We start from the raw sequence: 72,089 nt of genomic DNA, 5'->3' as shown, positions 1-72,089 counted from the left end.
TTTAAATAGATTTCTCAATTTTATTATATTAGCTTAGCATATCCATGAGCAATTAATATTTTTGCAATTGTTTAGATCTGATTTTATTTGTGTGTAAAGTTTTTTTGTAAGTGTGTTCATATAATTCCTGGGTTTGTCTTGGAAGGTAGGCTCACAAGTATTTTATATTGTCTACTTATTTTTTTTTAAACTTTTTTTTTTTTTGCGGGGCAATTGGGATTAAGTGACTTGCCCAGGGTAACACAGCTAGTAAGTATTGTTTCTGAGGCCAGATTTGAACTCAGGTCCTCCTGAATGCAGAGCCGGTGCTCTATCCACTGCGCCACCTAGCTGCCCCTATTGTCTACTTATTTTAAATGTAATTTCTCTTTCTATCAATTGGTGCTGGGCTTTCTTGGTCATATATAGAAATGGTGATGATTTATATGGGTTAATTTTATATCCTGCAACATTGTTAAAGTTGTTGTTTCTAGGGGGCAGCTAGGTGGTACAGTGGACAAAGCACCAACCCTGGACTGAGGAGGATTTGAGTTCAAAACAGGCCTCAGACACTTGACATTTACAAGCTGTGTGAACCTAGGAAAGTAACTTAACCTTCATTGCCCTGCAAAAATAAAATATAATAAAATAAATAAAATAAAATAAAATAAAATATAGTTGTTGTTTCTAGTAGTATTTTAGTTACTTATTTAGGATTCTCTATGTATAAAGTCATAGCTGAAAAGAGTGATAGTTTTGTTTCTTCTTTGCCTATTCTAGTCCTATAAAATTATTTTCCTTCTCTTATTGAAAAAGATAACATTTCTAGTACAATATTGAATAATAACAGTGATGATAGACATACTTGTTTCACCCCTTGTCTAATTGGAAACACTTCTAACTAATCCACATTACATATAAGACTTGGTAATCATGTTAGATAGATAATACTTATCTTTTTAAGGAAATCTTTTTATCTTATGACCTCTTGTATTTTAATAAGTATGGGTGCTATATTTTGTCAAAAGTTTTCTCTATTGAGATAATTATATGACTTTCATTGTTGGGTTTTTTTTGCAGGCAATGGGGGTTAAGTGACTTGTCCAGGGTCACACAGCTAGTAAGTGTCAAGTGTCTAAGGCTGGATTTGAACTCAGGTACTCCTGAATCCAGGGCCAGTGCTTTAACCACTGAGCAATCTAGCTGCCCCTATATGACTTTCATTAATTTTGTTATTGATGTAATCAATTTTGTTAATAGTTTTTCCTAATATTGAACCAGCCCTGCATTCCTGGTATAAACCTTACCTGGTCACAGGGTATTATCCTAGTTATACATTTCTGTAATCTTTTTGCTAATATTTTACTTTGAATTTTTGCATAAATATTCATGGGTAGGCCATAGACAAGATGGCAGAGGAAATGCAGCACGTTACCTGAGCTCTCCCCAAAATCCCTCCAAATGCTTTTACATAATGCCATAAGACAATTCCTGGAAGAACAGAACCCACAAAGGTAAGGGTGAAATAATTTTCCAGCCAAAGATAACTTAGAAAGTTAGCAAGAAAGACCTGTTGTACTAGGTTGAAAATGGAGCACACTCCAGCCCAGGCCATACTAGCATGCACCAGGTCCCAGCAAATCAGGAACAGACCTTGGAAAACACTGAATCATCAGCAGCAGTGACTATTTCTTAAACTTGCAGCACAAATACAGGAAAAGGTTCAAACTACTGGTAAGGAGTTTAAAAGTGTCTCTTTGCTGGCACTAAGGCAGGACTCTGTTGCTTTGCCCATACTTGGTTAAAGGTTGCTATCCTGGGAAACAGTTTCAGGTCAAGCAAGAAAATTAGCACTACAGAGCTTGTAGCCACAGTAGAACAGGGAACCAACTTACAATTGTTGGGCAGAAAAGAAAGTTTGTGGTCACTCACAGACCAGAGCACAGACCAAGAGATTAGTAAACACATCTCTTTTAAGATTATAGCACCTTGAAAGAACTGAAAACACACAGGTCTTTAGAAGTATCTTTGATAAGAGATAAGAGTTAAAAGTCAAGAAGTAGGCTGTCGAAATGAGAAAACAGTAGAAAAATATTATGACCATAGAAAGTTATTATAGTGACAAGAAAGATCAAAACACACCTTCAGAAGAAGACAGCAAAGTCAAAACTCCTATATCCAAAGCCTCCAAGAAAAAACTATGAATTCGTCTCAGGCCAGAGAAGTACTCAAAAAGAATTTTTAGAACTAAGTAAGAGAGGTAGAGGAAAAATTGGGAAGAGAAATGAAAATGATTTTTAAAAAATATGAAAAATGAGTCAAGGGCTTGGTAAAGGGGACACAAAAAATACTGAAGAAAATAAGACTTTAAAAATGGACTAGGGGGGCAGCTAGGTGGTGCAGTGGATAAAGCACTGTCCCTGAAGTCAGGAGGACCTGAGTTCAAATCTGGCCTCAGACACTTAATGCTTACTAGCTGTGTGACCCTAGGCAAGTCACTTAACCCTCATTGCTCCCACCCACCCACAGACACACACACCAAAAAGGGACTAGGCCAGATGGTAAAAGAGGCACAAATATTGACTGAAGAAAATAATTCCTTAAAAAGTTAGAATTGAACAAATGGAAGTTAATGATTTCTGAGGGCCAAAATTTGATATACGGAACAGTATTTGGGTGGCTCACATTAATATTGGGGTCCTGGAAATATGAGGGATCTTTTAGATTCGTCCCTCCCCTCTGAGCTGCCCTTTTTAGATATTTCTTCCAGGCCAATAAGAAAGGAGCCTCTAAGCTTTAGTTCACAAAGGATCATATTTTATTTCTTAGGAATTAATTAAACAACAAAGGTGAAACTAATAAAAATCAAAGATAAGGAAATAGGAAAATAGAAGTACAGACAGATATTCTGAACTCTAAACTTAGCCTATGCAATCCCCACACCATTTTCTATTAAGCTAGTTCAAAGGAATTTAGGGTTTCCCGTCATTAACTCACCAAACATCTGAACAGCCCATCAGCCTGAGAACCAGCACGTGCCACCAGGACAGCAGTCGCCACATAAAGAGAGCGAACTAGCATTCCCAAAGTGACTTGAGAGCTAGTGTTCCCAAAGTGACTTGAGAGCTAGCATTCTGGAAGTGCCCTCTAACTTCCTTTCAGGGAGCATTCAATCTTTTCTCCCCCAAAGTGGGAGATCCTTCAAAAGCTGCCTATACCACAAATAATTTTACCACAGATTTTATAAGAAATCAAGAAACAATAAAACAAAACAATGAAAAAATAGAAGAAAATGTGAAATTGAACTAGAAAATATCTCCAGAAGTGATCATTTAAAAATTAGTGGATTAACTGAAAGCTATGATCCAAAAAAGAGCCCACATATCATCTTTCAAGAAATTAACAAGGAAATCTTCCCTAGTATTCTAGAACCAGGGGAATAAAATAGACATTGAAAGAATCCACCAATCACCTCCTGAAAGAGATCTCAAAATGAAAACTCCCAGGAATATTATAGCCAAATTCCACAGCTCCTGGGTCAAGGAGAGAATATTACAAGCATTTAGAAAGAAACAATTCAAGTATTGTGGAGCCACAGTTAGGATATCATGAAATTTAGAAACTTATATATTAAAGGATCAGAGGGCTTAGAATATGATATCCCAGAGGGCAACAGAACTCAGATTACAACCAAGAATCAGCTCCCTAGCAAAACAGAATAATTCTTCAGAGGAAAAAAATGGGAATTCAGCAAAAGAGGACTTTCAGGAATTCTTGATGAAAAGATCAGAGATGAATAGAACATTTTACTTTCAAATACAAGATACAAGAGAAACAAAAAAGGATAAACAAAAAAAGAACATAAAGAATTTTAAAAAGTTAAAAGGTTTCCAATACCACATGGGAAAATGATACTTTACTTATAACAACTTTATTATTTTCACAGCAGTTAGAAGGAGTGTTTGTTGACAGAAGGCACAGGTGTAAGTTGAATATGAAGGGATGATGTCCTTTGAAAAATTAAGGGTCAAGAGAGGAATGCACTGGGCAAAAGGGAAAGAAAGAGGCAGAATAGAGTAAGTTATCTTACATAAGTAAGAAAAAGCTCATACAATGGAGGGGATGATGGGGGAGGTGAGGGAGAGTATATGAACCTTGCTTTCATCAGAATTGGCTCAAAGAGGGAATAACATACACAGTCAATTGGGTATGGAAGCCTATTTTACCCTGCAAGAATGTAAGAGGGGAAGGGGATAAGAGAGGGTGGGGTGGATGATAGAAGAGAGGACAGATTAGGGGAGGGGATAGTCAGAAGAAAACATTTTTGATGAGGGACAGGGCAAACGGATACAGAATTGAATAAATCAGGGGGAGGGAAAAGGTTGGAGAGAAGTACAGTTAGCAATAGTAAGTGTGAAAAAAATTGAAGTTTCTATGACAAAGGATTCATTTCTTTTCTTTTCTTTTCTTTTTTTTTTTGGTGAGGAAATTGGGGTTAAGTGACTTGCCCAGGGTCACACAGCTAGTAAGTTGTCAAGTGTCTGAGGCCGGATTTGAACTCTGGTCCTCCTGACTCCAGGGCTGGTACTCTATCCACTGTGCCACCTAACTTCCCCCAAAGGCCTCATTTCTTAAACATGTAGAGAACTTAGTCTAATTTATTAAAAAAAAAAAAAGAGCCATTCCCCAATTGATAAATGATGGAAAGGAATGAACTTGTTTCAGATGATTGATCAAAGGTATCTATAGCCATATGTAAAGAATGCTCTAACTTCTTTTTAATTGGGGAGAGGCAAATCAAAAGAATTCTGGGCTACTACCTCATACCTATTAGATTGACTAATAGAACAGAAGAGGAAAATGATAAATATTAGTGGGAATGTGTGAAAAATGAGACACTGATGCACTATTTGGGATTTGTAAACCTATTTGACCATTCTGTAGAAGAATTTGGAACAATGTCTAAAGGGCTATAAAACCATGCATACTCTTTGATCTGCCAATATTACTACAAAATCTATATTCAAAAAGACATAAAAACAAAAACAAAAAGGAAAGGACCCGTGGGAGTACAAAAATATTTATAGCAACTCTTATATTGGCAAAGAATTGGAAATTGAGGGGATGCCCATCAATTGGGAAATGACTGAACAAATTGTGGTATGTGATTATGATAGAATACTGTAGTGCTATAAGAAATGGTGAGCAAGATTCTATGAGAAAAAAACAGGTTACAAGAGCGCATAGAAGTCGAAATGTACTATATATAAAGTCACAGCAATACTGTAAGATAAGCTATGAATGACTTCTCTATTTTCAGCAATACAATTATCCAAAATAACTCTCTCTGAAGGACTTATGATGAAATATGTTGTCCATCCCCAGAGAAACAATTGATGCTGTCTGAGTACAGATTGAAGCATATTTAATTTTATTTTTCTTGAATTTATTTTTTGCCTGCTTTCTCTCACAACATGACTAATATGGAAAAGTATTGCATGAATACACATGTCTAACCTATATCAAATTGCTTACCGTCCCAAAGGGGATGGGGGAGGGAGGAAGGGAGAGAATTTGGAACTTAAAGTTTGAAAAATGAGTGTTGAAAATTTTTTTTACATCTTATTGGGGGAATTAACCAAAACAATATTCCTTAGGTAATGGCTCTCTCTCTCTCTGTCTCTCTGTCTATGTCTGTCTGTCTGTCTGTCTGTCTGTCTGTCTGTCTGTCTCTCTATATATATGCATCTATATACATATATACATATATATATATATAGTTCTGATTAAAGGATGAAAGGCTCTTCCTCATTTATCAGCATGATATTTGTCTCAAAAAAAAAAAAGGAATTTGGTAGGACTTTACCTATTTTAACAGATAGTTTATATGGTATTAGAATTAATTGTTCTTTAAATGTTTGGTAGAATTCACTTGTAAATATATCTGACCCTGAAGATTTTTTCTTAGGGAGTCCATTGATGGCTTCTTCAATTTATTTTTCTAAAATGGGCTTATTTAAGTATTATTTTTCTTCTACTGTTAATCTTGACAATTTACATTTTTTGAAATATTCATCCATTTCATTTAGATTATCAAATTTATTGGCATACAGTTGGGCAAAATAATTCCTAATTATTGCTTTAATTTCATTTTTATTGGTTGGAAAATGTGTTGCTTTCATTTTTGATGCTGATAAGTTGATTATCGTATTTCTTTTCTGAAACCAAATGAACCAAAGCTTTTCTATTTTATTGTGTTTTTTCATAAAACCAGCTCTTAGTCTTATTTATTAATTATGGAATTTTATTTCTTTCAATTTTATTAATCTTTTCTTTAATTTTCATAATTTCTAATTTGGTATTCAATTAGGAATTTTTTATTAATTATTTTTCTAGCTATTTTAGTTGCATGCCCAATTCATTGATGCCCTTGTTCTCTATTTTATCCATGTAGGTATTTAGGGATATAGTATTTTCCCTTAGAACTGCTTTATCCCATAACTTTTATCACATTGTCTCATTGGTTTTTTTCTCTTTGATGAAATTATTGATTGTTTCTATGATTTTCTCTTTGGCCTAGTCATTCTTTAGGATGAGATTATTTACTTTCCAATTAATTTTTAATGTGTCTTTCCAGAGCTTTTATCACAATTGTTCTGTAAGAAATGATGAGCAGGGGGCAGCTAGGTGGCACAGGGGATAAAGCACCGGCCGGTATTAAGGAGTACCTGAGTTCAAATCTGGCCTCAGACACTTGACATTTACTAGTTGTGTGGCCCTGGGCAAGTCTCTTAACCTCCATTGCCCCCCCCCCAAAAAAAAAGGAAATGATGAGCAGGATGCTCTCAGAAAAACTTGGGAAGACTTCCATGAGCTAATGAAAAGTGAAATGTCCTGGGTACAAATCAACAGGAATATTGTAAGATGATCCGCTGTGAATGACTTTGCTATTGTCAGCAATGCAATGATATAAGACAACTCTGGAGGACTTATCAAAAATATCATCCATGTCCAGAAGGGAAAAAAAAACCTGTGGTTGTCTGAATACATATTGAAGCATATTTTTAGCTTATTTTTCTTCAGTCTTTTTGTTTGTTTTCTTTCACAACCTGATGAATATAGAAATATTTTGCATGACTATACATGTTTAAGTCATATTAAACAGCTTTCCTTCTTAAGTGGAAGAGGGAGGAAGGAACAGAATTTGGAGCACAAAGTTATAAAAAATGGATGTTAGAATTGTTTTACATGTAATTGGAGAAAAATATTCTAACTAAATGAAAATTTTAAAAGACATATATTAGATTTGTACACAGTATCAGCAACATTGTGTGTTGATCAACTGTGCTAGACTTGATTCCTCTCAGCAATACAATGGTACAAGATAGTTCCAGAGGACTCATGATGGAAAAGACTCTCCAAATCTGGAAAAAAAAATAAAAAGAACTGTAGAGTATGGATGCAGATTGAACCATACAATTTCTTTTGTATTTGGTGCTGTTGTTTTTTCTTTTCTGAGGTTTTTCCTTTTTGCTCTGATTCTTCTCTTATAATATGACTAATGCAGAAATATGTTTAATGTTATTGTACATATATCACCTATATCAGATTACTTTCTGTCTTGGGAAGAAGGGGAGGGAGGGGAGGAAGGGAGAAAAATTTGAAACTAGAAATCTTATAAAAACCAATGTTGAAAACTATCTCTACATGTAACTGGAAAATAATAAAATACTTTTATAATTAAAAAGACATATATTAGATGATGGAAAAATGATAAATATTAGAAGATGATTACAAGAGGATAACTTTCTTATAAGAATTGTTTCCATAGTGGTGAAGTTCAGGATGAGCTGAGACTAACAATAAACAGAAGTAAACACAAAAAGAGTGATACTGGAAGTGAAACATATGGGGCAAAAATCTCTCAGAAGGAAGAACAGAAAATTGGGGTAGTTTTGAAAACAATGTGTATTATTTATTATATTGAAAACACTATATAATATATAAATAATATATATTATATTATATATATTATTTGAAAACAATGTGTATTATTTTTAAAGTAAACAGCATGAAATAGAGATTCGTGGTTTCATAATAAATTCTCTTATGTGTTTTGCTGTGTACATGGATTTTTTGTCTTTTTGTATTTAAGTTCAAAATTAATATATTTTTAAAAATATGGGACAAAATTTCTTAATGAAGTGTTGAAATATAGAATAAGTTATCAGAGGATCCGGAAACTTCTAGTCAAGTTGAAAGAAATAAGGCAACTAGGGTGAGTGAAAGAATTGGCAGATGCAATTTCTGAGTCTTATTAGAGTTCTCCAATTTTTCAATTCCATCTCTTTGTTGTCAATGAGGATAGAAAAAAACTCCTAAACTTTTCATTCTTCACTATCCACCATGCTCCCTATCCCTGACCTTTCTATCTCCCCTTCCTTCTTCACTTTCTTCCACTTACCAGTTTCTTTTTATCAACATGTACAACCTTTACACTAAGTACACTTTGTTCCCCCAAAGCAACTTTCTAAAATTAGAATGGGAAAAGAAGGGGGAAATAACTCAAAAATTAGAAGTAAATAATTTTCTTTCCTGTATAAGTTGAAGTCACAAGAAATTTTACTAAATACTGTTTATGTTATTCATATGAAATAAATTCATATACAGCAACATATGTATATAGAGTATATAATGTTTAGAATGACAGAATTGGAAAGAACCTCAAAGCCAGCTAGTACAACCTGTATATATTACCATAACTTATTTTTCAAGATGATATTACAGAGTTTGATTGAAGACCTCTAAAGGGGTAATACCTTCTTCCAAGGCAAACTCTTGCTCCTTTGAAAATTCTTCACTTATATCAAATAAATCTCTTTTTGTAATTTAAAAAATTGAATTATCTCCTCTCAGTATCCATTCCCTCACATATAAAATGGAGATAATAATGGTACCTACCTCCCAGTTTTGTTGTGAGGATAAAATGAGTTAATATTTGTAAAATACTTTGCAAACCTTAAACTATTTTTATAAATGTGAGCTGTTTTAATATTATGATTATTTCACATATTTAAAAATATTTTCCACTTTAATTTTCCACTTTTAACCTATTTACTATTTTATTATTATTTATATACTGACCATGTTTTTTTTCTCAATTGATCCTTATATTGCTTGATTTCTAGGGCTATGACATCCTGTTTGGTCCCTTTTGGATGCTTTCTAGGTTATTAATGTTTTGTCTAAAACATAGTGCCCAGAATTTGAACAGGGAATAATATAGTGACACTAGGATTTGCCTAATTCCCACAATGCCTCTCATAATTCAGTATAAGCTTACATGAGTTTTGTTGTTCTTGTTGTTGTTACCATGTTACACTGCTAACCAATTTTAGTTTTCATTGTACTGAATTTCCAAGATTTTTTTCCAGGTGACATCTGTATGACAAATAAGTGACACAGTAGCCAGATTATTGAAAATGTAGTTAGGAAGTCATAGTTCAACTTCCACCTCATACTCTTATTAGTCAAGCAAAAATAGGCAAGTCCCTTCAATTTTCAGCCTTGGTTTCTACACATATAAGATGGAGAAATAATAACATATACATCACAGGGTTTTTGTGAAGGTCAAATAAGACAATATATATAAAATGCAATGCAAGAGCTAGCTATTATTACTATCATTACTATTATTGTTATTGCTATTAGATCATTTACTATTAGTAGTTACAACTCTGATTCTGTAAATTTGAAGTTTATTTCTGGAACCAAGAATAAACTTTTCACTTATTACTATAAAAATTCACCTTTTCTGGTTCAGGTCAATGTCTTTTAGTATCTGATCTGATATTATCTGATTCTTATTCATCTTATCTGATTCAGCTCAGTATCAATATTTTAAAATCTGTTAATCTTTTTGGATGACACTTTTCCAATATGCATACTCTCTTCTAGTTTTGTCATATTTTAATCCAATAATTTAATAATTCAGGTTGCCTTCATCCTAGTCATTGATAAAAAGTTTAAATTGGACATTACTGAAAACCAATCCCTTGGGTATATAAATCAAACCATTCTTCCAAAATAGCATTAAACTTTTAATGACTATTATTTGGGTCCAGTCAATAAAGCAATTATGTATCCCCTTACTCTCACTCTTTTTTATCATAAAAGCATTTTATTATTTTCCAATTACATGGAAAGATAGTTATTCAACATTTGTTTTCTTTTTTTGTGAGGCAATGAGGGTTAAGTGACTTGCCCAAGGACACACAGCTAGTAAGTGTCAAGTGTCTGAGGCTGGATTTGAACTCAGGACCTCCTGAATCTAGGGTCAGTGCTTTATCCACTGTGCCATCTAGCTTCCCCCTCAACATTTGATTTCATAGAATTTTTAGTTCCAAATTATTGTCCAGCCCACCTTCCCTCCCCCCACCCCAAGACAGAAAGCAATCTGATATAGGTTATATATGTATAATAATACTAAACATATTTCTGCATTAGTCATATTATGAAAGAAGAAGCAGAACACAAGGGAAAAACCTCAAAAAAGAAAAAAAAAGACAGCCAAAAATTAGATACAGTATGGTTCAATCTGCATTCAGAATCCACAGTTCTCAGGGGCAGCTAGGTGGTCCAATGGATAGAGCACTGGCCTTGGATTCAGGAGGACCTGAGTCCAAATCCAGACTTGACACTTACTAGCTGTATCATCCTGGGCAAGTCACCTAACCCTTATTGCTCTGCAAAACAAAACAAAACAGAATCCACAGTTGTTTTTTCTGGATGTGGAGAACATTTTCTCTCATGAGTTCTTTGAAATTGTTTTGAATCTTTGCACTGTTGAGAAGACCCAAGACTATCACAGTTGTTCATCACACAATGTTGCTATTACTGTGTAAAATGTTCTCCTGGTTCTGCTCATCTCGCTCAGCATCAGTTCAAGTAAGTCCTTCCAGGTTTCTCTGAAATTCTCCTCATCATTTCTTACAGCACAATAGTATTCCCTTACGTTCATATACCACAACTTGTTCAGCCATTCCCCAACTGATGGGCATTCCCTTGATTTCCAATTCTTTGCCACCACAAAGAGAGCTGCTATAAATAGTTGTGTACATGTGGGTCCTTTACTCTCTTTTATGATCTCTTCAGGATAGAGACCCAGTAGTGGTATTACTGGGTCAAAGGGTATGTACAGTGCCATAGCCCTTTGGGCATAGTAACAAATTTCTCTCCAAATTAGTTCACAGCTTCACCAACAATGCATTAGTATTCCAATTTTTTCCACAGCTTCTCCAACATTTATTATTTTTCTTTTTTTTGTGATATTAGCCAATTTGATAGTGTGAGGTGGAACCTCAGAGTTGTTTTAATTTGCATTTCTCTCATCAATAGTGATTTAGAACATGTTTTCATATGGCAATAGATAGCTTTGATTTCTTCATCTGAAAGCTGCCTGTTCATATACTTTGTTCATTTCTCAATTGGGGAATGACTTGCATTCTTATAAATTTGATTTAGTGGGGGGCAGAGAAAAGATTATGGAGAAGAGTCTATGACTCCCACAAGCTCCCAATAAACCTCTCCACTTACTCCCAAATAATGTCATAAAAAAACAAAACAAAACAGAGCAGCCTAACTCACATAGGAACAGAGTAAGACAATTTTGCAGTCAAAGATGGTAACTGGGATCACCTGCTGATTGGGCTGAGAGAAGAGCATTTTTTTATTAGTTTCCTTGATATTGTTGACTTTTTCTTCTTCCAGATGAATTTTTAAATTATTTTTTCTAACTCTATAAAATCATTTTTAGGTAGTCTGATTGGTCTCACACTGAATAAGTAAATTAATTTAGATAGAATTGTTATTTTTATTATATTTTCTTGCCCTATCCATGAGCAATTTATATTTTTCCAATTATTTAGATCTGATTTTATTTGTGTGAAAAGTGTTATGTAATTGTGTTCATATAGTTCTGGGTTTGTTTTGGCAAGTAGATTCCCATGTATTTTATAATGTCTACCACTACTTTAAATGGAAATTTTCTTTCTATCTCTTGCTGCTGGAATTTGTTGATTATGTATAGAAATGCTAACGATATATGTGAATTTATTTTATATCCTCCAACTTTCTTAAAGTTGTTAATTGTTTCACATAGTTTTTTAGTGGATTCCCTAGGATTCTTTAAGTATACCATCATATCATCTGCAAAGAGTGAAAGTTTTGTTCCCTCCTTGCATATTCTAATTCCCTCAATTTTTTTCTTCTCTTATTGCTAAAGCTAATATTTCTAGTACAATGTTAAATAATAGAGGTGATAATTTACATCCCTGTTTCACCCCTGATCTTACTGGGAATGCCTCTAACTTACCCCCATTACATATAATGTTAGCTGATGGTTTTAGGTAGATACTGCTTATTATTTTAAGGAAAGCTCCACCTATTCCTATGCTCTCTAGTGTTTTTATTAGGAATAAGTGCTGTATTTTGTCAATAGTTTTCTCTGCATCTATTGAGATAATCATATGATTTTGGTTAGTTTTCTTATTGATATGGTTGATAATGTTGATAGTTTTCCTAATATTGAACCGGTCCTTGCATTCCTGGTCATAGTGTATTATCCTGGTCATCACTTGCTGTAATATCCTTGCTAATATCTTATTTAAGATTTTTGCATTGATAACCATTACAGAAATTGGTCTGTAACTTTCTTTCTCTGTTTTGGCTTTGCCTAGTTTAGGAATCAGCACCATATTTGTGTCATAAAAGGAATTTGGTAGAACTCCTTCTTCATCTATTTTTCCAAATGGTTTTTATAGTGTTGGAATTAATTGTTCTTTAAATGTTTAGTAGAATTCACTTGTAAACCCATCTGCCCCTGGAGATTTTTTCTTAGTGAGTCCATTGATGGCTTGTTCAATTTCTTTTTTCTAAAATGGGCTTATTTAAGAATTTTATATCCTTTTTACTTAATCTGGGCAACTTGTATTTTTGCAAATATTTATCCATTTCATTTAGATTGTCAAATTTATTGGTATACAGTTGGGCGAAATAGCTCCTAATTGTTGCTTTAATTTCCACGTCACTAGTGGTGCATTCACCCCTTTCGTTTTTGATACTCATAATTTGTTTTTCTGCTTTCTTTTTGTTTAAATCAAATTAACCAAAGGTTTATCTATTATATTGATTTTTTCATAAAACCAGCAATTAGTTTTCTTGATTAATTCTTACTTCTAATTTTCTTAATTTCTCCTTTGATTTTCAGAATTTCTAATTTAGTTTTTAATTAGGGATTTTTAATTTGTTCTTTTTCTAGTTTTTTTTTTTTTGGTTGCATGCCCAATTCATTGATCTCCTCTTTCTCTATTTTATGCATGTAAGCTTTTAAAATTTCCCTTAAGAACTGCTTTGGCTGCATTCCCATAGGTTTTGGTATGTTGTCTCATTGTTATCATTCTCTTGGATTAAGTTATTGATTGCTTCTTGATTTGTTGTTTGACCCACTCATTCTTTAGTATGAGATTGTTTAGTTTCCAATTAATTTTAGTCTACCTTTCAATAGCTCTTTATTACATGTAATTTTTATTGCTTCATGATCTGAGAAGGATGCATTTTTTACTTCTGCCTCTCTACACTTGACTATCAGGGTTTTTGAATTTATGCCATGTACCACTGAGAAAAAGATATCTTCCTTCCTATCTCCATTCTCCAGACATCTTTCATATCTGATGTTTCTAACATTCTATTCACCTCTTTAACTTCTTTCTTATTTATTTTGTGGTTATATTTATCTAATTCTGAAAGGGAAAGGTTCAGATCCCCCACTAGTATAATTTTGCTGTCTGTTTCCTCTTGTAACTCATTTAACTTCTCTGAAAATTTGGATGCTATACCACTTAGCACATGTATGTTTAATATTGATATTACTTCACTATCTATCATACATTTAGCAAGATGTAGTTTGTCTCTTTTAATTAGATTTATTTTTGCTGTTGCTTTGTCTGAGATAAGGATTGCTATCCCTGCTTTTTTGACTTCAGCTGAAGTATAATGTATTCTGCTCCACCCTTTTACCTTTACACTGTGTGTATCGCTCTGCTTCAAATGTGTTTCTTTTAAACAACATATTGTAGCATTATGATATTTAACTTCTCTTTTATGGGAGAGTTCATCCCATTCACATTCACAGTTAAGATTACTGTTAGGGGGTGGCTAGGTGGCACAGTAGATAAAGCACCGGCCCTGGATTCAAGAGTTCCTGAGTTCAAATCCGGCCTCAGACACTTGACACTTACTGGCTGTGTGACCGTGGGCAAGTCACTTAACCCCCATTGCCCTGCAAAAAAAAAAAAAAAAGATTACTGTTTATTTTCCTACATCCTCTTTCCCCCTTTGTTTGTACCTTTTTTTCTTCTTGAACTCTATTCCTCCTCATTAGTGTTTTGCTTCTAAGCACTGCCTCCCTCAATCTGCCCTCCCTTTTATCAACTGCACTTCCTTTTCTTTCCCCTTTCTTCCGATGCTTCTTCTCTCCCTTCTATCAGTACCACCCTATTCTCCTTAGACTTTTACTTCCTTAAAGAGTAAATGAGGGGCAACTAGGTGGTGCAGTGGATAAAGCACTGGCCCTTGATTCAGGAGTACCTGACTACAAATCCGGCCTCAGACACTTGACACTTACTAGCTGTATGACTCTGGGCAAGTCATTTAACCCTCATTGCCCCACCAAAAAAAAAAAAAAAAGAGAGTAAATGGATATACATGTTATTCCTTCCCTGAACCAAGTCTGATGAGAGTAAGGTTGAAACAATGCTTACCCTTCCCTTCTTTTCCTCTATTGTAATAGGTTTTTTGTGCCTCTTCATATGATGTAATTAAACCATTCCACCTCTCCCCCCCCAACCCTTTCCTCCCCCTATTCTCCTTTTATTCTGCTCTTTAAGTTTCTTTATATGACCACATCAAAGTCAACTTAATAAAAATACCCCAATAGAGATACACACTTGAAGAGTTAAAAGTATTATCCTCCCTCATTGGGATGTAAACAGTTTAACCTTATTGAACAACCTTTTTTCTCCTGTTTACCTCTTTATACTTCTCTTGAGTTTTATATCTGAAGATCAAATTCTCTGTTCAGTTCTGGTCAAGTCCCTATTTCATTGTATGTCCATTTTTTCTCCTGAAAGATAATGCTCAATGTTGCTGCCTAGTTTATTCCTAGTTGTAATTCAAGGTCCTTTGCCTTCCTGGAATATTGTATTCCAAGCCTTGCAATCCTTTAATGTTGAAGCTCTAGGTCCTATGCAATCCTGATTGTGGCTCCATGATATTTAAATTGTTTCCTTATGGCTTCTTAGATTGTTTTCTCCTTTACCTGATAATTCTGGAATTTCACTACAAAATTCCTTGGAGTTTTCCTTTTAGGGCCTCTTTCAGGAGGTGATCAATAGATTCCCTCAAAGATGATTTTATCCTCTGATTCTACAATATAAGGGCAGGTCTCCTTGATCATTTCCTGGAATATGGTGTCTAGATGCTTTTCTTGATCATGGCTTTCAGGTAGTCCAATAATTCTTAGATTATCTCTCCTGGATCTATTTTCCAGGTCAGTTATCTTTCTAGTGAAATATTTAACATTTTTTTCTATTTTTTCAGTCTTTGATTTTGCTTGATAGATTCTTGCTGTCTTATGGAGTCATTAGCCTCCATCTACCCAATTTTAATTTTTAAGGCATTATTTTTCTCACTAAGCTTTTACACCTCCTTTTCTATTTGGAAATTTTTTTTCTCCCATTTCACTAATTGTATTTTTTAAGGAATTGTTTTCCTCAGTCAGTTTTTGTGCTTCCTTTTTCCAGCATAACTCTCATTTCTATTCCAATTTTGTCTTCTACCTTTTTCATTTGATTTTTAAAAGCTTTTTTGAGTTCTTCCAGGAAGTCTTTTTTGGTCTTAAGACAAGACCATCTTCCCACTTGAGGATTCACTTATAGGCATCTTGACAAACTCATCTGAGTTTGTGTTTTGGTCTTCCCTTTCACCATAGAAACTGTAAATGGCAAGGGTCTTTTTTTGTTTCTTACTCATACTGTAGCCTATTTAAAAATTTTTAAAGTTCAGGTCTGGTCCTAGAACACAGGGATCTCTGTTGCAAGTTTCTTGTACTGGGGGATAGGGGCCAGGTCACTGGCTTTCTGTTTTGAGGCCTCTGTGGCTTTTGGATTCCTCCCTTCCCTGGGCTTGCTCCCTGTGTTGGGATGGTTTAGCTAAATTGCAGCTGTCATTTGGGTGGTACTCTAATTGACAGTTTTCTCTCCCAGCTAGGGATGGCAGATTTCATAAATGGCCTCTTGTGCCACCAGCATTCTTAGCCAGGACCAAGGGGCCTCAGCAATTAATTTATGCTGTGCACAGGGGCTTCCTGCTAACCTTCCCAGACCACCTCTGTGGCATGCCAATCTCAGGTGGGCTGAGTTGTGCTGTGCCAAGCCGTGCTCTGTTCCAAGCTGCACTCTGCTGAGCCACCCTCCCCTTTTGCTGAAGGGAGACAGACCTTTCCTGAAGTCTTCTATATTATCTCAAGTAAGAAGATTGTGTCTCTCTCTCTTTTTGCGGGTTCTGAAGTTGCAAAATCCATTTAGAGGCTTTGTTTAATATTGTTTTTCAGGGAAAATCAGGAGAGCTCAGGCTAATTCCTGGCTTCTCTGCCATTTTGGCTCTGCCTTTCATTACTCTCCCTCTTAATATTATATGTTTAGCAGTGGCTAGGCACAGTAGATAAAGCACCGGCCCTGGATTCAGGAGTACCTGAGTTCAAATCTGGCCTCAGGCACTCGACACTTACTAGCTGTGTGATGCTGTGTAAGTCACTTAACCCCCATTGCACTGCAAAAAAAAAAAAAAAGTAAAAGAAAAAGATTATATCTTTAAAACTCAGAGGTACCTTAGAGGCCATCTACTCAAAGTACCTCATTTTACAATTCATGAAATTGAGGTAAGGAGAAGTTAATTAACTTGGCTAAGATCCCTCAGTCCAAGATCCTATAAAAGTATGGATCTAAATCCAGATACTCTGACTCTTTTTTTACCTTTCCATCACATAACTGTTTTCCTGCAGTTATTCTTGTCTACATAAATAACATGAGTTATCTCATAAGTGAAATCATTACAGTATATATTTTCACAAATATCTAATAATTATAACCAAATTATTTACCAAAATCTAGGTAAACTATCTATGGCATTTACCAACTCTAACAATTTAGCAGCTATGTCAAGGAAATGTAATTTGTCTAGAATAAAGCCATATTTGCTGTTTGTGAACAACACCCCCTTTTTATTCTAGATATTCATTAACTATGCCTTTTAACAATATGTTCTGGAATTTTGCCAGGAACAAATGTCAAGCTCTGTGACTTAGAATTCATAGATTCCACTTTCCTACTCCTTCCTTTTTTAAAAAACATTACATTTGCCTTTCTCCTATCCAGTGGCACTCCTCTTATTCTTCATGTTATTTCAAAGGTCACTGACATTGGCTCAGCACTCACATCTGCCAGTACTTTCTGTACCCTGGGATATAGTTCATTTGGGCCTGTTGATCTGAACTCAAATCAGACAGATGCTACAAATGGACAGGGAATTGGATGCAGTATTAAAAAGGATAAGGAGAGAGGGCTGGGTTGACTTCAGAAACCTGCAAGTCTCCTCTGACAACCTCAAACTTTTCTCTAAAATAAAGGTCCATTTTCCCCCAGTCATTTCCTGTTCATTTTTGTATTTGGGTGCATTTTCTTTTCAATATTAAAAAAGCAGCAAGTTCAACAGAAAACAGAAATCTAGGAAGTGGGCAGGGGAAGAGCCCAACATATAAATTGTAGATGTGGAAAGGATGAAATAAAATGAAGGAAAGATTTGGTAATGGGAAAGGAAGTGTTGTGTTGCCCCTGCTACCTTCTCTTGGAGGGAATTGATTTTAGGGGAGAGTGGAAAAGAATTGAAATACTCCTCAAATGAGAGACTTGTCTAGAATTTTGGGCACTGAAACAATTTTCACTTCTAAGACTGGGGAAGGGTATCTAGGTCCCAAAGTAAAGGGGGACAAAGAGATGAGAAGGGAGCCCACCTAGAAGAGTGAAGCACAAACCCCTTCAAAGAAAAATGAACATTTGGGAGAGAAACCAAAATTGGGGGAAATAATTATCTCAATACTTTCTCCAGAGCTGGAGAGAGAGAGGGAGATACCTGGATATAGGAATATGACAGTAGTATCTGCAGATGGTAGTTAGAATAGAAAGTATGGCTCCCCCAACAGAGTTTTATGGAATGAAACACTTCATTTCCTCCTTTCCCCCTAAATACCCACCAAGAGAACTCTCAACTAGGAATATAGCAGCTTGGTACCCTTTTCCATAAAAGAAAGCCAAAGAGTTCTGGACCTTTCCTCTTCATCACCATTTTACTGCAGGGCACTTAATGGGCACAAATTGAGGCTCTGGGTTGGGGACAATATGCTTCTTGGAGAGAATCTGGGATTGATGAAGAAAAGGGTATATTACTGAGGTGACAGGTCATATAAGGAAGGAAGAACAGAGGGCAGAGGGCTCAACACTTACAAAGAAGGAGAGAAAAAGTATGGAGGCAGAAAATTTAAACTTTAGAGGAAAAGGATGATGGGGAAAGAATGTTGGGAAGAGTTGAGAAGACTGAAATGGCAGGATATCTCCCTTAGGCCTCCTCCTCTGCCTCCTCACCAAAATCCTACTCCTTTCATCAGTGGCATCCTGGTATTGCTGGTACTTAAAAATGCAATCTTGTATGTTATTCTCAGCTTCAGCAAACTCCATCTCATTTATCCCCTCCCCTGTGTTCCAGTGGAGGAAGGCCTTCCAGTGGAACAAGGCAGTGAACTACTTACTGTAAGATGCATTTGAAGAACTCCTGGATGGCAGTATTGTTGCTAATAAAGGTGACAGCTGTCTTGAGCCCATAGGGTGGAATATCACTAACAGTAGTCTTGACATTTTGGGGGATGCACTCAACAAATTAGCTACTATTTTATTTTGTAAATTGAGCATTTCTTCATCCACTTCCTTAATGGACCATGGAAAACAGAAGCAATAGTATGATATTGCCCACGGTGAGGGTCATATGCCCTCATCATGTTTTTGGTATCAAAGACCTGCTGGGTAAACTCAGGGATGGTCAGGGCATGGTATTACTGGCTCCCATGGCTGGTGAGGGTGGGGCAAGGCCAGACATGAAGAAGTAGAGTTGAGGAAAGGGGACCATGTTTATAGCCAATTTTCAGAGGTCAGCATTAAGCTGTCCAGGAAAGCAAAAGCAGGTAGTGACACCACTCATGGTAGGAGACACTAAATGGTTGAGGTCACCATGGATTACTCTATCTTCCTTTGAGATATCTATGGTTTTCTAGCCCTTTCTAGGAAATATCAAGATCTTTGATACATAAGTTCTATATGGAGCATAGTAGTTTCATCCTGGTCTATACTGTACATTGAACACATATTTGGACAGCATAGCTAATCATCTATGGCTGATATCCTCAGGTTTGCAACAGTGGCAAATTAGCCAATGGGTATCTGTTCATTCATACCTATATACATATATCCTCAATATGCTTAATTGATACAATAGGATTCTAACTTCCACTTTGTGAATAAGATAGTGAGTCCAAATGTCAATTAATTAAAGATGACAAACAGAATGACATTGTAGTAATCATCTCTATACTACAAAACCACTTCCCATCTAGTTAAGCTGGAATCTCTGTAATAAAAAGAGCTAATTTATTAGACAGAAAATGTACTTTGTTTAGATAGTGAAAAAATTAGCAATATTTCTCATTACTGAGATGTCCAGAGATTCAATTAAATGTTGCTGCCATTTTATTGAGTCATAAACTTCTTTCCTTCATATTACAACATTTCTTGCTGTTCTTCCACTCACAGGTGAGATTATTAAAAGCATAGTTTTTCATAAATTTCCAACAATTACCAGGAAAACACAAAAATCTCTTTATCTATGAAAATTCTTTGGTAATAATTAGGTAATCAATGCATCCATCTTGTTAGAACAAGGAGCATACTTCCTGGAATACAGTGAGCATTAAATAAATGCCTGTTGATTTATCCAGTAGACATTTCCTGTTAAAATACCCTGTTGCACAGAAGTTTTAGAAATGCTTGGTAAAATTGATGGTTGTCTCAGAACAGGTTTAGACCACCAATATCTAGTCTATTTAACACCATTAGAATTTTTCTTTATATTAAGAACACAACAATGTGAAATGCAAATTGGATACAAACCAACAAGAATTCCAAGTGTTAAAGAAAAAGATGAGTGTGAGAGATAAGAAATTGGGGAAATAAATGACTGATGCATATATATGTGTGTGTATGTATGCATATATGTATACACACAAATACATATGTGTGCATGTATGCATATGTATATAGATATGTGTTATATATATATGTATATATATATATATATATATATATAAAGACAAATTACCAGCTTAGTAAAAGAGACAAAAAAAAAATATGAAGAAAACAACCTTAAAAAAAAAGAGAATTGGCCAAGTGGTAAAAGTGATTCAAAATGCACTGAAGAAAATAACTCCTTAAAAATATGAAATTGGCCGACCTCAGACACTTATCACTTACTATCTGTGTGACCCTGGGCAAGTCACTTAACCCCAATTGCCTCAAAAACAAACAAACAAACAAAAAATATGAAATTGGCCAAATGGAAAAAGAGGCACAAAAGTTTAATGAAGAAAATAATTCCTTAAAAATTGGAATTGGATAAGTAAAAGCTAGTGACTCCATGAGACTTCAAGAAACAATAAAACAAAGTCAAAAGAATAAAAAAAAATAGAAGAAAATGTTAAATATCTCACTGGAAAAAATAACATAGGAAATAGATTGAGGAGAGATTTTTAAATTTAAGAATTACTAGTGGGGCAGCTACGTGGTACAGTAGATAAAGCATCAGCCCTGGATTCAGGAGGACCTGAGTTCAAATCCGACCTCAGACACTTGACACTTAGCAGCTATGTGACCCTGGGCAAGTCACTTAACCCTCATTGCCCTACAAAAACAAAAGAAAACAAAACAATAACAACAACAACAAAATAATTACTGGACTACTTGAAATTCATGATAAAAAAGAGCCTAGAAATATTTCAATAAATTATGAAGGAACACTGCCCTCATATTCAAAAACCATAGGATAAAGTAAAAATTAAAAACACACACTGGCCATCTCCTGAAAGAGATTCTAAAATGAAAATTCCCAGGAATAGTTTAGCCAATTTCCAGAGCTTCCAGGTCAGGAAATATATGTTTCAAGTAGGAAAAAAGAACAATTCAAATATCATGGAGCTAGTGTCAGGACCACAATAATAGATTTAGCAGCTTCTTGGAATATGATATTCTGGAAAGGCAAAGGAGTAAGATTATTGTTCTTGTTCAGTCACTTTTCAGTTATGTCTGACTTTTTGTGATCCCATTTTTGGTTTTCTTGGCAAAGAAATTGGAGTTATCTGCCATTGCCTTCTCCATTTCTTTTTTTTTTTTTGAGGGGCAATGGGGGTTAAGTGATTTGCCCAGGGTCACACAGCTAGTAAGTGTCAAGTGTCTGAGGCGGGATTTGAACTCAGGGACTCCTGAATCCAGGGCCGGTGCTTAATCCACTGCACCTCCTAGCCGACCCCTCCATTTCATTTTAAAAATGAGGAAGTTGAAACAAACAGTACTAAGTGACTTGTCCAGGGTCACATAAGTAGTAAGTGTTTGATGCAAGATTTGTACTTAAGGGGTTGTGTCTTCATATTTCTAGGTTAGGCACTCTATACACTGTTCCATCTAGCTATCTAAGCTAAGATTACACAGAAGAATAACCTACCCAGCAAAACTGGATATAATCCTTCCAAGGAAAAATTGGATATTTTAGTAAAGGACTTTCAAGCATTTTTATGAAAAGACCAGAGCTGAATAGAAAGTTTAACTTTCTATTAACTTCAAATACAAGACTCAGGAATCATAAAATGGTTAACATGAAAGAGAAATTATAAGGGATTCAATATGGTTAAATGGTTTACATTCCTATATAGTAAGATGTATCTCCTAAGATTTCTTTTTTCATTTTTAGGGCAGTTAGAATGAGTCTACATAGGCAGAAGGCATAGAAGTGAGTTGATTATGTTGAGATAATTTTTAAAAAACAAAATTAAGCAGTGAATAAGAGGAATGCACAGGGAGAATGAGGAAGGAAGAGGAAGAACATGAAAATGATCTCACATAAAAAAGCATGTAAGGAATTGCTTTTATAGTAGTTTAGAAAATGGGGGTGGCAGGTAATGCTTGAACCTCACTCATCACTATTGTTTCAAAGAGAGAAGAATATATACACATTAAGTTGGATAAAGAAATTTGCCTTACCTAACACTGAAGAGAAGAATGGGATAAGAGAAATGAAGGGGGGATGATAAAAAGGAGGATGGATTACGGGTGGCAGTAAGACAGATTTTTGAGGAAGGATAACCTAAAAAGAGAGAGAAAAAGATAAACAGAAGAAAATATGATGGAAGGAGGGAAATAGAGTTACTGATCTTAACTGTGAATGTAAATGGGATTAACTCACCCATAAACCAGAAGTAGAGAGCAGAATGGATTAGAAATTTGAATCCATCAATATGTTGTTTACAAGAAATATCAATTAAAAAGACACACAAAGGGGCAGCTAGGTTGCACAGTGGTTAGAGCACCAGCCCTGGAGTCAGGAGGACCTGAGTTCAAATCTAGCCTCAGACACTTCATATTTACTAGCTGTGTTACCTTGGGCAAGTCACTCAACCCCAATTGCCTCACCAAAAACAAAACAATACAAAACAAAAGACACACAGAAAAGTAAATAGAGTTGGAACATAATCTATTATGCTTCAACTGAAGTAAAAAAGGCAGGGGTAGCAATAATGATTTCATATAAAGTAAAAATAGACCTAATTAAAAGAGATAAGCCCAGAAACTATATTGTGTTAAAAGGTACCATAGATCCTAGCTTCTTAAACTATGGTTTGTAGCCCCATATGGGGGTCATATAAATGAATATGAGGGTCACAGAAAAAAATTGGCAACCAAAAAAAGGTTATATATCACTATTTTATATACCTACATAGCCAGGGTCATGTAAAAATTTCTCAGGAGAAAAGATGTTATAAGTGAAAAAAGTTTAACAAGCCCTGCCATAGATAATGAAGTAATATAATTTCTGATTAAGGTCTTGTTGGGGGAGACTTACAACCTGGTTTGGGGGGCTACCTCACCCAAAGAATTGGAGGCTCATCACAAATATTAAAAAAAAAATAGTTTTATTAGGAGAGAGCCAGAAGACAGAATCACAATGGAGATTGTCCCAAATGGGTAAGAGATCTTGTCTTTTGTATATTTGCAAAACAAAAAAGGGGAAGGAATGACAAAGCAACTAGGAAGGCAATGCAAACAATAGGGAGGGGAGTTCAGAATAATGGAGCATCCATGCATATCTTGCCTATCATCTTGAAGACCTTGGTATTGTACACCTTATTCCTGAGGTGCAAGGCAAAGCTGTTTTTCCCCTGGGAAAGTTTAAGGATTCCTTCAGGGTTGGAATCATTTTTTTCTTGACCATTTCACAACTCTATCAACAATTCATTAGTGATTATAGTCATATAAAAATGCTCTAAATTACTATTGATAAAAAATGTAAATTAAAACAACTCTGAGGTACCACTTCACACCTATCATAAATAGCAAATTCTAAAGGGGATATGGGAAAATAAATACACTAATGAATTGTTGATAGAGTTGTAAAATGGTCAAACTATTATGGAGAATAATTTCAAACTATGAACAAAAGGCTATAAAACTGTACATACCTTTGACCTAGTAATACTACTAGTGGCAGCTAGGTGGCACAGTGGATAGAGCACTGGCCTCAGACACTTGATGCTTACTATCTTTGTGACCCTGAGCAAGTCACTTAACCCCAATTACCTAAAACATTTGGAGCCATCTCTAGTTATCCTGATGTATATCTTTCCAAATGGCTTTGGAGGAGAAAGTGAGGCCTGTGACTTTGCATTGCCCTCCCTCCCTTAAATTCAATTCATGACATGATCATCATCATCAACAACAGTGAATTCACTGTTAAATCTGTATCCCAAAGAAAAAATTAAAAAAAGAAAACTAAAAGGAAAAGGATATATATATGTAGAAATACTTATAGCAACTCTTTTTGAAGTAACAAATTGAAAATCAATGCTCTACCCATTAATTAGGTAATGGTTGAACAAGTTGTGGTATATGATTGTTACAGAGTACTGTTTTGCTATAAAGAATGAAGAGTGGAGTGGTTTCAGACATATTGTAGTCAATCCAACTTATTTCTGTCTTCTAATTTTGAATTCTTTGTCTTTGTTTACCATTATTAGTTTCTCCTTTTCAATCATGGAAAGTTGCCTCCTTTAATTTTACTCAACTGACTCTGAACAACACTAAATGTCACACAACTGTAGTACACTGAGTCTTCTACAAAATTTTATTATCTAACATCATTAGATAATTTTCTACTTATTATCTATATTAGTATTATCTAATCTCAACTGATTACTCACTACTATACATCAGTCCTTTACTCTTCCCTAAACCACCTTCTACCTCATTCTGCACAACATCTTTTGTAAGCCTTCTTTCTCTCTTCATGCATTCTATATGACTCCCTCCCCTTTTCTTAGCAAAGAAGCCTTCTTCATACTTTACTAAGGTCAAGTCTCAAGCTCTGTATTCTCTCAAATTCTGTATCTCAAATCCTCTATATTTCATTCCTTATAGCCCCCTCCTTTGCTTTAATCACAAATGAAAAGTTGACCTTTCTCTTTGTCAAGGTTACCTATTTATGCCTTTGATCTCATTCTCCCCCATCTTCCCAAGACATTTCCCCTTCAATCATCCCTTCTTTCATTCTAATCTTTAATCTCTCTTCATCCACCAGTCTCTTCCCTTTGTATTTTTTTTCCCACACCCATACCCTTCACTCATTAAAATGGAAGTTCCTTGAATAAAGGTAGTGCTTATTTTTGTTGTTGTTGTATTCCAGGAATCTACAAATTTGAATAGTATATTGTAGGACCTCAATAGATACTTGCTGGATTGAACTGAAGCTTTAGATGTGTCTCATTGACTTTCTACATTATAAACTCCATAAAGGCAGTGATCATGCCTTATTAAATCTCTATACATGGCTCCTCTCCCTATTTATTAAATCTGTTTTGCACTAGAAGGAACAAATTGTTTTTGTTTTTGTTTTAAAATATTATTCTGGAAAGGAGGTAGAAGCACTTTGGCAAAGAGAAGGACTTCCTCAAGGAAATGTCAATACCAGAGTAATGAGTGAACACAAAAATACACCAGATATACAAACACACATAAAATATAGTTAATTCTCAGCAAACGCTGACAAAGTTTTATTTCTAGCCTAACTTACTCTTGCAACCCAGTAAGTTTCTACTTATCTCCCTATATTATTATACACTCAAGAAATAGAAACTCATTTTAATATTAGCCTCTAATTAGCATGCCAAATCCATGTCTCAAAAAAACCATGGTGCATTACAAAACCAAATATAAATTGCATCTTATCCTGTGCTAACTTGATACAGCTCCCATAAACACCTGCAAATAAAGACTATGATATTTATGGAAATCCAGTGAATTTTTGGTAAATATCTCCTTCAGTGTTTTCCTAAATAAAAACAGAAAAATGGCCATTACTCATTTCCAATGCTAAGTAATCTCATATATAACTTGATAAGAGAGCAACATGCATTGCTTATTTATTGACTGCACATACAGGGGGAAAGCAACCTTGGTTTCAAGCATGCCACAAGTCTGGCAGCATTCTCCAAACTATCCATCTGCTTCTTAGCCAGTGGCAATTACTTTTTTACAATGACTCAGATTTTTCATTCCTGCCTTCCAAAAGTCCACAAAGAAGTCAATTGCCCAGCAGCACCAACCTCTAATGTCTGATCCCTTGGCCTTCTGATCTCTGAAAGTGGAGTCACTGCTGAAACAACAGTGTGAAATGCCAATTTTAACACAAATGGCCCTATTTTGCCTGGGGTAGAAAGATGCCTGGCCTAAGCTTTGTGGGTGTGTACATGTTATTTAGGCAGAGGGCTGAATATTCTGAAAGGTCTGTGGCCAAGCTGTACCTTCTATATAAAAGTAAACTTTGGCCATGATTAAAGGGGGTCTTACTTCCTAGACACTTATTTATTTTACACATGAGGAAGGCTCCTTTTGTGTGTTTTTATATTTTATATATTTTTTAATTTTTCTTTCAGTTAACATCACCTTAATTGCTTAATATAACTCTTCTCATCTTTCTTACTCAAGGAGCCATTCTTAGTAATAAAAAAGAAAAAAAAGGAAAGAAAAAAATGATCAGAACTAACCAATACAATAACCAAATCTGACAGTACATGCAATGTTCTACCTTCAGCCTTCCAAAAAAAGGAAAGGTATATTTTCTCATGTTTTCTCATGGCCAAGTTTAGTCATCATTGTAGTTACACAACTTTCTTCTCCTTCTCCTTCTCCTCCTCCTCCTCCTCTTCCTCCTCCTCCTCCTCCTCCTCCTCCTCCTCTTCCTCCTCCTCCTCCTCCTCCTCCTCCTCCTCCTCCTCCTCCTCCTCCTCCTCCTCCTCCTCCTCCTCCTCCTCCTCCTCCTCCTCCTCCTCCTCCTTCTTCTTCTTCTTCTTCTTCTTCTTCTTCTTCTTCTTCTTCTTCTTCTTCTTCTTCTTCTTCTTCTTCTTCTTCTTCTTCTTCTTCTTCTTCTTCTTCTTCTTCTTCTTTTTCTCTCTCTCTCCCCAGACACACACACACACACACACACACACACACACACACACACACACACACACACACTATTATATATTGTTTGCCCTGTCCTTATTACTTTACTCTGAATCAATTCATACACATCTTATAAGAAATAATTTCTAATATTTGGGTTTTTGTCGCTGCCTTTCTTTGTTTTTTGTATTTGCTTGGGAGAACTTCAATGCCTAGAAAACATTTTTTAAAATTAAAATAATTCTTCATATGGTATAACATTCAAACAATTTAAACTAACCTTTGAAATAAAAAAAAAGACAACTCAATGATTGAGCCCATCAGTTTTAGAAGGTAATAAAATAATAACAATAATAAATGGGGTTTATATAGTGCTTTATAGCTTTGTAAAGCACTTTGCAAATGGCAACTTTCCCTATGCTGTTTCAATTAATCCTCACTACAATCCTGAAAGGTAGATGCTGTTGTTAGTTCTATTTTTCAGATGAGAAATTGGAGATTAAGAGAGGTTAAGATGATTTGCCTAGGGCCAGACAGTAAATATCTGAGCCTGTATTTGAACCCTCTTTTTCCTTTCTTGAGGTCTAATATTCTATCCACTGTATCACCTAGCTGTCTCCCATAAAGGATAAAATAAATTGACTGTGTAAGCTCAAGAAATAAAATAAAACAGTCCAAACAGCATTCATCCCAATGCAGATAATGGTGGAATGCCTTTATATTTCCCGCTTCCTCATCAGTCTAAAGCTGTTTCCCATAAAACAGCTTTGCCTGCTCACCTACTCCTCCCTCAAACTCTCTTCAGGACCCTTTCTGCTTGGTGAACTCCTAATAAATTCTAATAAATTTTTAGTGTTCTTCCTTCCCCTGGTAATGCTTTTGCTTTGGGAAACTTATTTCACTGCCTCCAACATTCTAGGCAGACTCTTGGCCAAGCCCCAGCTGACTGCTGAATTCAATTTCTGTGCCTGCTAGAGCAAGGCATAGTGCATTCTGGGACATGTACTTGCAGACAGGAAAATCTAAACATTCTGAAACTGGGCACGTGTGTGACCTTGAAAACTAAGAGAGGAGATACTCCAAGGTGCACATCTATGTACAAAGAAACCTTACAAACTATCTATTTTTTCCCAGCAGCACCAATTTATTTACTTTTTCCCCAATGCTCCAAAAAAAATGAAGGTGAATGACAAGCATAGACTTTATTTAATTTTCACTAGCTGTTGTCAGGCACCTTTTCAGGCACACTTTTTCAGCTATCTCTCTGGTAGTCAATTATTACCCATGACAAAGTGTGGATTACTTTGAAAAGTTTGATGAATAGGCAGAAAAATAGCTAGATGAGTGGAAGGAAATGTCTTTTAGGAAAAACAATCCAAGCTACCCTCATGAGAAGCTGGCTTTGAGTTATCAGATTTTACATAAGGAAGGGAAATAGGAGACTTCCTAAATAAAAATGACACTGGTCTAGTAATCAGGAGATTTGAGCTCTTCATAGATCTTTGTGATGGAGAAAAATAGCACTTGATTCATGCTTAGGGGACCTATAGTCAAATGCCAGCTCTGCCATGCAATACCTGTTTAAAGTTAGAAAGGTCACATAATTTCTTGGGGCCTCAATTTCCTCATCTGTAAAATGAGGAAGTTGGATTTGATGATACAACTCAATATGACAAACATTTATTAAGCTCCTACTACATCCAAGATTAGGTTGTAGTAGGTCGTGCCAAATATGTGCTGATTTGGGGGATGCAGAGACAAAAGCTAACCACTACTCTCTAGGTCCTTGCATGCTACTAGGAAAGATCTCTTAATTCAAACAGTTTGAATCAATTTGCCCTAAAGACATCACACTAAAGAGCCCCACAAATGCTAAGTATTATCAAGAAAAGGCTTAGGGAAAAATTAAGAAATACTCTCTTGTCCATGTGTGCTTCTGGGATGATAATTAGAACTATCATACAAAAATATAAAACTGAGCTACAAAGAAGGGGTTGGTTAAGAGGGTAAGAGTGAGTGCCTGGGGGCGGCTAGGTGGTGCAGTGGATAAAGTACTGGCCCTGGATTCAGGAGTACCTGAGTTCAAATCCAACCTCAGACACTTGACACTTACTAACTCTGTGACCCTGGCCAAGTCACTTAACCCCCATTGCCCCACAAAAAAAAAAAGAGTGAGTGCCTGGCAACATTGACTTTGTGGGCTACTCTGGAAAAGATCCAAGGAAGAATTGAGTCTTGAATGGATTTTTAAAAGGGGTTAGCCAATGGGATATTGCCATGGAACAACAGCATTAGTGTTAGATGTTTTGGGTGGAACAAAATCAACAGACAGCAAGTAACTACAGAAAATTCATGCCCTTCATTTGCATCTATACTTCCACATCAATTAGTACTATTTGTTATCAATTAATAGTATTTATTCATATGAGAGCATCAATCATGTCCCTCTTTGTAATGCTGACCTACTTTGACTCCTGAATATTATTTTTATGTACAAGGATTATTTGTAATTTCAATTCTTTTGAGACCATGTGACCATGTGATCATGTGGTATCCTTAGAAAGATATTAGTGTTAAGGACTTTTGTATCAGGGAACCTTTTGGGAACATCACAAGTCTTGCAATTTCCTAAATGTCTTGATCTCCTCTTGCTCAATGCTAGACTCAGTTCATTATCCCTCTGGAGCTCTTATGCATGTTATCAGTCAATCTATCCATCCATCAATCCATATAAAGATTTTTAAATTGATATATAGAGATATAAAGATATATAGATGATAGATGGTAGATATTGATCTATAGCTAATTAAATATATTTATATAAGAAGAATTCAGTGAACTGAGTCCATTTACCTTTTCAGTGGGGACGATTAAATCAACCACTTTTGAACTGCTGTAGATTTAACTGAGCAGGTTTTGCAGTGTCCTGGAACTTCATGCAACTAGAAACAATGTCATCTACAAAGAGGAATATTTAAAGAATCAAGACATGTAAGTTTACTTATGCCCATCTTACAGATGAGGAAATTTAGGTTAAAGAGGTAAAGAGATAGGGTCAAAGTCATTAAACTAGTAAATAACATCTCAGATCAGTTCTTCTATTTCAAAACCATACAACTAAAAAGTTTAAAGGCATCTCAGTGTCCATATAGTTAACTTGTGTCAGAACAGATTCCCACCCAACCCCTTCCCCAAATGATATCCCTGATGAGTGAAAATTCAGCTTCTTCTTAAAGATCCCAGTGTCAAGGACCTCACTACTTCCTGAAACAACCCATTTCACTTTTTTATATTTCTAATTACTAGAGTCTTTCCTGCCTTCAAATGGAAATATTCCTTTCTGAAACTTTTACTTATCACAACTCCCCTCTGGCCCAAATGGAACTAGTCTAATCCCTTTTCCATATAGCAATCCTTCAGATGTTTGGAGAATGTCTTTGCTTGTCCCACTCTGCTCCCCCTCCCCTACCAATTCTTCCCTTTTTCTAGATAAACATTCTCAGGTTCTTCAATTGAACTTTATATCACATAATCTTCAGTCTCCTCATGTTTTCCTGGCCATCATTTAAGCATGTTCTGATTCATGGATATCATTCCTAACATGTGGTGCTCAGAACTGAATATAGAAATACAGTGGTAGTTTGACAAGGGCAAATGATAGTAGGATTGGCATTTCCTTCATTTTGTACATTATTCTTCTATTAACACTAATCCCAGTGTCATATAAGCCCACACACTTGATCAACAAGCATTTAGTAAGCACTTACTATGTTCCAGTCACTGTGCTAGGTGCTGGCAGAGTACAACAAATAACAGCAATAAAAGAAACAATCTCTACTTGCAAGCTGCTTACATTATATACTGGGGAAGACAAGAAAGACATATACACACACACACACACACATATATATATATATGTGTGTGTGTGTATATATATATATACATATCTTTATATATAATAAATATAAAAAGAATGAATACAAATAAATAAAAAGTGGTTAGATCCAACTTAGAGAGGATAGGCACCAGCATTTGAGGGTATCAGAAAAGTCTTCATGTAGAAGGTAGTGCTTTGGTTACATCTGGAAGGAAGGAAGGAAGCAGTAGAGAAAGAGTACATTCTAGACATGGGGCCCAGTCAATACACATGCATGGTGGTAGAATTTTGTATGTGAGGAACTGAAAAAAGTAAAGTTTGGCTGAATTGAAGAGCGCTAGAGAGAGATAAATGTACAATGAAGCTAGAAAGTTTGGAGGCAATATTTGAAAGGACTTTTAAAGCTAAAAGAAGAGTTTATATTTTAATCTAAAAGCATTAGAGAACAATTTGCATTTGTTGAATAGGGGAGTGACATGTTTAGATCTGTGCTTAGGGAAAATTGTTTTGAGAAGCATGTGGAGGATAGATTGAAGTGGTAAGAAACTTGTAGAAACAATTAGAAGGCTATTGCCATCATCTCAGCAAAAGGTAATGAGGGCCAGAATTGTGCGTGTAGAGAGAAAAGATCTGACCTGAGAGATGTTGAAAAAATGGAAACATCCAGATTTGACAACTGGCTGGGTATGTGAAGTAAAGGATAGTATATCATCAATATTATTAACCTGGAATACTGGAAGAAAGATAATGTATTAAATGAAAAGAAGTGGGTTTGAGCAGAAGGATACTGAGTTCAATGTTGGATATGTTGAGTTTGAAATGTCTCTGAGACACACAGTTTGAAATTTTCAGTAGTCAACTGGTGAAGAAGGACTAAAGCTCAGGGGAGAGAAAGAAGCTGAATACATAGATATAGGCCAGAGTCACAGGCATAGAAATGATTATTAAACCTATGGAAGCTGATGAGATCACCATGTGATAAAATTAGGTGGTCTCAGACTTAGCCTTGGGAAAATACACTTAGTGCCGATATATGGATGGTTAAAACCAAAATAGCAGACTGAGGTAGTAGGAAAACTAAGAGAAGATATTGTCATGAAAGTCAAAAGCAGAGAGTATACTATAGGAGAAGGTGGTCAACAAAGTAAGATGCAGCAGGGAAAATGATTGAAAGGAAAAATCATGAGATCTAAGACATTTGAGAGGGATTGAACACCTCATTGTCTAGAGATGAGAGAAAAGGAGGCAAGAGACATACTATAACAATATAGCAAACAATCATGATCTCTTCTCTTCATTTTCCTTTTGTACAAAAGAAAGTCAGGGAGGAAAGCTCATTTTTGTACATGCAAAGAAATATATATGTTCCTACAAGTGAAATTTACTAAACTATAACTCAAAGAAACTTTTATGCACCACCCCACCCCACCCTTCTTTACATTCCTCAAGAACACACAGGTGGAGTAGAACAGTAATGGCTTCTTGTTTTTTTCTTAACAGAGACTCATTGAATAGGAAGGGATTTTTTTTTTTGCAAGGCAATGAGGGTTAAGTGACTTGCCCAAGGTCACACAGCTAGTAAGTGTAAAGTGTCTGTGGCTGGATTTGAACTCAGGTCCTCCTGATTCCAGGACCGGTGCTCTATCGACTGCACCACCTAGCTGCCCCCAGGAAGGGATCTTCAACCAACTTATTTTATAGATGTGGAAAGTGAGACACATAGATATTTTGTGTCTTTCCCTAGGTCACACAGTTCATTAGTGGTAGATCTGGAAGTAGAGTCTATGTCTCTTGGAGGACTTTGCTTTAGCTGATGCATTTTTAACTCATGTTGGATGGACTTTCCCCCTATTTTTCTCTATCATGTTCCCTCATCTATATTCTGGATACTTTCATTTCAGTCCATTATTTCCTTCAGTCCTAATTTATTTTCTCACTTTTAAATTCCCCATTAAAATGAAAAGCAAAGGCAAGCTTATCCACCAGGCAATTTCTCTGAGGTTCCTAGTACCCTAATTATGATATGAAAACATGATTTCCAACTTTGCAGATGATACTAAATTGGGAGAGAATAAAAACAAATGAGGAATAATTAGGTAGTGTAGCAAGATATAAAAGGATTTACATCATTTATGTTCCTGGACTAATAGATGGCAAATGCAGGGCTTTGCAGATAAATGGAGGATAATTAGCTTTCACAAAGTATCAAAAATGGGGATCACAGTTAAATGGAAAGGTGCTGGAGAAGAGTGGCTTAAGAAAATAGCCATAAAAATGAGTAGCAAGGGGCGATTGATGCCTGAGGCAACATGTTGCATGAGCAGCAAAAAGACATTCCACAAACTTCTGTGTCCTCTCTCCAAACTTTTCAGTTCCATATCTCCCTTCATTTAGCCATTTGCTCCCTTTGCAGATTTTTGTCTCCAGGCTGTCTTTGCCATATGTTTAGTGTGATTCAAGGGGAAAGTTAGTACTTGTGAATAGTGACAAAGTGCCACCAGGGAGGCTGGGGACAGCATCTGCCATGAGCCACGAAGCCACTGCCTTCTGACTCCTCCACCTGGGCATTTGATCTCTTTCCTGTTTGACTCATCATCACTTACTGAGCTCTAACTCCTGAGGGATATCATTCCCAAACTTATTCTTTTCCTCCTTGCTGTCTTTAGTCTTTGTCTCTCAATTAGTTTTTTTTTTCCTTCTACTTTTAAATGTGCACAAGATGTCCTCAAACATGGGGAGGAGGGAAGAGTAAAGAAACTCTTAGTTAAAAATCCCATGGACCCTTTTCTGTCTCCATTCCCTCTATGATTCTTTTTATTGGTGTTGTTTATTTGTTTGTTTTTTGTTTTGGGTTTTTTTGTGTGTTTGTTTTGTGGGGCAATGAGGGTTATGTGACTTGCCCAGGGTCTCACAGCTAGTAAGTGTCAAGTGTCTGAGGCTGCATTTGAACTCAGGTCCTCCTGAATCCAGGGCCAGTGCTTTATCCACTGTGCTACCTAGCTGCCCTCCCTCTATGATTCCTGAAATATTTACTTCTTCCTCCTTAAAACTCTTCCCTCAACTTCTGAGATATTGCATGATGTTCATTATTCTTCTATTTTTTGAAAGCTTATTCCTCAGATTGGTATTTCTCCTTCTACCCTTTAACTCTGAGTATTATAAGAGTCTCAGTCCTTGGCTCTCTTTTCTCCATCCTTTACTTCAGAGAGCTCATGTGTTTTCATGGCTTCGATTATAAACTCCATTTGTTAAGACTCAGCTTAAGTGATTCACCTGGAGGCCTTTCATCCATTTCCCCCTCCACCTCCTTCCCCTCCTAACACATCTGTTGAATATAATTTCTCCCTACTTGCTATCTGTAGCATTGATGTGGGATTTCTACACCAGACTTTCCCAAGTACTCTTTCCACCACAACTTTCCCTGTCAGGCAGGACAGGGGACTGGTCATCTATGTTGCTCTATCACCTCCTTTCTCAGGGATTGATAATCAAATTAATCAACCAAAACTAATGTGGAGCACATGATCATCTTTATTACTCCACTCAGAATCCCTTTGATTCTTCATTGTATACTGCCCAGAATAGTATACTGCCCAAATCCACACCAACCCCATCCATCCAGTGGCATGTCTCATCCTTCCCTTCCAATTCCCTGTTTCCTCTGGAATCCTTCTTCTATTTTTAACAAACTGCCCTTTGTATTAGACTTGTAGCCACAACCCAGAAAGTATTTGTGCATATCTTATATTTAATATATGTATAAATGTGGTTCCTCCACAATAGAATGCATACTCCTTGAGAACACAAACAATTTTATTTTGTATATTTATCCTCAGGACCTAGCATTGTGCTTAGATTTTTAAAAAAGTGCCTACCAAATCTTCATTGGATTTAATTGAATGATATACATACCTACTGCCTATTTTATAGTTTTCCATTTTCTGTGCAAATAGAATCATAGATCCAAGGCTAGAAAATGACCTTAGAAGTCATCTACACCAACCTTTTTTATTTTAGAGATGAACAAACTGAGTCCAGAAATATGAAGTGACTTGTCTATCAAGGTCACATGGTTTTCTACCTCTAAATCCAGCACTCTGTAGACTGTACCATTGGTCATTTAAATGATAGTTCATCAGTGAAGAGAATCCATGCATTTGTAGTTGGAAGAGAAATTATCAATCGTGTAGTCTAATGATCTGATTTCGCAAGAGTGAAAAGCGAAGTCCAGCTGATTAAGTGAATTGTCCAAAGTTGCACAGCTAATAAATAGCTGAGCTTGAATTCAACCCTCTGACTAAATCCAGTACTGAATCCACCTTAATGAACTTTCTGGATACTTTTTGCTCAATTTAAAATGGACATTTTATGGTACTCAAGCTATCCATATGTAGTATGCCATATTTTCTACTTGAAACAGTTGTTCCATTTGGTCAAACATACATTTATAATTCCTACAAAACATTCAGTCTGTTTCCAGTATCCAAGTCCACTTCAGGACAAGGATAAATTAAAGGAAAAAACCTTCCCTCTGCATTTTTATCCTCCTTTCTTCCATTAAAATCTCTGAAACAGATGGCAACCCTCAGAGAATTGTTGAGTCACACCAGTAGACAATTCCCTAGCTAAGTGGGATTTGGCAAAAAGCCATCTGGAAGCACACAGCAAAGAGTATATATTAAAGGTCTATAGGGAGCCACAGCGTGGAGCTGGAGCTGAATCCTCTCTGCCTCTCTACCTTTGCAGGCAGTAGGGCCTCAAAGATGTATAAATATAGCTGCCACACATAGAAGTACGTGGAACATGCATCAGTCATTTATTCTACATCCAACAAATAGTTATTAAGCAACTACTATGTTTAGAATACTGTGCTAGGGACTGAAGGAGATGCAAAGTTTAGAGAAGGCATAGTTCCTCTCCTGTTGGTATTTATAGCCTAGTAGAGTGATGACATATACATAGTATTAAATGATAAGTAACTATCTGAAAGAAGCTTTCAGATATTTTTGCCTTTATAGATGTGGAAGTTTCAGAACCAGGAACAATTATTTTTTTTGAAACAGAAGACTTCAAAGTAAAAGAAAGAGGTACAAAACAATGTGCTATTTAATGTCTGAAGGTTACATGTCCTAGAAGGTTACACGGTGAAGGTGGTGTTCTGGTTGGTTTTCCTGCCTTAAATCATTCTATATTCTAGTGTATTGTCCACTCAAATGCTGAAGTGATATTCTTATAGCACAGGTTACCATGTCACCCCTGCATTCACACTCAGTACATTACAGGGTTTCCCTACCACCTGCAATATTAGACATAACATCCTTGACTTTTAAAAGTCCTTTACAACCTAAGCTCTTCTAATTTTTCCAGTATTCTTATACTTTCCTCACTTCCACATAACATATATTGATTTAGTGAAACTGATCTTTCTGTTCCTCTCACACAACACTGTCTTTTGATTCTATGTCTTTTCACTGTCTGTCTCTCTAACCTGGAGTGTTCTGTCAGCCACCTCCTCTTTATGGTTTTCACCTTCTACAAGAGGCATATCTGAGTCCCTCTTTCTACTAATGCCTTCCCTCTGTGAACATCTCCTATTTGCATGACAACTGTTATTTGCATGCTGTTTCTCCCATTAGATATGATCTCCTTCAAGGCACAAACCACATGTTTGCTTTTCTTCATTTCTCTAGCACTCTGTACAGTGTATGGCACATAGTAAGTGCTTCGTAAATGCTCGTTACATGACTGACCACATGTAATTTGAAGATTTGGTAGCAACCTTTAGATGTGCATCTTATTAGAAATAATGTTTTATAAATCACAGGATTTCAGAAATGGAAAGGGCCACACACCATATAGGCCAACTTTTACCTGAGCAAAAATCACCTCTACATTGTTGATTTTTTCCTCTAATCTTTCCTTGAATCTCTCTAGTGAGGTAAATCCAACCATCTTCCAAAGCAAACCATTTTACTTTTGGACAACTCTAATAATTAGAATTGTTTTTTATTGGATAAATATGATTATCAGTCATACTTTGGTCTATTGGGCCAAGTAAATCAATCAAATCCCTCTTTTATATGAGGATCTTTCAGATACTTAGATCATGTATACATTATATCAAATACTTAGATCATGTTTACATTATACCTTCTCTACATCAGGCTAAATATCCTTGAGCATTCCTTCAACTGATCTTTATATAGCAGGGTTTCAAATCCTCTAGCCATCATAGATTTTCTCCTCTAATCATTCTCCAACTTAGAAATGTGAATGCAATGCAATTCAATAAAGAATTATTGTAGCATCTACTTTGTGCCAGGTATTATACTAAGTGTTGGAGATATAAATAATAAGAAAGATAGTCCCTGAGGAATCCAAATCATCATCTGGCTCACTTTTCTACCAAATGACCAAATTAATTTCTTGCTAAGACTATCTCAACTGTTGGAGTTCATCCTCATAATTAACAATTATGTGGAGTAGCATGGCATTTCTGGTGGTCTTCCTAAGGAAAACTGACACCTCTCCAAGACCACAGAAGTACAGTAAATCTCTTTGGTTTTAGGATTGAATAGATATGGGACCAAATTAACATGGGATCAAATCAGACATGGTGAGAACCTTGTTTAGTCCACCAAGGTTCAGGCTGAACACAGTCAAGGGCAATGATTAGGAAGATTAGGACTGAGGACCCGGTTTGTCCAGAAAATTAAGGGCAGTGTTTGACATTATTCCAGGGGAAACCTCCAATGGTGTCAGAATTAGTGTAGGCCTCCCTGATCTCCAAATTAGTAATCTTCTTGATGATCAAAAAAGGGACTGTGGTTAAAATTAGGCTGGTTGTCCTTTGGTAGAGTTTTCTCTCTCTTTTTCCTTCTCTTCCTATAAATCTCCTCAGCCCTTTCATTATAGCTAGTCCTTTACTGTCTAGGAGCCATCCTGATATCTCAGTAGACATGGAGTTATGATAAAACTTTTTTTTTTCAGGGCAATGGGGGTTAAGTGACTTACCCAGGGTCACATAGCTAGTAAGTATGATATAACTCTTAAAAGCAAGGGCTGCCAGTTCAACCTCAAGACCTGCAGGGAAGGGACCATATGACCATATCTCTTTATCAAATATTTATGACTTGTCTTGTCCTGTTTAGCTGAATGAGAAGATCCTAGATTAGTGAGGGCAATTTCTATTTGGCAGACAGTGAGGTGGGCTTTGACTGGGGTTTCCATTTCAGAAGTTCTCTAGAGTCCATAAGGTCTGTATTTTCCTTGGATTTTTGTAGAACACTGAACTAGACAGGGTGTTTAGAAGTGTAGGGAAGATTAATGAAGTCTCATACTGAAAACAGCTCTTCTAGCTTTACTGAGTAGGGACCTACTCTCATTCACCTTTTGATTAGGCTTTCAGTGGGAGATAAGGAGGAAAACTGAGAGATTTCTGATTTCAAAACTTGGGCCCTATTTTACATTGCATAAATAAAGACAGGAAGGAAAGGAAATTATCATGATTTGTAGAAAAGTATAGCATTATAGACTATAGACTAACATTTTAAGTGCCATGTAATATCTTTACTGTAAATTCCTAAATTATGATTTAAAATTTTTGTAACTTTTATTTTGTAAAAATTTGTAAGTTTTAGTGGATTTTAGGGAGTTTGCAGCTAGGATTAAGATTACTATCAAGCACCACGTGTCTCTCTCCCTTTGCTGGAGGATGAGAGATTTATTGTTCTAGTAATAGGTAATTTTACCTACTTGAGAATAAACAGAACTGAAACTAGTTTGAAATGATTCAACAGAATTTAATTGTTTAGGTAAATTAGCCTAAATCACCTAAATTCAAATAGACTATGAAATTCAAGAATAAAAATTTTAGTAATTATTTGGTATTATATAAGGAAATCTGTATAAGAAAGATTCATTGGAATGTTAGACTACCATATAATTGGGAAAACTGAGATTTTGAATTCTTGAAAGTGATGTGATGTAGTGCAAAACATGCCAAGCCTGGAGTGAGAAGACTAGCATTCAAATCCTGCCTTAGACACTTACTACCTGTGTGACCTTTGACAAATCACTTAAATACATTTGCCTCAGTTTCCTCATCTGAAAAATGAGATGGAGAAAGAAGTGGCAAAACCACTCCAATATCTTTGCTGAGACCATTTCTAGTGGGATCATAAAGAGCTGAACATGACTTAGCCCATGTTTCATGAAAGAAGTTTTTCAATTTCATATAATAAAAAATACTTATTTAAATATATTTATTTTAGCTTTTATAATTTCCTCTGTTCTTTGTTTTAAAATCCACATATGCTGGTTATAAATAGGGAAAATAAATGAAATTGTTGTCTTCTAATTTGAGGACTTATTAGCTTTAATCTTCAAGTCAGATATCCATTTGTGTTTATCATGATATATGGTACAATTTGTTGATCTAATGATATTTTCTTCAATACTGATTTATGGTTTTCTCAGAAATTCATAAGAATTAGGGAATTCTTTTTTTTAGGTAATCTTTTGAGAAGGTTTATCAAACACTAGGTAATTGAGCTCAGTTATTTCTGACTCTTTCTTGTCTAATCTGTTCCACTGAGCTATTTGGGGACTGGTACAAAATTGTGCCAATTCTTTTAACATAGTTTGAAGTCTGTACATGGTATATACCTTTCATTTCTACTTTTTGATTATTATTATTTCCCTTGATAATATAAATCTCGTTTCTCCAAATGAATTGGTTTTTATTTAATCTCCCCTTAAAAAATTCCCTTGACAGCAAATTAATTTAGATATTATCATTAATATTATATCAATATAAAAAGTTATCTCCCCTATCCCAAGAATTCCTCCACTTTTCTTTAAAAAAACTGATGTTTCCTTGTTGGACAAAATCTCGGCCAAAATAACAGCATCCTTGTAGGCTTTCTCCACTCTTTTAAAGAATGAAGTTATCCACAAAGCAAATCAAGATATTATTAGTTTCTCTGCTTCTGGCAGAGGGTAATATAACAGATGTTCAGATAACTGCAGTACCCATTATTATGATATTAAGACTCTAGGTCATACTTTGATGTTTCTCAGACTTTCCTCCTTTAGTAAAGAATGTCTGTAGATACTCTCACTTAAGCATCAAATACTCACTAAACTTTCCTGTTCCTGTATTTAATCACATTCTTGTATTTTTTTTATATACCATGCTACTTTGAGTACTGCTTCTTTATCTATCCTATTGCTATTGGATATGGTATACAAATCCAGGTCAATGGCCCAGTGTGGGTCCAATTCCACGAAGACTATCATACCTCCAGTTCCAAGGTATAAATGTTTTAACTAGGGTGCTTTCCAATTTCCTTGACAGTGCTAAATGGTGATGATATCACCTATAGACCAGTGAATGGGGATATGGGAAAACAGCAGGGAGAAATCCAAAACCTGATCTTTGAGCTCAGAAACAGCTGAGATTTAGTCATGGGCTAAAAGGAAGTCAAGTATTCATTTTGCTTTTTCAGAAGTCTTTCAAATTATTATGTGCCTCCACCTTAGTTTACTCCTTCAGCTTTTGAGGAGGCACAGCATAATCAGGGGTGGCAAGTGATATGAAAATTAAATTTAAACAAATTAGGACATAAAGGATAATATTAAATAGCATTAAAATCCCTTTCACCTTTGTCACTGAACTTTTACTAATTGTCTGAAAATAATATAAATGAGGGATCCAAAGAATCTCCTCAGTAAATGGTTCCTTGGTTGACCACAGTAGGGACAAGAAGGAATTTAGGAAAGGGATAATATGGTCCAATTAGTTCTATGGAAATTTGATGGTATAGGATATCTCTTACTTCATATATATGGATGAATGTGTATGCACACACATATATTTATATTATAGAGACATTTAATATATATGTATATGTGTATATATATAAGGACATGTATATTCATGTATGGATAAACACTTACATTTGAGTGTTATATTTGTAGACAAACATGTGTGTATAGTGTGATCTACATCATTAAAGAGACTTTCCCTATCACTGAAATCATGTCTAGACCAAACTATGCCTATACACATAATCCAAGGATGAAACTTCACAGGGTAAAATAGATGATATGATAAGGGAGCCAGGGACTTGAGAAGATGACAGTGTAGAGTTGAACTTACTCTCCAAGAGGTCAAAATGGGAAAAGGAAGAAAAAGTGGCTAGAGCAGGAGTGATGGCCTGGTGGAGAATTGAGGAATGGAGAGAAAGAAAGCCATAGTGGGGATGCTAAGTAGGTTTTTATATCATAAAGCAGAAGGAAAGTTGGAAAGCCAATACATTATAGTCAGATAAGAAGATTTCAGAATTCTTGAATGTGTTGGTGCTGGCACATTTGTGGGTGACAACAAGATCAAGGTCATGACTATCTTTATGTGCAGCTGAGATTGGGTTGATGAGTAATTCATGGAAACTGAGTAGGTTGAAGAAATGAACAGGTTGAACTGCTTTCAATACCACAGTCCTTTGACTAAAATAAAACCTTCAAAGACTTCCCATTGCCACAGGATGAAATTCAAACTTTTCAGTCTCACTATCAAGGGCATCTATCCATTACCTATCTCCCAGAATATTACAGAAACTTCTAAGTGGAATCCACAATCTCACCAAAGCATTCAGCTTAAGTGCATTTTTTTTTATTTGTAACACAGACATGCAAAATAAATGGACAAAGAATGCTTTTGTTCAGACCATGAGTCTGATAGGGAATTCACAGAGGTAGTTCATTTGTACATCTGTCTTCAGACACTTTATTTTTTTATGGGGCAATGAGGATTAAATGACTTATCCAGGGTTACACAGCTAGTAAGTGCCAAGTGTCTGAGGCTGGATTTGAACCCAGGTCCTCCTGAATCCAGGGCTGATGCTTTATCCACTTTGCCACCTAGTCACCCCCTCAAAGAAACTAAATAATCGATAGGAATATATTTTATTTGTGAAATAGTGAAGTGTTTTTAATGACTCCTAGCTTCTCACTGAAAGGAAAGACCACTTTCTGAACATCAACATTTATTTTCTGGTGCTTATAGAATTTCATGCTGTAAAGCATAAAATACCGAAATTTCTAAAGCCTTAAGGTTCTGAGAGAGAAGGAAAGAGATGTATGATGAGTATATTTAGTTCACAGAATATTACCAATGAGAAATTTTACATTACAGAAAACAGTGAGCATGTCATTCAGTGAGTTAGAGCTAACAGAAGATGGACAGCTTAAATGTTGCATTAGTAGCAACATAATGTGAAAAGATTTAGAGGAAGAACAGGTATAGATTTTGTAAAGGATTTAGACAAATACATGGACAAGACTCTAAAAGGATAAAAGAGCATGAAAGGGTCATGACTTGCGTTGTTGTGCTGCACATCCATATTGAGAAGACCATAGATTCTTTGTAATACTGAAACATTCTCATTATGACTCCATTGCTCCAAATTTCTCTGTATTGTTCAATGCCCTTAATTTAGATAGTTACACTTAATCTTTCTCTGAGTTTTTGCCTTAGATATTTCTTCATCCATTCCTCTATGCAAAGCAAAAATATTATTCATGGTTCAGAAAAATTTTCAATGTTGTCCAACTTATTGAGCACAAATTAATAATAACAATAGTTAAAATTTATATAGTGCTTACTCTGTCATAGACACTGTACTAAGCACTTTATAGATATTATCTCATTTGATCCTCACAACTACTCTGGGAGGCAGATTGCTTTTATTATCCCCATTTTACAGATGAGGAAACTGAAGTAAACAAAGGTTAAATGATTTGCCCAACATCACACGATTAGGAAGTGTCTGAGACCAGATTTGAACTCAGGTCTTCCTAACTCTAAGTCTCACTCTCTAGTCATTGCACCACCTAGTTGTCTCTAATCCCTCTCTCTATAAAAAGTATGGAATTTTTTATCTCTGACCTCTAAATTTGCAATTAAATCATACACCCCTTCTATAGACACACATTAATTCTGCATTATTCATAATGTAGGCATTTAGAGATATAGAATTTTCCCTAAGAACTGTTTTGGCTGCATCGTATAAGTTTTGGTATATTATCTCATTATTGTCATTATTTTTGATGAAATTATTATTTCTATGATTTGTTGTTTTGTGAACTCATTCTTTTTTTTTTTATTTTTTAATTTACATTTTTTATTTAAAGTGTTGAGTTTCAAATTCTATCCTTCCTTCTTTCCCTCATTCCTTTTCCCCTTCCCTGAAGTGGTATAGAATCAAATATAGGCTATACATATACAATTATGTCAAACATTTCCATCTTTGTAATTTTGTATAACAAGACAAATAAAAGAAAGAAAAAAAATGAAAGAAAGAACATTAAAAACAGCGTGCTTCAGTCTGTGTTCAGTCAACATCAGTTTTCTCTGGAGGCAGGTAGTATGCTTAATCGTTAGTCATTTGGGATTTTCTTGGATCATTGTCTTGTTGAGAATAGCTAACTCATTCACAATTCTTCAAGAAACAATATTATTGTTGCTGTGTACAATGTTCTGCTTCTGTTCACTTCACTATAAATCAGTTCATGTAAGTCTTTACAGATTATTCTGAAAACAACTTGGTTGTCATTTTTTATACCACAATAATACTCCATTACAAACATATATTTTGTACAAATGGTCCTTTTCTCCTATTCTTTAATGTTGAAGTTGTCAGGTCCTGTGTAATCCTGATTGTGTCTCTTTGATATGTAAATTGTTTCTTTCTGACTGCTTGTAGTATTTTCTCCTGCACCTGATAATTCTTAATTTGACTACTGTATGCCTCAGAGTTTTTCTTTTTTGGTTATCTTTCAGGACGTTACTGGTGGATTCTTTCAGTGATTATTATTTCCTCTGGTTCTAAGACATTGGGGCAGTCTGCCTTCATTTGTTATTGAAATATGCTGTACAGGCTCTTTTTATTTTTTTAATCATGGTCCTTGGGTAGTCCAATATTCTTAAATTCTTATTTAATTATTTAATTCTTAAATAATTCCTCCTGGATCTATTTTCCAGGTATGTTGTTTTTCTGATGAAGTATTTTATGTTTTCCTCCACTTTTACATCCTCTTGATTCTGCTTTACTGCTTCCTGATGTCTCATTGAGTCATTAGTTTCCATGTTCCCAATTCTAATTTTTTTTTTTGGTGAGGCAATTAGGGTTAAGTGACTTTCCCAGGGTCACACAGCCAGTAAGTGTCAAGTGTCTGAGGCCGGATTTGAACTCAGGTCCTCCTGACTCCAGGGCCGGTGCTCTATCCACTGTGCCACCTAGCTGCCCCACCCAATTCTAATTCTTAAGGAATTATTTTCCCCAGTAAGCTTTTGCACATCCTTTTCCATTTTGTCAATTGTATTTTTAAGGGTTCCCCAGCCTAGTTGCACCTCTTGTATAATGGATACCCTAGATGTCAGATATCCCTCTGCATTGGGACTGGGGGCCTCACAATTGGCCTGTTCTACCACTAGCCTTCTGAGCCAGGACAGAGTATGCTCACTTGCTGATCTGTGCTATGTCCAAAAGCCTTCCACTGGCTTACCCAGACTTTCTCTGTGCTGTGCTACACTCCCCTTTTACCCATGTGACACACACCATTCCTGAGTTCCTTCTAGGTTATCTTAAGCTGGAAGACTGTTTCATTCCATCTTTTTGTAGGTTTTATAGCTCCAGAATCTATTTAGAAACTTAATTTAATGTTGTTACTGAGGGAAATTTGGGAGACTTCAGGCAACTTGTTGGCTCCTTTCCACCACTTGGCTCATCCCCCTTCAACTCTCCAATTGTATTTTTTTCTGGAATGGTTTTCATCATTCATTTATCCTTATTTTTCAAGCTATTAACTCTCTCTTACATGACTCTCATTTCTTTTCCCAATTTTTCTTCTGTGCTGAGATACACTCCCTTTTTACCCAAGTGAGACAGACCTTTGATAAAGTTATTCTGTTATCTTAAACTGGGAGATTGTTTCATTCCAACTTTTTGTAGGTTCTGTAGCTCCAGAATTGATTTAGGGACTTGATTCAATATTATTTATGAGGGAAATTTGGGAAAGCTCAGGCAAATTCTTGGCTTCTTTCCTCCACCTTGGCTATGCATTGCATTATTCATGATGGACTTTTTTTTACACTTTCATCAAGTCTCATGTTTTCTCATGCCCAATATTTGGCTCATATTGTTTGCTATTCCTTCTAGCTCTAGCTTAATCCTCCTTAATTCTGATTCTACTTGAGTTATCCTGGACAAGTTGTGTAACTTCCATGAGCATTAGTTTCCTAACTTGTAAAGTCACATCACAAGTGTGATATGAGTAAAGTTATTGAAAATCTTGAAACATTATGAAACTTTTCAAAATATTACCAATTCCCTTATGTATGCACTCCAACCAGCATGTTTAAAGAGCCTACAATAAAAAGTACTATCTTAGGCTCCTGTACTATAAAGGCAAAGATTAGGAAAGGTACCTCCTTATAGAAACATAACCTAAGTCTCCAAGGTGTGATTTATCCATATGTCACACAGTTAGTGTCAAAGCTACATTTGGATTCAGGTTTTTACTCACCACCGGGCCAGTGGACTGTCCAGTGTTTCACACTGTCTCATTCTATTTTTTCCTCAAAAAATTAGTGATTTATGAGGTGGTAGAGAATAGTTGTTCAAGATTTTAACATTTATTTGGTTGTATTGCCTCACTACATATTCTAAAGGATAATCTTCTGTAATATTTTTTCATGCAAAAGTCACTATAGAAAGTATAACTGTAAAATGCTCTATGACTTGTATTCTGATACACTTCCACCTCAACTGAAGTAATTCTGGGGCAGCCTGATTTTAAATATTAAAAAAAAAAAGAATTCATTTTGGCTTTTCAATTCAGGGCTTGAGATACAAAGGAAGCAAAAAAAACCCCTAAAACGATTCTTGGGGTATCCTCATATATGGCATACATGTAGAGAAGATATTGGGAAAAGAGTTTCATGAAGCCCCTTTACTTATTATTCCCCCATAAACATGCGTGGGTACTCCTTTCGCAGTTGTGATTATGTCAGGCTTGTATCTACTGACCACATTATTGCATCCCTGCCTTACAGGGGACCATAGAAAAGTATAAAAACTTTCAAATAAAGTTTCATATAAAATTAGGAAGTCTCAGCACTTTCCTGTTAGCCTTGTTCATTAATTATGTTTCACAAATTAAGCTAGAAGCTATTCCTTTATACAGGGAAATGTCAAATTGAAATATTATTAAAGAAATTCTAGAAATGCATCCATTTTTGTGGAATTGTTGTTCAGTGTATCACTTAAATAAAGATGTATTTCTTTCAAGATTGCTTTGTGAGGGTGAGTCATGTATCCCATACTGTGTGAACTTGTGGTAATATAACATTGTTGAGCAAATTTATTAACAGAGACACCTTTATCACAAACAGCAACAATTTAACATAGTCTTCTAAGTAAAATGGGGGAAAAATGCCACTGGGGTAGGCAAATTAGCCTAGATAAGCCATCTAGGTTTCTTGAGGGAGAGAAAAGAGGAAGTAGGAAGGTGAAACCACTGCCAATATCTTCCCTCATATGCCAGTAAAGACAGTCTAGGAACCTATGCCTGAAGCTACTGAGTAATAACAACACCCCAAACTCACCTCACCCCCATCACATTGTGTTGCTTCTAGCATAGCTCCAAAGCCACAAGCCAAGGAAACAGTCCTGTAAATACCTCCAACAGAACCTACACCAACACCAAATGTGGCTCAGCTTCCATTGACAGGTAAAGAACCTCAAGAGCCCTGAGGAGACGCGACATGATGACTGCTTCAACAGGTATTGAAGCCTCTCTCTCTCCTTTGTAACCATAGTTCCTGAAGACCCAGAAAAAATGTTTTCAACAAATTCACTGGCACTGTCAAGTGTCAGCATCAGAAACAGATATGGATTTATGGAAATCTGTATGAAAATAATTTTATATTACCATTTGCTTTGTTGCTGAATCTTAAATCCTACTGGTACTTTTCACCTGCTCTGCAATGGAACCTCATATACATATATACACACATATATGCACACACACAAACATACAGTGCACATGCATTGTAGACATACATGTACACATGTATATTTATGTGTGTGCATGTACTCGTGTACGTGTGTTTGTGCATGTTGTGTATGCACATGCACAAATACAAACATGCACTCATCCAGACACATGCACACACATCCATAGATACATATGCATTTTCTACTCCAATTATGATGTAAGCAGTGAATGTCTTACTCTTATATTTACAGGGCTTAGGACAGTATTTTGCACCTAGAAAGTCCTTAAGAAATCCTCATTCATTTTTTTTTAAATGCCTGAATGTGGAAAAAAAAGAAATAATTACCAAACATTTCAATGTGAATAAGGAATTAGGATCAGATGTTATCTTTTTTTTCAAAGTCCTTACATCTTCAAACCTTTTAGCTTATTCCTTTGCCTGCAATTATTAGATATTTTCCTGTATGCCTCAGAATGAATGTTTATTGACCCTCTGTGGGTTTGGGGTAGCTCAAAATCAAAACTGATACTTGCTTCAGTAAAACATGGGCCAAATCAGTCCCATACTATGAGTGAGCTAAAAGAAGACTCCTCATTTCAAGCCTTAAGTATTTTGGTAGGCAGAAATTCAGTTCTGGAGAGAAGAAATACACTTAGCTTGACATAAAAATGTACCCATTTTTTTCCACATAGCTGTACTTTGGAAATACTCAAACTCTGATGTCCAAAAAACAAATTGTTTCTTTGAAATACATCACATGGTCTCAGGAAATGAGACTGATTTTCTAGTAAATTCAACACAAATTATTTTTAGGCATAAAAGTAACTTTAGAATTTAGAAGAATTTTAAAATCAATTAAGTAGTTCTGTCACCTTAGAGCATATGTATATATAGATATTTGTGTGTATATATGTATATGTACATGCACAAATATATGTACAATCACACATATATATATATACTCACACACAAATATATATATATATACGTATATGTATATCTATAATTATACATATTCCTATTACCCTTTCTTTCACAGCTTCCTAATTTGCCTTTGCCATTATCCATTATCAATTCATTAGATTGAAGTATTAAAAAAAACATTTACAAAAGTCTACCTGTCCTTGTTAGGCTTACTTTTAATAGACTCCACAGATTAATGGGCTTAGGCATAACCCCCCACAGCCACCTGATAATTAAATAACCTGGATATTCCATCTTTAATTATGATAAATCTCCAAATCAACTCTATCCCCACACATTGATGTAATTCCCACAAACTTTTATAGAACCTTGAGTGCAGATTAGAATGTAGAATTTCAGTTATATTCAAAACTGGGGGTGGCTAGGTGGCACGGTGGATAAAGCACCGGCCCTGGATTCAGCAGTACCTGAGTTCAAATGTGGCCTCAGACACTTGACACTTACTAGCTGTGTGACCCTGGGCAAGTCACTTAACTCCCATTGCCCTGCCCCCTCAAATTATATATATATATGTATATATATGTATGTATGTATATATATATATATATAATATTCAAAACTGTCTTACTTTAGCCTTAGAATTGTTTTTCTTTTCTACAACCAGATCACTTTCCTTCCCTTTAATTTTCTTTCCAAAAAGCATGTTTAGAATAATTAAAAAATATACATTTCCAAGAACTGGATCAAGAATGACATCTTTACATCCCTGCTGAGCTCTCAATTCTAGCTTTTGGAATCAATCATCCTCTATATAACTGAACTTTAAACAATACAACTCATGTTTTAAAATGCCTTTCCTGTAGTGAGCATGTTGGAGCCTCATTACAGAGATGTGTTGATATTTTGTGGTGTATGGTGGATCAACAATGATCTGCCTTTGGTACTTATGAAAGTGAAGAACACTTAATGGATCCCAAACACCTTCCTTTTGTATAATCCCATTCTATTATGAATAATGTTATAACAAAGTTTAAATTCAAGGATATTGTTTACTACAAAATGAAAATTTACTTGAGGACAATGAACAAACTAAATATTTGCTTTCTAGACAGTAAAAATTATAACTTCAATTATAGAATGAAAAATATCAAATATATTTTGGGTTAGAGCATTGCCACAAGAAGTTATCATTGGAGATGACATACTTGTATACTCAGAATCCTACAGAATCAACATCTGCATGAAACAACTAAATTTAGCAAAGTTTCAGGATTTACAATAAATCTCTCTCTCTCCTGAGCCTTCCTTCCTTTCTTCCTTCTTTTTCTTTCTTTCTCCCTCTCCCTGTTCCTTTCCCTCTCCCTCTCCTTCTCCCTCTTTCTCCCCCATTTCCTCTCCCTTTCACTGTCCCTCTCCCCACTCTCTTCCTATGAAACACTTCCAAAAGTTTTAAATTAAACCATGACTACAGTTAAAGTATCATGGAATTACCTATTTTTTTCAGTACATCTGATCCTCCCAATACCTGAAAATACTTCCAAAACCATAATTTTGCTCCTCTAAGATAATTGGTGTACTTTGCATACATTAGACTACTGATCAAATGAAAATGCTCAATTTGATATAACATGACTTATTCATCAAATTTTCTGTATAACCTCCCATTAAATCCCAGAATTTCTGAATTTGAAGGGATTACTCAAACCTCAGCAGGAATTTCAGTTATACCATTTCAGATGTGTGTTCTTCTGGCTTCTTTGTGAACTCTTTTAGGTAGAAGGGGATCTCTTCCTCTTGAAGTATCCAATTGAATATTTGGACACTTATGGCAACAGACGCAGTCTTTTCCCCCAAGAATTCTTCTGTCAGACATTGTTCCTGTGGTTTGGTAGAACAGAATTTGTAAAGGGCTTCTATATACTCTGCAGGATACAATAAACCTTCCAGACACCCCATGAGGTTCTCAGCCTAAACACATACCTCACAAGATTGCACAGAATGGTAGATATAATGTGAAAAATAGTAACTATAGGTCCCAGTTGACCATATATAAAGACTTGAACAGATTTCTGATAGGGTAAGTGGTACAAAACAGTGATATTTTACTATAAAGCCAATGAATTGTTCTACCTCTACTGAGGTAGAAGTTTCCTCCTGAAGTATGTCTTCTATCTTTCATGGATACATATGGACTATCAACTATCTGTCCCTAGAAACTCCATTCCCTCTCAAATTGGTATTTTTATCACATGGCAAATAGCTAGCATCAGTATAGCACTGGATGAAGGTTTGGACCAATTTGTTAGTAAGGGATCTCGGGAATAGATAAGAACATAATTAAGATAAATTACTATTGCCTGATCACATAGGTCTTGAAATTCTTAATTTGAGAAATTAAGAGAAATTAGGGGTATTCACAGGCTGATTGGAATAATCCAGCATTCACAAATCCCATACTTTATTCTGTCAGCACATTTTCATATCTGGATTGGATTTTTTGACTCCCAGGGGATTCATTTGATGAATATCCCGGCCCATCCTCTTGCCAAATAGTTCATTGGATCAGGCATCAGAAGTGGAAAATGTGTCAGTCACAATTCTAATCTCTCTATTTTTTTCTGTCTGTCCTTATCCCTGTCTCTGACCCTCTCATTTTCACTTTTTCTCAATAAATAATAATAGGACTCTGACAAGTTGTGAGACCCTGAACAGGTTCAACTAGGCTGGGCCACTCCAGTGCAGTGAGCAAGCTGACAGTGGCTGAGGCTCCAAAGCAGAAAGCCAGTGACCGGTCCAATGGTTCCCAGCAAAAGGAGCTTGGGACAGTGTTCACTGTACCCCAGGAGCAAAACTAAACTTTAAAAAGCATGAAAGATACTAACATATGATTAAAAAACAGGAAAAAAAACACCTCACCATAGAAAATTACTATAGCAACAGGGATGGTCAAAACTCAGAGGAGGGCAACAATATCAAAATGGCTACACACAAATCCTTAATGGGGAAGAGGAATTTGTCTGAAGATCAAAAAGTTCTACTGGAAAAGCTGAAAAAATATTTTATAAACCAAATAAGAGAGATAGAATTAGAATTGGAAAAAGAAATGAGAGTTATGCAAGAGAAAATCAATAGCTTGGAAAAAATAAAATTATACCTTAAAAATACACTTGGACAAATGGAAAAGGAGATACAGAAGGTAACTGGTGAAAATAATTCCTTAAGAATCAGAATTTGGTAGATGGAAGCTAATGATTCAATGACACAGCCAAAAGAACTAAAATAGGGTAAAAATAATATAAAAGTAGAAGAAAACATAAAATACCACTTTAAAAACAGAACAGACCTAGAAAATAGATCCAGGAGGGTGAATTTAATAATAATTGGTCTACCTGAGCCTGGACAGCATATTACATGACTTTATCAAGCAATGCCACACTGTATTAGAACCAGAGGAAAAAAATAGTAACTGAAAGAATCCATCAGTCACCTTGTAAAAGATGCAAAAAAATATACCCTCAAAGGAATATCATATCCAAATTCCAGAATTATCATGTAAAGCAGAAAATACTGCAAGCAACAAGAAAGAAACAATTTAAATATAAAGGAGCAACAATCAAGATTACATAGAACCTTTCAGCTTCAAAATTAAAGCATTGGAGGGCTTGGTATATGATATTCAAGAGGGCAAAGGGACTTGATTTACAACCAATAATGTACTACCCCACAAAATTTAACATAATCTTTCAGGGGGAAAGGTGGACATTCAACAAAATAGGAGACTTTAAAACTTTCCTAATGAAAAGCCGACAACTGAATAGAAAATTCAATCTACAAATAAAGATTCAAGATCAGCATAAAAAGGTAAAATATATTATTTAATAAGATTTAAATGTTTATATTCTTTCATGGGAAGAAGATACTTATAATACTTGATAACTGTATCTTTATTGGGACAGATAGGAGGACTACACATAGACAGAGGCTTTGGGTATAATTTAATTTTGATGTAATTATATTTAAAAACTTTAGGGGGATACAAAAGATTATGTTGGGAGAAAAGGAAAGGGAAGGAAGAATGGTATACATCACCTCCACATGAAGAGGCACTGAGGCAGCTAGGTGATGCAGTGGATAGAGCACCAACCCTGGATTCAGGACGACCTGAGTTCAAATCTTCTCTCAGACACTTGACAGTTACTAGCTATGTAACCCTGAGAAAGTCACTTAACCCTCATTACCCCATGAAAAAATGCACATGAACAGGCACATAAAACCTATTACAATAGAGGGAAAGAAGGGAAGGGTGAGCATTGTTTCAACCTTATTCTCATCTGATTTGACTCAAAGAGGAAATAAGATACACATTCAGTGAGGTAGATAATTTTATATTAATACATAGGGAAGTAGGAGAGGAAAGGGAAAAGAAAAGGGTGGGGTGCTGATAGAAGGGAGAGTAAAACTAGGAGGCAAAAAGGGGAAAGAAAAGGGGATGTGGGGTTGATACAAGGGAGGGCAAAAACAGGATGCAAAAGAGGAAAAGACAAAAGGGAGGTGGTGATGATAGAAGGGAGGGTAGATTAAAGGAGGTGATGGTCAGAAGCAAAACACTGGTGAGAAGGTATGGGGTGAAGAAAAAAGAAAAAAGATAAAGAAGCAGAAAAATAGGATTCAGAGAAATAAAGAGTTAGTAATCATAAATGTGCATGTGAATGGAATGAACTCTCCCATAAAACGGAAATAGATAGCAGAGTAGATTTAAAAAAAGAATCCTACAATATAGTTTTTTTTTCTGATAAAAGTATTTTATTTTTTTCCAGTTGCATGTAAAAATAGTTCTCAACATTTGTTTATACAAGTTTTCCAATTTCAGATTTTTCTCCCCCCCCTCCCCTACCTCCCCCCTCCCCTAGACAGCAGGTAATCAGATATAGGTTATATATATAAAACATTAAACATATTTCTGCATTAGTCATGTTATAAGAGAAGAATCAGGGCAATGAAGAGAAACCTCAGAGTAGAGAAACAACAGCACCAAAAACAAAAGAAATAGTATGGTTCAATCAGCATCTATACTCCACAGTTCTTTTTTTTTTTCTGGATTTGGAGATCCCCTTCCATCATGAGTCCCCTGGAACTCTCCTGTACCATTGCATTGGTAAGAACCTATACTATGTTTTTAAAAGAAACACATTTGAAACAGAGAGATACACACAAAGTGAAGGTAAAAGGCTGGAGCAGAATGTATCATGCTTCAGCTGAAATTAAAAAAAAAAAAACAGTGGTTGCAATCCTTATCTCATACAAAGAAAAAGCAAAAATAAAGAAGGGAACTATATCTATCTTTTAAAAGGTACTCTAGATAATGAAGTAATATCAATGTTAAAACATATATGCACTAAGAGGTACAGCTTCCAAATTATTAGAGAAGTTAAATGAGTTACAGGAAGAAATAGACAGCAAAACAAAATTAGTGGGGAATATCAATCTCCTCCTCTCACAACTAGATAAATCTAACCATGAAATAAATAAGAAAAAAGTTAAGGAGGTGAATAGAATTTTAGAAAAATTAAATATGATAAACCTCTGGAGAAAACTGAATATAGAAAGAAAGGATATACCTTTTTTCTCAGCAGTATGTGGCACCTACAAAAAAACTGACCATGTATTAGGTCATAAAAACCTCGCAGTCCAATGCAGAAAGGCAGAAATAGTAAATGCATCCCTTTCAGATCATAATGCAATAAAAATTTATGTATAATAAAGGGCCATGGAAAGATAGACCAAAAATTAGTTGGAAACTAAATAATCTCATCCTAGAGAATGAGTGGGTCAAACAACAAATAATAGAAACAATCATTAATTTCATTAAAGAGAATAACAATGAGACAACTTACCAAAACTTATGGGATGCAGCCAAAGCAGTTCTTAAGGAAAATATTATCTCTGAATGCCTACATGAACAAATAAAGATGGAAGAGATCAATAAATTGGGAATGCAACTAAAAAAACTAGAAAAAGAACAAATTAAAAATCTCCAATTAAATACCAAATTAGAAATTCTGAAAATTAAAGGAGAGTGTAATGAAATTGAAAGTAAGAAAATTATAGAATTAATAAATAAAACTCAGAGCTGGATCCATAAAAAACAACAGTAAAATAGACAAGTCTTTGGTTAATTTGCTTTAAAAAAAAGAAAGAAAATCAAATTACCAGTATCAAAAATAAAAAGGTGAATTCACCACCATTGAAGAGGAAATGAAAGTAATAATTAGGAGCTATTTTACCCAAATATATGTCAATAAATTTGACAATCTAAAGGAAATGGATAAATATTTTTAAAAATATTAATTGCCCAGAGTAATAGAAGAAATACTTAAATAAACCCATTTTAGAAAAACAAATTGAAAAAGCTATCAGTGAACTCCCTAAGAAAAAAAATTCCAGGGCCCAATGGGCTTAAAAGTAAATTCTAGGGCAGTGAGGTGGGACCAGTCCTGGATTCAGGAGGAGCTGAGTTGAAATCCATCCTCAGACACTTGACACACTTACTAGCTGTGTGATCCTGGGTAAGTCACTTAACCCTCATTGCCCCACAAAAAAAGTGAATTCTACCAAGTATTTAAAGAAAAATTAATTCCAATACTATACAAACTATTTGGAAAAATAGGTAAAGAAGTGATCCTACCAAGTTCCTTTTATGAGACAAGTATGGTACAGATACTAAACCAGAAAAAGAAATTTATAGACTAATCTCCCTAATTAATATTGATTCAAAAATTCTAAATAGAACATTAACAAAGAGATTACAGCAATTTCTCTCCAGGATAATACAACTTGACCAGGTAGGATTTATACCAGTAGTTTAGGGTTGGTTCAATATTAGTAAAACTATCAACATAATTGACCACATCAATAACAAAATGAGCCAAAAGTATATAATCATCTCAATAGATGCAGAGAAAGCTTTTGAAAAAAATATAGCATTTATTCCTATTCCAAACCACTAGAGAAGAGCAGGCAGATTTCAGAAAAACCTCAAAAGACTTAAGTGGAATGACCCTAAGTCAAGTTCGCAGAACCAGAACATTATACACAGTAACAGCAACATTGTGTGATGATAAACTGTGATAGACTTAGTTCTTCTCAGCAATACAATGATCCAAGACAATTCCAAAAAACTCATGGTGGAAAATGGTCTCCATATCTAGAAAAAAAGAACTGTGGGTTTTGACTGCAGATTGAACCACACTGTTTCTACTTTTTCTTTTCTTTTTGAGGTGGGTTCCTTTTGTTCTGATTCTTCTTTCTCAACCTGACTAGTGCAAAAATATGTTTAATGTGATTGTACATGTATAACCTATATTAGATCACTTTCTGTCTTGGGGATGTTAGACAGAAGGGAGTGAGGGAGAAAAAAATTGGAACCAAAAATCTTATGAAAACAAATGTTGAAAACTATACATGTAACTGGAAAATAATAAAATACTTTTATGATACGAAAAATATATAAAAAATAAGCTATAGAACCCATAAAACACTTAGTAGGAAGACTATTAAACAACAACAACAACAACACTAGAGAGCATAAGAATAAATGGAGCTGGGGCAGCGAGGTGGCACAGTGGATAAAGCACAGGCCCTGGATTCAGGAGTACCTGAGTTCAAATCTGGCCTCAGAAACTTGACACTTACTAGCTATGTGACCCTGGGCAAATCACTTAACCCCTATTGCCCCACAAAAAAAATAGATAGATAGATAGATAAATAAATTAATTAATTAATTAATGGAGCTTTCCTTAAGATGATAAACAACATCTATCTAAAATGATCAACAAGAATTATATGTAATGGAGATAAGTTAGAAGCATTTCCAATAAGATCATGGGTGAAACAAGGATGTCAATTATCATCACTACTATTCAATATTGTACTAGAAATGTTAGCTTTATCAATAAGAAAAGTAATAGAAATGGAAGGAAACTATCCCTCTTTGCAGATGATATGATGGTATACTTAGAGAATCCTAAAGGATCAACTAAAAAACTACTGAAACAATGAACAACTTTAACAAAATTGCAGATATAAAATAAACCAACATAAATCACCAGTACTTTTATATATGACCAACGAAGTCCAGCAGCAAGAGATAGAAAGAGAAATTCCATTTAAAGTAATGGTAGACAATATAAAATACATGGGCTTCTACCTGCCAAGACAAACCCAGAAACTCTATGAACACTATTACAAAACACTTTTCACACAAATAAGATCAGGGTTATGTAAAAGGAAAAATATTAATTGCTCATGGATAGGCCAAACTAATATAATAAAAATGATAATTCTACCTACATTAATTTACGTATTCAGTGCCATACCAATCAGACTACCAAAAATTACTTTATAGAGTTAGAAAAAATAATAACTAAATTAATCTGGAAAAACAAAAAGTCAGGAATATCAAGGGAACTAATGAAAAAAATGCACAGGAAGGTGGGCTGGCCACAACAAATTTGAAGCTATATTATAAAGCAGTAGTCATCAAAACTATTTGATACTGGCTAAGAAATAGTGATGGATCAATGGAACAGGTTGGCACAGGAGACACAGTAGTAAATGACTTTAGTAATGTACTGTTTGATAAACCCAAAGACTCCAGCTTCTGGGATAGGAATTCAGTATTTGACAAAAACTGCTGGGAAAACTGGAAAACAGTATGCCAGAAACTAAGAATAGACCAACATCTCACACCTTATACAAAAATAAGGTCAAATGGGTTCAAGATTTAGACATAAAGGATGATACCATAGATAAATTAGGACACCATACAACAAAGTAAAGTAAAAATGGGTGTATTATTTAGGCATCAAGGGTGATACCATAGGCAAATTAGAAAAGGAAGGAACTGTTTACTTGTCAGATCTCTGAAGAGGAGAAGAATTTATAACCAAAGATAAAATAGAGAAAATTATGTAATGCAGAATTAACCCAAGCAATTCAGTGTAAATTATGCATGTGTAGTAATGAAAGACATTTGCATATTAGTGAGGTTATAAAAAAAACAGACAAAAAAAGAAAAATTTAAGAAAAAGAAACCAAAATAAAATATGCTTCAATCTGTCTTCACACACCATAAGTTCTTTCTCTGGAGAAGGATCACATTTTTCATAAATCCTTCAGAGTTGCCTTGGATCATTGTATTGCTGAGAGTAAGTTAAGTCATTCACAGCTGATCGTTTTACAATATTGCAGTTGCTTTTGTATACAGTATGTTTCACTTTGCATAAGCTCATGTAATTCTTTCCAGGTTTTTCTGAGAATATCCTGCTCATCATTTCTTGTAGCACATTATTGTTTAACCATAATCTCATTACACAATTTGGTCAGCCATTCCCCAATTGTTGGGCATTGCCTCAATTTTGAATTCTTTGCACTAGAACAAGGCTGCCATAAATATTTTTGTATATATGGGTCCTTTAACTTTTTGGGGTTTATCTCTTTTTGGATACTAGGCTAATATTAGTATTACTAGGTCAAAGAATATGCCTGGTTTTATAGATCTTTGGCCATAGTGTCAAATTGCTCTACAGAATGTTTGAATCAGTTTGCAACTCCACCAATAGTGCATTAATGTCTTATTTTCCCCATATCTCCCACATTTGTCACTTTTTTTTCTGCTGTCATATTATCCAATCTAGGTGGTATGAGGTAGTACCCCATGATTGCCCTGACTTTCATCTTTCTAATCAATAGTGAGTCAGAGCACATTTTTTTCCATATGGCTATAGACATCTTGGAATATTTCATCTGAAAGCTCTTCATATCTTTTGATCATTTATCAATTGTGGAGTGGCTCTCATCATAATAAATTTGAATCAATTCTCTATGTGTTTGAGAAATGAGGCTTTGTCAGATAAACATGCTTCAAAATTTTTTCATAGTTACTATTGCTAACTGTATTTCCCTCCATTCTATTCCCCCCCCATGACATTTATTCTATTCTCTATCTCCTTTCACCCTGTCCCTCCTCAAAAGTGTTTTACTTTTGACTGCCCCCTTCCCCAATCCATCTGCCACTCTATCACCACCACCCCCTTATTTCCTTCCCTTCCTACTTTCCTGCATGGCAAGATAGATTAGTATACCCAATTGAGTGTGCATATTATTCCCTCTTTGAGCAAATTCTAATGAAAGTAAGGTTCACTCACTCCCCAGCAACTACCCCATCTTCCCTTCCACTGTCTACCCCTTTCTTGCTTCTGTTATGTGAGATACTTTATCCCATTCCTCCTCTCCCTTTTGAGAAAATAATGGTATTTGACAATGCCCAAAGGCACCATCTGGAGGAGATTGATTTGGATTGATTGAATTGAGTGAGAGTGATGGACTATGATGATTAACTTACTTAAAGTTGACGTGATTGAAGCCAAACCTGCCTGGCCCTTAGGAGTATTGTTCTAAAAGCTGTAGACTCAGATGCGCCCCCCCCTCCACACACACACACACAGGAACTCCTAACTAACTAATGGAAGTTATCTAACTTAAGACCACCTTCAAGTCATGTCAATTAATGGTCTTGAATGCTACCAGCCAATTAGCTTGGAGCAGTGTTTGGGGACCACCTCTCTTCCAGGACCCACAAGGAGCTTCAGCTCTCACAGGCATAGGAACTTTCTCTTTGTGGCTGGGACTCCAAGGTGGTGGCAGAAGATTTGGGAGAACAACCAGGCTAGGTTGAACTCTTATCTCTCCTCTACAGTAGATAGGCTTTCCTATTTTTCTGAACTCCACATGTTTTCTCTTTACTCTTTACTAAATGCTAAATGCCCAAAGACTTGTTGGTAAAGCTTCTAATTTCTAAGTAAACCCTAAATAGTTTTCCCTATACTGGGGACAGGAATAAGGTGACCACAAATTTACTTTTAATTGTCACATCCTTTCCCTTTCTCCCAGTGCATTCTTCTTGTACTGCTTAATTTTATTTTTTTAAAGATGTCATCCCTTCATATTCAAATCATCCTTGTGCCCTCTGTCTAAATATACTCGACCCAGCTGCCATAATAATGAGAAAGTTCTTATGAGTTACAAGTATCATCTTCCCATGTAGCGATGTAAACAGTTTAACCATTTAGTACCCCTTATGATTTTTTTTTCTGTTAACCTTTTTAAGTTTCTCTAGAGTCTTCTATTTCAAAGTCAAATTTTCTATTCAGCTTGAAAGTTCTCTCTTTCATTGAATTCCCATTTTCCCCCTAAAGGATTATACTCAGTTTTGCTGGGTAGGTGATTCTTGGTTGTGATCCCAATTCCTTTGCTTTCTAGAATATTATATTCCAAGCCCTTTGATCCTTTAATATAGAAGCTGCTAAATCTTGTGTTATCCTGACTGTGGATCCACAATAGTTTAATTGCAATATTTTCTCCTTGACCTGGGAGCTCTGGAATTTGACTACAGTATTCCTGGGAGTTTTAATTTCAGGATCTCTTTCAGGAGATGGATTTGTTCAATTTCTATTTTACCTTCTGGTTCTAGAATATTAGGACAAATTTTCCTAACAATTTCTTGAAAGATGATTTCTAGGCTCATTTTGATTTGCTTGTTTGTTTGTTTTTGTTTTGTTTTGTTTTGTCTTATCATGGTTTTCAGGTAGTCCAATAATTTTTGAATTGTCTCTCCTGGATCTATTTTCCAAGTCAGTTGTTTTTCAAATGAGATATTTCACATTGCTTTCTATTTTTTCTTCATTCTTTTGGTTTTGCTTTATTGTTTCTTGATTTCTCATAAAGTGATTAGCTTCCATTTGCTCAATACTAATTTTTAAGGAACTGTTTTCTTCAGAGAGCTATTGTACCTCCTTTTCCATTCATCTAATTAATCTTTTCAAGGCATTCTTTTCCTCTTTGGCTTTTTCTACCTCTTTTATACTATTTGGCCTAGTCTGGATTTTAAGGTGTTATTTTCTTCAGTATTTTTTCTGTCTCCTTTATCTAGCTGTTGACTTTTTTTTCTTGATTTTCTTGCATCACTCTTGTTTCTCTTTTCATTTTTCCTCTACCTCTCATTTTATTTTTGAAATCCTTTTTGAGCGCTTCTATAGCCTGAAACCAATTCATATTTTTCTTGGAAGTTTTGGATGTAGGAGCTCTGACTTTGTTACCTTCTTCTGATGGTATATTTTGATCCTCTTTGTCACCATAGAAACTTTCTAGGGTCAGTGTGTTTCTATTTTTGCTCATTTTCCCAGACTATTTTTTGACTTTTACTCTTTGTTAAGGCAGAGCCCTACTTACAGGTCCCAAGCTTTAGGGGGTTTGTGCAGATCTTTTCAGAGATACTTCTAGGAATTTGTAAGTTTTTAGTTCTTCCAAGGTAGTATGATATAAGGAGAGGTATATTTATTACTGTCCTGGCCTGTGCTCTGGTCGGCAAGCAATCACAGGCCTTCTTTTTTGCCCTGGAGCTATGAACAGAATTCTGCTCTACTGTGGCTTCAAGCTCTTGAGTGCTTGTGCTCCTCCCCAGCCTGGGACCACCAAGACTGTGACCTAGATCTGATTATGGGCAAAACAACAGAGTCCTTCCTCTGTGCTAGCAAAGAGACTTCTGTAATCTCCTTCTGGCCAATTGTCAACCCCCTTACCCTCTGTGGGCTGAGTTCTAGATGCAGTTTCTGCTGCTCCTGGTTTGCTGTAGCCGTGACTGGGTCTATGCTGGGGCTGGGTTTGCTTTCACATGGCCTGCATAGGGCTGCATCCCACTCTCACTGCAGTACAACAAACCTTTCCTGTCAACCTTCTAATTTGTCTTTGGCAGGAAAATTATTTCACCCTATCTTTTTGTGGGGTTTGGTGCTCCAGGAATTGTCATATGGCATTATTTGAAGGTTTTTAGAGGGGTCTTGGAGAGAGCTTGACCCTCATCCAACCATTGTAGAGAGCAATTTGGAACCATATGCAAAAAGCTATACAACTCTGCATACCCTTTGACCAAGTAATACTACTACTAGGTCTATATCCCAAAGGAATCATAAAAAAAGGGAAAAGGACCTATTTGTACACAATATTTATAACTTCTCCTTTTGTGATAGCAAATAATTGGAAATTGAAGGGTTACCCATTAATTGGGGAATGGCTAAACAAGTTGTAGCATATGAATATAAGGGAATATTAATGTGCTGTAATGAATGATAGACAGATGAATTTTAGAAAAACCTGGAAAGACTTACATGAATTGACACTGAGTGAAATGAGCAGAACCAAGAGAAAATTGTACACAGTATCAATGGCACTGTGTGATAATCAATGGTGATAGATGTAGCTCTTCTCAGTAATACAATTATCAAAGACAATTCCAAAAGATTCATTCTGGAAAATCCTCTCCACATCCAGAAAAAGAACAATGGAGTCTGAAGTCAGATTGAAGCATTTTGTTTTTAATTTTGTTGTTGTTGTTTCTTCTTTTGTTGTTTTTTTCCTTTTGTTCTTATTCTTCTCTTACAACATGACTAATGTAGAAATATGTTTAATATTATTATAATATATAACCTATATCATATTGCTTGCTGGCTTCAGGAGGGGGAAGGAAGGGAGGGTGGGAGAAAAGTTTGGAATTCAAAACCTTAGAGAAGTGAAAATTAAAAACTATCTTTATATGTAATTGGAGAAAATAAACATCTGGTAAAGAGAAAAAAAGAAATAGAAAAAACAAATCAAATTAGCAAGAACAAACAACAAATCAGTTCTTATAGCATTACAATACTTTATACCTATAGTTTCCCCATCTATGTAAAGAAGAGAGGAAGGCAAATTGTCTCAGTCCTTTAGTGTCAAGCTTGGTCTATATGTTTATATAGCATTAAGTATCAGTTTTGTTCTTTCATTTATAGTTTTTAGTCATTATCTATATTGTGTTCTTGGTTCTACTTATTTTAATCTTTATCATTCCAGTTAAGTCTTCCTAGAGTTCTTATATATGTGTCATTTAAAATATTGGAGAAAAGCCTGTCTCTGTTGTAAGTTATTGGGGAACTTAGCTGGGGTTTCTAGTATATTGCTACTTATAAATTAGAGGCTATTGCACCAGTTTTGGCAGCAAACATTTCTTATTAATTTGACCACGTGTAAACCCAGCATAAAATCCCAGGAAGGGGGAAGAGGGGGGCTGGGAAGAGCCAGCCCCAGGGTAAGGTAAGTGTACAGTAAGTCAGTATCAGGAAGAGGTGTGTCAAGAAGAGCAGAGAGCCAGAGAGATCACAGAGTAAAAACACGTGGCCTCAAGTCCTACTTTACCTAAAGGGGGGAAAGTCCCAGGAAGGGGACCAGAGAGAGGGCCCAGGGAGAGGTCCAGCTGGTCTGGTGCAAGAGAGCAGCAGCCTCTTGTGGACCAGACAAGGTATGGCCTTTACACACTGATCAAAGTTAATTGGCCTAGCATTATTCAATTATATTGGTTGACTGGACCTGTGGGTGGTCCATGTCAAAATGAGCAGTACTGGGCTGAGCTCAGGATCTTGTGAAAGACAGACCCTCTGAGAGCAAAGACTTTCAGGTAGGTGTGGTCTTAATCTCTACTCAGAGTCTGATTTACATTTCTATCATTTCTATCAACTCTGTTCTGGTTTTGGAAGAGATCAGGTAAGGTTCCTGAGCCAAGCCCTAGAGTGGGGGAATCCCTGCATCCCCAAAAAGTCCATTATTAATAATTATTTTCTCACATATATTATGTCCTACAGTAGAACTATACTCAATTACACTCATATATAACAATTTGCTTAGCCATTCTTCAGACAATGGTTACTTACTTAAAAACTGACTCTTTTTTAAGAACTCTCATAGGACTTCCATCTGTGTCCTGGTTAAGATGTAAAGTTGCCCTTACAAAAGAGTTGTTCAAAAGGTCTGTCATCAATACATATTGTGGTACATTATACATGGTATAATGGAGAGTTTTGGACAGTGAATTGAGGCATCTAAATTTCAATCATACTTCCAATATTTGCGAGTGTGATCACTGGCAAATCCTTTAACCTTTTTGAGCTTCAGATTTGTCATTTGGAAAATGGCAATAAAAGAATTATAATTAGTATAAATTACATCATATAATACATACAGTATATGTTATTGAACAAATATAATTATTATATCCATAATGATAGTACTTAGTTCAGAGAGTCACTTTGAAGCAATTAGTTGGTAAAGTGTATCAAGTGTTTGACCTACATTCAAATCTGGCCTCAGACACTTTCTAGCTATGTGACATTGACAAATCTCTTAATCTCTCCGGGCCTGTGTTTTTAACTATAAAATGGGATTAACAATAGCACCTACTTCCCAGAATTATTATGAAAACAAAAGAAGGTATTTGCAAAGCATTTTGCAAAACTTAAAGCATTACATAAATGCTTGCTATTAAATTTTAGCTATGAATTTATGTAAGCATTTTACAAACATTAAAATGTCCCTTATTCATTATGAAATTTATTCATTCTTGTGCTAAGAGAAATACAAAACAGTTTCTTTATGAATGCATAAATTGTTCTGTTCTTTATTTATAATTACTCTAGTTGCTATCAGTGAGTGCTTCAGTGTGAATAGATAACTAATGACTAAGAACCCCCCTCCCCACCACCCATGCAAGTAAAACAGTGTCCAGAAACAAGAGTGTCATCTGCCCCATAGTATGCTAGCACAGACTTGTGTGACTCAGTTGATGATTAACATACTGGAAAGAATTTTGAAGGTAAATTATCCAAATTCACTGTCTAGGTTTTTCCATTAGCTGAGGCAGTGTCTCAGCCATGGTTGCCTTTTGCTGGGAGGAAAATGGCAATAACTGACTGATTCAAAGAATGCTAGAAGCAGAATATTTGATAGAGGCACAATTAGAGATTACATATATCTTATTCCAGGGGGTTGAGTAGCTATGAATAAAAAACATTAGAAATTTCAAATTCTCTTTTCACATTAGGATATCCAATGGATAGAAATTAAATAGGTTTTTCTGAAATCTTTCTATTAATTCATCCTCCATTGATCTCATGTGAAGATCAGTAAAATATGGTGGGTTTGTTATTAATGTTGTGCAGTCATTTTTCAGTCATGTCCAACTCTTTATGATACCAGGCAGGGTTTTCTTGTCAGAGATATTGGAATGGTTTGCTATTTTTTTCTCAAGCTCCTTTTACACATGAGAAAACTAGGCAAACAGTGTTGAGACTTGTCCAGGGTCACATACCTAGTAAGTGTCTGAAGCCAGATTTGAACTCAGGAAGATGAGTCTTTCTGACTCCAAGTCCAACACCTAGATGTTCCAAAATAGGGTATCATGCTGCTGAGGGTGTGTGTGTGTGTGTGTGTGTGTGTGTGTGTGTGTGTGTGTGTGTGTGTGTGTGTGTGTGTGTGTGTGTGTGTAAGTTTCCTCAAAGCATTAGGCAATTCTATTGGCAAAAGAAATTCTAAACTGAAGACACCTAACTCAGAACATCTAAGATAATGATGATTGCTTAACAATTGTTGAATAGCACCTGTTGACAAACTTGGGCCTTCTAGGTTTGGAAGGCTTTTTTTTTTACTCCACTGCCTTCAGGAAAGACAAGAAATTGGTGGATTTCTAGTAGAATTGAATATTCTTTAAATGCCTTATTCGGGTCTCATATGTGCCTACTAATAGCTGTAATAACAATAAACATTTATTAATCAATTACTCTATGCCAGGCACTGTACTAAGCACCACAAATATACATATATGCAGGAAGACAGTCCTTCCCTTTGAGGAGTGTACATTCTTTTTTTTTTAAATTTGTGTAACAAAACAAACATTTCTATAACATAGTACAATAAAAATTGTATATAAAACTGCATCTCTACTATTTGCTATTTCTTTCAAATATACAACAAAATTTTCATGTAAATTTTTTTTCTTTTTTTCCTTCACTCCTCCTCTAGAGATGATTACCAATAGATATAAATAGGTATGTATATGGAAAATTAATCTATGCATGCCTCTATTTATCATTTCTTTCTCTGGATACAGATAATATCTTTATTCATATGTCCTTTATGATTAATTTAGATATTCATAATTCAAAAAATATCTTACTTGTTCAAATACATTCTTTTTTTGATTGTTTAGAATTTTATTTTCCAAAATATATGTAAAAAAATATTTGACATCAATTTTTTAAAACTTTATGTTCCAACTTCTCTTCTTCCCTCCCTTCCCACCCCCCACCCACAAGAAACCAAGCAATTCAATATAAGTTATACATGAGTAGTCATGGAAAACATTCCCACATTAGCTAGGTTGTGAGAGAAAACAGTTAAAAACAAAACTTCAGATTAAGGAATTGTCAAAGAAAAAAATTAAAAATGGGTTTCCATCTGTTTTCAGATACCATCAGTTCTTTCTCTGTAGATGGGTTGCAATTTTCATAAGTCCTTCAGGGTTATATTGGATCATTGCCTTAGTGAAAATATCCACACACTTCCCAGCAGATCATCTTAAACTATTTCTGTAATTTTGTATACAGTACATTTCACTCTGCTTCAGTTCATTTAGGTCTTTCCAGGTTTTTCTGATAGTATTCTGTTTATCATAACCTGTATATAGTACCTTAAACTTGATAAAGAATTTTCTTCACAATAGTCCAGCAAAGTAGATACTATATGTTTTGCCATTATATTCAATCATGATTTCCCTCCAACCTAGTCCCTTCCCATGATATTTACTCTATTCATCCTCAAAAGTGTTTTAGTTCTGACTGCCCCCTCCCCTGCTCTGCACTCCCTTCTTTCACTCTTCCCCTCCTACTTTCTGTAGGGTTAAATAGATTACTCTTCCCAATTAGGTGTGAATGTTATCCCCTCCTTGAGCACACTCTGATGAGATTAAGGTCTTTGAGCTAATTCTGTGTTGTAAATTTTTCTTCCTCCCTTCTCAGCCCTCCCTATGAAATAAAGCAATTCAATATGTCATACTTGTGTAGTAATGCAGAACATCTTCACCTTCCTCAAAAGTGTTTTGTTTTTTACTGTTCTCTCCCCAAATCTACCCTTCCTTCCTTCCGCTCTTCTCCACCTTGCTTATCTCTCTCCCCTCCAACTTTCTCTCAGAGCAAAAATATATTACTATACCCACTTGAGTATGTATGTTATTCTCTCTTTGAGCCAATTCTGATGATAGTAAGACTCACTCACTCCCCAACTCCTTCTCCCTCTTCCCCTCCCCTCCATAACCTTTTTTCTTCATATGAACTAATTCTTCTCAGTTTGTCTCTCCCTTCCCTCCACCCCAGTCTATTCCTCTTACCCCTCAACCCTATTTTACAGATGTCATCATGGGTTAGCTAGGTGGCTCAGTGGACAAAGCACCAGCCCTGGACCCAGGAGGCCTAAAGCCCACATCTAGCCCCAGACAAAAGACACCCCACCCTGTTTGCCCCACAAAGAACAAAACACAAAATGCTTTACAGATATCATCCCTTCATATCGTTTGGAACAAAATTGCCTCAGTTTACCCAAATAATTCAAGGTGACCACCAAATCAAGCAGAGGCAAATTTATTACATTCTCATGAGAATGGTTGAACCCATGCAATGGATGGGATCATGAGTTGGGTTTTTATAGAAATTTTGAGGGGGGATCCCCTTGTGCATAGGATGAGCTCACAATCTAACATCTAATCCTATCTCACCCAGTATGCATATTCAGCTCGCGATCAGGGTATGGATGCACACTCAGCTATGTTCAAGAGCTGGGGGGAAAGGGTGAAACAACAGGAGGGGGAAGGGTGAAACCACTCCAACTGGATAAGGAGGGGCAAGGGACAAGAGGGGAGAGATGGTACCAGGATCTGGGGCTTAGGAATGCAAAAGAGGAGAGGTAATATTTGGGTGGAGTCTGCACTAGCAAGAGAAAGCTTTTCCTGCCTGGTCATAGAACAAGGGGGGCGTGTGAGGTGTGTTGTAGCAATGGCATAAATAACTCATAACAAGGACTGGGGGTTTGGAATGTAGGCGGGGAGGTGGGGTACCAGGGTCAGCAAAGCAAAATACATGATTCCTGTTTTTAGCAATGGGATGAAACATGAACAGAATGATCTGACAATAACAGGGATTGGGGGCTGGGTACTTTCCAGACCCCATCCTCAGAATCTGAACTGACTTAAGTCCACCTATCCCACACAATATTCAATTCAGACCTGTGTCTTCTGGTGAATTCCTTATTGAGAAAGATCTTATGAGTTCAAAGAATTTTCTTCCCATGTAGGAATGTAACGAATTTAATCGTTTAATATTCCTCATGAATTCTTTTTCCTGTTTACCTTTTTATGCTTCTCCAGGGTCTTGTATTTGAAAGTCAAATTTTCTATTCAGTTTAGGTCTTTTCATCACAAATGCCTGAAAGTCCTCTTATTCATTGAAATTCTATTTTTTCTCTGAAAGATTATACTCAGTTTTTCTAGGTACATGCTTCTTGGCTGTAGTCCCAGTTCCTTTCCCTCTGGAATATAATATTCCATGCCCTCCAGTTCTTTAATGTAGATGCTGCTAGATCTTTTATTCTTATTGGATCTCCTCAGTATTTTAGTTCCTTTTTTTCTAGCTGCTTGCAATATTTTCTCCTTGACCTGGGAGTTCTGGAATTTGGCTATAATATTCCTGGAGGTTTTCCTTTTGAGATCTCCTTCAGGAGGTGGTCAGTGGATTCTTTCCATTTCTATTTTGCCTTCTGCTTCTAGAATGTGAAGGCAATTTTCCCTAACAATATCTTGGAAGATGCTGTCAAAACTCTTACTTTGGTCATGGTTTTCAGGTAGTCCAATGATTTTTAAATTATCTCTCCTGGATCTTTTTTTCCAGGTCACTTGTTTTTCCAAGGAGATATTTCATATTGCCCTTTATTTTTTATTCATTTGGATTTGCTTTACTGTGTCTTGGTTTCTTATAAGGTCATTCGCTTCCATTTGTTCAATCCTAGTTCTTAGGCAATAATTTTCATCGGACAGCTTTTTTATCTCCTTTTCCATTTGGCTTTTCAATCTGTTAATTTTTTTCTCATAGCTCTCCTTCAGTGCTCTCATTTCTCTTTCCATTTATTCCTCCACCTCTCTAAATCTTCCTTCTATCTCTCCTACTTTCTCTTTAAAGTCCCTTTTGAGAACTTACATGATCTGAGACCAATTCATATTTTTCTTGGAAGCTTTGGATGTAGGAGCCATGAGGGTGTTATCCTCTTCTGAGGATATACCTTGATCTTCCTTATTGCTAAAGAAATTTTCTATTATTCTCAACTTTCTTTGCTTGCTCATCTTTCTGTTTTTTACTTGACTTTTAACTCCCTCTTCCTGTGGGGACCTACTTCCTAGCTATACTGTCCCAAGCTTTAGAGGGTCCCAGGTGTTTCGCTTTGATGGAGGGCAGGTTTTTCTCTTGCCTGGCCTGTTCTCTGATGTAAAGGTAACCTCAAGCCAGCTTGCTAGTTAACTAGCCAGCAGAGTGCTATGGTAGTTTTTAGCTTTGACAAGTCTGTACCCCTCACCCACCTGGTACTCCCACCACTCAAGATTTCTTCCTGGTTCCCTGCTGGGGTGGGATATCTGAATTCTTCCTCAGGTTTCACAGACACCTCTGTATTTTCCACCCTTGGAGCCAGCCATTCAGCTCTCTTACCTGAAGTTATGCTTAGTCCAGAAGATGCTGGTGCTGTTGCTAATTCAGAGGCTGGGAGTAAGTTCCCTTTGCTCAATGTGTTTGGGACCTGTCAGTGAAATCTCGGGGTTTGATTCTGCTCGCCACCCAGTATGACTCCCTTTAATCTGGAAAATAATTTCAGCTGTCTTCGTGTGCATTTTGCCACTCCAGGCCTTGTTTTATTGCTGTTTGGGGAGTAATTATGTCAGAAGCTCTGTATATTTAATGTCTTTCCTCTGCTATCATGGCCCCGCCCCCTTCGGTTCAAATACATTCTTAAAATAATATTGCTAGGGGCCAGCTAGGTGGTGCAGTGGATAGAGCACTGGCCCTGGATTCAGGAGTACCTGAGTTCAAATACAGCCTCAGACACTTGACACTTACTAGCTGTGTGACCTTGGGCAAGTCACTTAACCCTCATTGCCCAACCAAAAAAACAAACAAAAAATAATATTGCCATTATTGTATATAATGTTCTCCTGGTTCTGCTCATTTCACGCTTCATTATTTAATGCGTCTTCGCATGGTTTCCTAAAATCATCAAGCTCATCATTTCTTATAGTAGAATAGTATGTCATCACAATCATATACCACAACTTGTTCAGCCAGTCTCCAAGTAATGGGCATCTCTGTAATTTTCAGTTTTTTTGCCACCACAAAGGGCTACTATTAATATCCTAGAACAAATAGGTTATTTTCCTTTTCCCCTAATCATCTTTGGAAATAGACCAAGTAGTAGTATTTCTGGGTCAAAGCCTATAGGTAGGAGGCAGCTAGGTGGCATAGTGAATAAAGCACCAGCCCTGGATTCAGGACAACTTGAGTTCAAATCTGGCCACTTGACACTTACTTGCTGTGTGACCTTGGGTAAGTCACTTAATCCTCATTGCCCCACAAAAAACCAAACAAACAAATAAAGTCTATAGGTTGTTTAATAACTACTTGGGCATAATTCTAGATTACTCTGCAAAATGATTGGATAAGTTCACAATTCCACCAGCAATGAATCAGTGTCCCAATTTTTCCATATCCTCTACAATATTTGTCACTTTTCCACTCTATCACTTTAGTCACTCTGGAACTTGTAGAAGGATATCTCAAGGTTGTTTTAATCTGCAATTCTTTATTCAATAATGGTTTAGAGCATTTTCCTATGACATAAAATGTTTTAATTTCTTAATTGAAAAACTGCTTGTTCATACACTTTGACCATTTCTCAACTGGGTAATGACTCATTCTCAAAAATTCATAGATATTAAGGAATTTACATTCTTTTTTTTTTTAGAATTTAAATTTATTTACTTATTTAGAATTTTGCCCCAAGTTACATGTAAAAAAGAAAAAGAAAATTTTCACATTGATTTTTTTTTTTGGTGAGGCAATTAGGGTTAAATGACTTGCCTAGGGTCACACAGATAGTAAGTGTTAAGTGTCTGAAGCTGGATTTGAACTCAGGTCCTCTTGACTCCAGGGCTGGTGCTCTATCCACTGCACCACCTAGCTGACCCCACATTGATTTTTTAAAATTTTGTGTTCTACATTTTCTTCCTCCCTCCCTCCTCAATCCTCCTCCCTAAGGAATCAAACAATTCAATATAAGTCATACATGTGAAGTTATGCCAAACATCTTCACATTCATTAGTCAAGTTGTGAAAGAAAATAGACACAATAACTTTAGAAATAGGAACTAACAAATAATATTATACTACAATTTGTATTCAAATACCATCAGTTTTTTCTCTGTTGTTGGTTTGCATTTTTCATACATCCTTCTGATAATATCCTGCTTATCATTTCTTTCACAGTTTCACTATTGCTAACAGTTTTACCCTTCATCCTATTCCCTCCCCTTGATATTTACTCCATTTTCTCTCTTCTTTCACCCTAACCCTCCTGAAAATTGTTTTGCTTTTTATTGCCTCCTCCCCCTATCTGCCCTCCCTTCCTTCACCTCTCCCCCACTTTTCCCCTTCCCCTCACACTTTTCTTCAGGGAAAAATATATTATTATATCCACTTGAGTATTTATGTTATTCCCCCTTTGAGCCAATTCTGATGAAAGTAAGGCTCATTCACTCCCCTGCTCCTTCCCCATCTTTCCCTCCACTCCATGTTTTTTTCTTATTTCTTTTATGTGATCTACTTTATACCCCAACATCTCTCCCTTCACTTTCTTCTGGTGCATTCCTCTTGCCCTATAACATTATTTTAAAGATTTCATCATGGGTCAGCAAGGTGACACAGTGGACAAAGCACCAGCCCTGGACCTTTAATGTAGATGGTTCTAGATATTGCATTATCCTGACTGTGGCTACTTGAATTCCTTTTTTCTAGCTGCTTTCTATATTTTCTCATTGACCTGGGATCTCTAAAATTAGGTATAATATTCCTGGAAGTTTTGCTTTTGGGATCTCTTTCTGGAGGTGATCAGAGGATTCTTTCAATTTCTCTTCTACCTTCTGCTTCTAGAATATCAAGGCAAATTTCCCTGACAATTTCTTGGAAGTTGATGTCTAGGCTCTTTTTTTAATCATGGTTTTCAGGTAGTCCAATGATTTTCAACTTATCTCTCCTGTATCTATTTTCCAGGTCAGCTATTTTTCCAAAGAGGTATTACATATTACCATATATATATATATATATATGTGTGTGTGTGTGTGTGTGTGTGTGTGTGTGTGTGTGTGTATATATATATATATAATTTTTTTAAAATTCATTTGGATTTGAATTATTGTGTCTTAGATTCTCATAAAGTCACTAGCTTCCATTTGTTCAATCCTAATTCTTAGGCAATTCTTTTCTCTGGAGAGCTTTTGTATCTCCTTTACCATTTGGCTTTTCAAGCTGTTAACTTTTTTCTCATGACTTTCCTTTATTGTTTTTATTTCTCTTTCCATTTTTTCCTCTACCTCTCTGAATCTTCCCTCTATCTCTCTTAACATGCTCTCTTTCTTTTCAGTTGAATTAAGCTTTTTATTTAATGTTTTATATATATATATATATATATATATTTAGTCAAACAGACCAAAGTCCATGTCATCATCAGACTCCTTGGATTCTTCATTTTTTGCTTCCTCTTTCTTCTTCTCCTCAGCTGGGGAAGTTGTGCTGGCAGGAACAGCACCTTCAGCAGGAGAAGCACCACCAGCTGCTGGGGCAGGTCCACCAACTCCTACCTTGAAGATGAGACTTGCAATGTTTACATTGTTCAGGGCCTTTGCAAATAATCCAGGCCAGAATGGTTCAAAATTTACACCTGCTGTTTTAAAGAGGGCATTAATTTTATCCTCCATGACTGTAACCTCATCATCTTGAAGAATGAGAGCAGAGTAGATGCAAGCAAGTTTGGAGATGGCCATTTCAGGAGATAGATGAGTAAAGATTTGTTTGTTTGTAGTGGTGCTAGTCACCAGATGACGTGAGGATTCACACCATCATGTCCTTAGCTTCTGAAGAAGAATGGAGGACTTTGCAGACAATTGAAGAGCTTACTTTCTCTTTAAAGTCCTTTTTGAGTGCTTCCATGGCCTGAGACCAATTCATATATGTATGTGTGTGTGTATATATATATATACATACACATATATATACACATGCACACACATACATACACACATATACATATGCATATATACA

At 35.8% G+C, this 72,089-nt stretch overlaps 1 protein-coding gene and 1 pseudogene across 1 annotated transcript; both read right to left on the bottom strand.

Moving 5' to 3' along the window:
* Window positions 1-17,009: 17,009 nt before the first annotated feature.
* On the bottom strand, window positions 17,010-60,001 carry LOC122747505 (annotated as a pseudogene).
* Window positions 60,002-71,464: 11,463 nt separating this feature from the next.
* LOC122747504 (60S acidic ribosomal protein P1-like) lies at window positions 71,465-71,812 on the bottom strand. Its single transcript, XM_043993479.1, has one exon. It carries the CDS (start codon window positions 71,810-71,812, stop codon window positions 71,465-71,467), a length of 348 nt encoding a protein of 115 aa, XP_043849414.1.
* Window positions 71,813-72,089: the final 277 nt, after the last annotated feature.

Source organism: Dromiciops gliroides, chromosome 3 (genome assembly GCF_019393635.1).
Source record: "Dromiciops gliroides isolate mDroGli1 chromosome 3, mDroGli1.pri, whole genome shotgun sequence".
In the NCBI taxonomy this organism is placed as follows: domain Eukaryota; kingdom Metazoa; phylum Chordata; class Mammalia; order Microbiotheria; family Microbiotheriidae; genus Dromiciops; species Dromiciops gliroides.
Note: the sequence above shows the minus strand (reverse complement) of the source record. Positions and strands in the feature narration are given on the sequence as shown.

Excerpts from the sequence above, each read along its gene's own strand:
- LOC122747504 (XM_043993479.1), bottom strand. The coding sequence starts at position 71,812 with ATGGCCATCTCCAAACTTGCTTGCATCTACTCTGCTCTCATTCTTCAA.